Here is a 72089-nt window from a genome sequence, read left to right as displayed (position 1 = left end):
CAGAGCTGGTTACTGGTGAACACTGTGTGGAGCTGGTTACTGGTGAATGCGGCATGGAACTCGTTACTGGTGAAGACGGCGTGGAGCTGCTTACTGGTGAACACGGCATAGAGCTTGTTACTGGCGAACACGGGACATAGCTGGTTACTGGTGAAGACGGCATGAAGCTGGTTACTGCTGAACACTGCGCACAGCTGGTTACTGGCGCACGCAGCGCAGAGCGATTTATTGGTGACAAACGCACGGAGCTGGTTACTGGCGATCATGGTGCAGAGCTGGTTACTGGTGAACACTGTGTGGAGCTGGTTACTGGTGAACATGGCATGGAGCTGGTTACTGGTGAACACGGCACGGAGCTGGTTACTGGTGAGCACAGTTGTTGAGCTGGTTACTGGTGAACATGACGTGGATCTTGTTACTGGTGAACAAAGCACGGAACTGGTTAATGTTGAACACGGCATGGAGCTGGTTACTGGTGAACACTGTGTGGAGCTGGTTACTGTTGAACACAATTGTTGAGCTGGTAACTGGTGAACACAGTGTGGAGCTGGATACTGGTGAACACGGCGCGGAGCTGGTTATTGGCAAACACGATATGGAGCTGATTACTGGTGAACACGGCACGGAGCTGGTTACTGGTGAACACGGTGTGGAGAAAGTTACTGGTGAACACGGCGTGGATCTGGTTACTGTTGAACAGAGCCCTGAACTGGTTACTGGTGAACACGGCATGGAGCTAGTTACTGGCGCACGCAGCTCGGAGTGATTTACTGGTGATAACGGCACGGAGCTGGTTATTGGCGAACACAGTGTGGAGCTGGTTACTGGTGAACACGGCACGGAGCTGGTTACAGTTCAACACGGCATGGAGCTCGTTAATGGTGAACACGGCACAGAGCTGGTTACTGGCAATCATGGCATGGAGCTGGTTACTGCTAAACACGGAATGGAGCTGGTTACTGGTGAACACGGCACAGAGCTGGTTACTGGTGAACACAGTTGTGGTGCTGGTTACTGGGGAACACGGCGCAGAGCTGGTTACTGGTGAACAGAGCACGGAACAGGTTAATGTTGAACACGGCATGGAGCTGGTTACTGGTGAACACGGCGCAGAGCTGGTTACTGGTGAACACAATTGTGGTGCTGGTTACTGGTGAACACGGCGTGGAGCTGGTTACTGGTGAACACAGTCAGGAGCTTGTTACTGGTGAACATGGCACGGAGCTGGTTACTGGTGAACACGGTGTGGAGCTGGTTACTAGTGAATATGTCACGTAGCTGGTTACTGGTGAACACGGTGTGGAGCTGGTTACTGGTGAAAACGGCGTGGATCTGGTTACTGGTGAAGAGAGCACCGAACTGGTTACTGGTGAAACAGGCGTGGAGCTGCTTACTGGTGAATGCGGCATGGAGGTGCTTACTGGTGAACACAGCACGTAGCTGGTTAATGTTGAACACGGCATGGAGCTGGTTACTGGCGAACACAGTGTGGAGCTGGTTACTGGTGAACACAGTGTGGAGCTGGTTACTGGTGAACACAGTGCAGAGCTGGTTACTGGTGAACACAGTGTGGAGCTGGTTACTGGTGAACACGGCGCGGAGCTGGTTACTGGTGAACACAGTGTGGAGCTGGTTACTGGTAAACACGGCGTAGAGCTGGTTACTGGTGAACACGGCGCGTAGCTGGTTACTGGTGAACACGGCGCGGAGCTGGTTACTGGTGAACACGGCGCGGAGCTGGTTACTGGTGAACACGGCGCGGAGCTGGTTACTGGTGAACACGGCATGGAGCTGGTTACTGGTGAACACGGCATGGAGCTGGTTACTGGTGAACACGGCACGGAGCTGGTTACTGGTGAGCACAGTTGTTGAGCTGGTTACTGGTGAACGTGGCTTGGAGCTGGTTACCGGTGAACACTGTGTGGAGCTGGTTACTGTTGAACACAATTGTTGAGCTGGTAACTGGTGAACACAGTGTGGAGCTGGATACTGGTGAACACGGCATGGAGCTGGTTATTGGCAAACACGATATGGAGCTGATTACTGGTGAACACACCACGGAGCTGGTTACTGGTGAACACGGTGTGGAGAAAGTTACTGGTGAACACGGCGTGGATCTGGTTACTGGTGAACAGAGCCCTGAACTGGTTACTGGTGAACACGGCATGGAGCTAGTTACTGGCGCACGCAGCTCGGAGTGATTTACTGGTGATAACGGCACGGAGCTGGTTATTGGCGAACACAGTGTGGAGCTGGTTATGGTGAACACGGCACGGAGCTGGTTACAGTTCAACACGGCATGGAGCTGGTTAATGGTGAACACGGCACAGAGCTGGTTACTGGCAATCATGGCATGGAGCTGGTTACTGCTAAACACGGAATGGAGCTGGTTACTGGTGAACACGGCACAGAGCTGGTTACTGGTGAACACAGTTGTGGTGCTGGTTACTGGGGAACACGGCGCAGAGCTGGTTACTGGTGAACAGAGCACGGAACAGGTTAATGTTGAACACGGCATGGAGCTGGTTACTGGTGAACACGGCGCAGAGCTGGTTACTGGTGAACACAGTTGTGGTGCTGGTTACTGGTGAACACGGAGTGGAGCTGGTTACTGGTGAACACAGTCAGGAGCTTGTTACTGGTGAACATGGCACGGAGCTGGTTACTGGTGAACACGGTGTGGAGCTGGTTACTAGTGAATATGTCACTGAGCTGGTTACTGGTGAACACGGTGTGGAGCTGGTTACTGGTGAAAACGGCGTGGATCTGGTTACTGGTGAAGAGAGCACCGAACTGGTTACTGGTGAAACAGGCGTGGAGCTGCTTACTGGTGAATGCGGCATGGAGGTGCTTACTGGTGAACACGGCGTGGAGCTGGTTACTGGTGAACACAGTGTGGAGCTGGTTACTGGTGAACACGGCGCGGAGCTGGTTACTGGTGAACACAGTGTGGAGCTGGTTACTGGTAAACAAGGCGTAGAGCTGGTTACTGGTGAACACGGCGCGTAGCTGGTTACTGGTGAACACAGTGTGGAGCTGGTTACTGGTGAACACAGTGTGGAGCTGGTTACTGGTGAACACGGCGCGGAGCTGGTTACTGGTGAACACGGCGCGGAGCTGGTTACTGGTGAACACGGCATGGAGCTGGTTACTTGTGAACACGACATGGAGCTGGTTACTGGCAAACACGGCATGGAGCTGATTACTGGCAAACCGGCTTGGAGATGGCTACTGGTGCACATAGCATGGAGCTGGTTACTGGTGAACGTGGCACGCAGCTGGTTACTGCTGAACACGGCGTGGAGCTGGTTACTGGTGAACACAGCACGGAGCTGGTTACTGTCGAACACAGTGTGGAGCTGGTTACTGGTAAACATGGCACGGAGCTGGTTAAAGTTGAACATGGCATGGAGCTGGTTACTGGCGCACACGGTGTGGAGATGGTTACTGGTGAACACGGCGTTGATTGGGTTACTGGGGAGCAGAGTACGGGTCTGCTTACTGGTGAACACCGTGTGGAGCCGGTTACTGGCGAACACCGCATGGAGCTGGTTACTGGTGAACATGGCGTGGAACTCGTTAATGGAGAACACGGCACGGAGCTGGTTACTAGTGAAAAACGCACGGAGCTGTTTAATGGTGAACATGGAATGGAGCTAGTTACTGGTGAATATCGCACGGAGCTGGTTCCTGGTGAACAAGGTGTGGAGCTGACTACTGGTGAACACGGCGCAGAGCTGGATACTGGTGAACACGGCATGGAGCTGGTTATTGGCAAACGCGTCATGGAGCTGGTTAATGCTGAACGCGGTGTGGAGCTGGTTTCAGGTGAGCGCGGCATGGAGCTACTTACTGGTGAACACGGCACAGAGCTGGTTACTGGCGAACATGGGGCATAGCTGGTTACTGGTGAACACAGTGTGGAGCTGGATACTGGTGAACACGGCACGGAGCTGGTTATTGGTGAACACAGTGTGGAGCTGGATACTGGTGAACACGGTGTGGAGCTGGTTATTGCCAAACGCGATGTGGAGCAGGTTACTGGTGAACACGGCATGGAGCTGATTACTGGCAAACGTGGCATGGAGATGGTTACTGGTGAACATGGCATGGAGCTGGTGACTGGTGAACATGGCATGGAGCTGGTTACTGGTGAACATGGCGCGGAGCTGGTTACTGGTGATCACGGCGTGGAGCTGGTTACTAGTGAACCCGGTGAGGAGCTGGTTACTGGTGAACACGGCACGGAGCTGGTTACTGGTGAACACAGTGTGGAGCTGGATACTGGAGAACACAGTGTGGAGCTGGTTACTGGTGAGCACGGCACGGAGCTGGTTACTGGTGAACACGGCGTGGATCTGGTTACTGGTGAACAGAGAATGGAGCTGGTTACTGTTGATCATGGCTTGGAGCTGGTTACTGGTGAGCGAGGTGTGGAGCTACTTACTGGTGAAAACAGTGTGGAGCTGGATACTGTTGAATATGGCGTGGAGCTGGATATTGGCAAACGCGATGTGGAGCTGGTTACTGGTGAACGTGGCATGGAGCTGGCTACTGGCGAACATGGGGCGTAGCTGGTTACTGGTGAACACAGTTTGGAGCTGGATACTGGTGAACACGGCGTGGATCTGGCTACTGGTGAAGAGAGAACGGAGCTGGTTACTGTTTTTTCACGGCTTCGAGCTGGTTACTGGTGAACATGGGGTGTAGCTGGTTACTGGTGAACACAGTGTGGAGCTGGAGTCTGTTGGACGCGGCATGGAGCTACTTACTGGTGAACACGGCACAGAGCTGGTTACTGACGAACATGGGGCATAGCCGGTTACTGGTGAACACAGTGTGGAGCTGGATACTGGTGAACACGGCGTGGAGCTGGTTATTGCCAAACGCGATGTGGAGCTGGTTACTGGTGAACACGGCACGGAGCTGTTTACTGGCAAACACAGCAAGAAGCTGATTACTGGCAAACGCGGCATGGAGATGGTTACTGGTGAACATGGCATGGAGCTGGTTACTGGTGAACATGGCACGGATCTGGTTACTGGTGAACATGGCATGGAGCTGGTTACTGGTGAACACGGTGTGGAGCTGGTTACTGGTGAACACGGCACGGAGCTGGTTACTGGTGAACACAGTGAGGAGGTGGTTACTGGTGAAAACGGCACGGAGCTGGTTACTGGTGAACACGGTGTGGAGATGGTTACTGGTGAACACGGCGTGGATCTGTTTACTGGTGAACAGAGCACCGAACTGGTTACTGGTAAACACGGCATGGAGCTGGTTACTGCTGAACACGGCGCGGAGCTGGTTACTGGCGCACGCAGCTCGGAGTGATTTACTGGTGATAACGGCACGGAGATGGTTACTGGCGATCACAGTTTGGATCGGGTTACTGGTGAACACAGCACAGAGCTGGTTACTGGCGAACATGGGGCGTAGCTGGTTACTGGTGAACACAGTTTGGAGCTGGATACTGGTGAACACGGCCTGGATCTGGTTACTGGTGAACAGGGAATGGAACTGGTTACTGTTTATCATGGCTTGGAGCTGGTTACTGGCGAACATGGGGCGTAGCTGGTTACTGGTGAACACAGTGTGGAGCTGGATACTGGTGAACACGGCACGGAGCTGGTTACTGGTGAACAGAGCCCTGAACTGGTTACTGGTGAACACGGCATGGAGCTGGTTACTGGCGCAAGCAGCTCGGAGTGATTTACTGGTGATAACGGCACGGAGCTGGTAATTGGCGAACACAGTGTGGAGCTGGTTACTGGTGAACACGGCATGGAGCTGGTTAATGGTGAACATGGCACGGAGCTGGTTAATGGTGAACACGGCATGGAGCTGGTTACTGGAGAACACGACGCGGAGCTTGTTACTGGTGAACACAGTTGTTGAGCTGGTTACTGGTGAACACGGCGTGCATCTGGTTACTGGTGAACACGGCATGGAGCTGGTTAATGGTGAACATGGCACGGAGCTGGTTAATGGTGAACACGGCATGGAGCTGGTTACTGGAGAACACGACGCGGAGCTTGTTACTGGTGAACACAGTTGTTGAGCTGGTTACTGGTGAACACGGCGTGCATCTGGTTACTGGTGAACACGGCATGGAGCTGGTTGCGGGTGAACGCGGCGTGGAGCAGGTTACTTGTGAACAGAGTGGGGAGCTTGTTGCTGGTTAACACGGCGCGGAGCTGGTTACTGGTGAACACAGTGTGGAGCTGGTTACTGGTGAACACAGCGCAGAGCCGGTTACTGGTGAACACAGTGTGGAGCTGGACAGTGGTAAACACAGTGTGGAGCTGGTTACCGGTGAACACTGCATGTAGCTGGTTAATGGTGAACACGGCACAGAGCTTGTTACTGGTGAACACGGGGCGTAGCTGGTTACTGGTGAAGACGGCACGAAGCTGGTTACTGCTGAACACGGCATGGAGCTGGTTACTGGCGCATGCAGCGTGGAGCAATTTACTGGTGATAACGGAACGGAGCTGGTTACTGGCGATCACCGTGCAGAGCTGGTTACTGGTGAACACTGTGTGGAGCTGGTTACTGGTGAATGCGGCATGGAACTCGTTACTGGTGAAGACGGCGTGGAGCTGCTTACTGGTGAACACGGCATAGAGCTTGTTACTGTCGAACACGGGACATAGCTGGTTACTGGTGAAGACGGCATGAAGCTGGTTACTGCTGAACACTGCGCACAGCTGGTTACTGGCGCACGCAGCGCAGAGCGATTTATTGGTGACAAACGCACGGAGCTGGTTACTGGTGATCATGGTGCAGAGCTGGTTACTGGTGAACAGTGTGTGGAGCTGGTTACTGGTGAACACGGCATGGAGCTGGTTACTGCTGAACACGGCACGGAGCTGGTTACTGGAGAGCACAGTTGTTGAGTTGGTTACTGGTGAACATGGCGTGGATCTTGTTACTGGTGAACAAAGCACGGAACTGGTTAATGTTGAACACGGCATGGAGCTGGTTACTGGTGAACGTGGCGGGGAGCTGGTTACTGGTGAACACAGTGTGGAGCTGGTTACTGTTGAACACAGTTGTTGAACTGGTAACTGGTGAACACAGTGTGCAGCTGGATACTGGTGAACACGGCGCGGAGCTGGTTATTGGCAAACACGATATGGAGCTGATTACTGGTGAACACGGCACGGAGCTGGTTACTGCCAAACACGGCATGGAGCTGATTACTGGCAAACCCGGCGTGGAGATGGTTACTGGTGAACATGGCATGGAGCTGGTTACTGGTGAACATGGCACGGAGCTGGTTACTGGTGAACACGGCGTGGAGCTGGTTACTGGTGAACACGGTAGGAACTGGTTACTGGTGAACACGGCACGGAGCTCTTAACTGGTGAACACGATGAGGAGCTGTTTACTGGTGAATACAGCACGGAGCTGGTTACTGGCGAACACGGTGTGGACCTGGTTACTGGTGATTGCGGCGTGGAGCTGGTTACTGGTGAACACGTCGTGGAGCTGCTTACTGGTGAACATGGCACAGAGCTGGTTACTGGCAAACATGTCATGGAGCTGGTTACTGGTGAACACAGTGAGGAGCTTGTTACTGGTGAACATGGCACGGAACTGGTTACTGGTGAACATGGTGAGGAGCTGGTTACTGGTGGACATGGCATGAAGCTGGTTACTGGTGAACACAGCGTGGAGCTGGTTACTGGTGAACACGGTGAGGAGCTGGTTACTGGTGAATACGGCACGGAGCTGGTTACTGGTGAACACGGTGTGGAGCTGGTTACTGGTGAACAGGGCATGGATCTGGTTACTGGAGAACAGAGCACCGAACTGGTTACTGGTGAACACGGCGTGGAGCTCATTACTGGTAAATGCGGCATGGAGCTGGTTACTGGTGAAAGCGGCGTGGAGCTGGTTACTGGTGAATGCGGCGTGGAGCTGCTTACTGTTGAACACGGCACAGAGCTGGTTACTGGCGAACATGGCGTGGAGATGGTTACTGGTGAACACAGCACAGAGCTGGTTACTGGTGAACACAGCACAGAGCTGGTTACTGATGGACACAGCACAGAGCTGGTTACGGGAGAACACGGCGCGGAGCTGGTTACTGGTGAACACAGTGTGGAGCTGGTTACTGGTGAACACGGAATGGAGCTGGTTGCTGGGGAACACGGTGCGGACCTGGTTACCGGTGAACACAGTGGTGGTGCTGGATACTGGTGAACATGGCATGGAGCTGGTTATTGGCAAACGCGATGTGGAGCTGGTTACTGGCAAACACGGCATGGAGCTGATTACTGGCAAACCCGGCGTGGAGATGGTCACTGGTGAACATGGCATGGAGCTGGTTACTGGTGAACATGGCACTGAGCTGGTTACTGGTGAACACGGCGTGGAGCTGGTTACTGGTGAACACGGTAAGGTGCTGGTTACTGGAGAACACGGCACGGAGCTGGTTACTGGTGAACACGGTGATGAGCTGGTTACTGTTGAATACGGCACGGAGCTGATTACTGGTGAACAGAGCACCGAACTGGTTACTGGTGAACACGGCATGGAGCTGGTTACTGGTGAACAGAGCACCGAACTGGTTACTGGTGAACACGGCGTGGAGCTGGTTACTGGTGAATGCGGCATGGAGGTGGTTATTGGTGAAGTCGGCATGGATCAGCTTACTGGTGAACACGGCACAGAGCTTGATACTGGCGAGCACGGGGCATAGCTGGTTACTGGAGAAGTCGGCATGAAGCTGCTTACTGCTGAACATGGCGCGGAGCAGGTTACTAATGAACACAGTGCGGAGCTGGTTACTGGTGAGAACAGTTGTGGTGCTGGTTACTGGCGAACACAGAGTGGAGCTGGTTACTGGTGAACAGAGCACCGAATTGGTTACTGGTGAACACGGCGTGGAGCTGGTTACTGGTGAATGCGGCGTGGAGCTGGTTACTGGTGAACACTGCATGGAGCTGGTTACTGGTGAACGCGGTGGTGAGCTGCTTACTCTTGAACACTGCACAGAGCTGGTTACTGGCGAACATGGCGTGGATCTGGTTACTGGTGAACACAGCACGGAGCTGGTTACTGGTTAACACGGCACAGAGCTGGGTACTGGTGAACATGGCACGGAGCAGGTTACTAGTGAACACAGTGTGGAGCTGGTTACTGGTGAACCTGGCGCGGAGCTGGTTACTGGTGAACACAGTGTGCAGCTGGTTACTGGTGAACACGGCGTGGATCTGGTTACTGGTGAACAGAGCACCGAACTGGTTACTGGTGAACACGGCGTGGAGCTGCTTACTGGTGAACACGGCACAGAGCTTGTTACTGGTGAACACAGAGCGGAGCTGGTTACTGGTGAACACAGTTGTGGGGCTGGTTACTGGTGCACACCGCGTGGATCTGGTTACTGGTGAACAGAACACGGTACTGGTTAATGTTGAACACGGCATGGAGCTGGTTACTGGTGAATACAGCGTGGAGCTGTTTACTGGTGAACACGACGTGGAGCTGGTTACTGGTGAACACAGTGTGGAGCTGGATACTGGTGAACACGGCGTGGAACTGGTTATTGGCAAACGCGATGTTGAGCTGCTTACTGGTGAACAGGGCATGGAGCTGGTTACTGGCAAACACAGCAGGAGCTGATTACTGGCAATCCCGGAGTGGAGATGGTTACTGGTGAACATGGCATGGAGCTGGTAACTGGTGAACATGGCGTGAAGCTGGTTACTGGTGAACACTGTTAGGAGCTTGTTACTGGTGAATACGGCACCGAGCTGGTTAATGGTAAACATGGTGAGGAGCTGGTTACTGGTGAATACGGCACGGAGCTGGTTACTGGCGAACACGGTGTAGAGCTGGATACTGGTGAACACGGCATGGAGCTGGTTACTGGTGAACAAGGTGAGGAGCTGGTTACTGGTGAATACGGCACGGAGCTGGTTACTGGCGAACACGGAGTGGAGCTGGTTACTGGTGAATTTAACACGGAGCTGTTTAATGGTGAACATGGCGTGGAGCTGGTTACTGGCGAACACAGCATGGAGCTGATTACTGGTGAACATGGCACTGAGCTGGTTACTGGTGAAGGTGGCAAGGAGCTGGTTACTGGTCAAAACGGCATGAATCTGTTGACTGGTGAAGACAGCACGGTGCTGGTTACTGGTGAAAACGGCATGGAGCTGGTTAATGGTGAACACAGTGTGCAGCTGGTTATTGGTGAACATGGCAAGGAGCTGGTTATTGGCGAAAGTGATGTGGAGCTGCTTACTGGTGAACATGGTCAGGAGCTGGGTACTGGCGAACACGGCACGGAGCTGGTTACTGGTGAACAAGGTGAGGAGCTGGTTACAGGTGAATACGGCACGGAGCTGGTTACTGGTGAACACGGAATGGAGCTGGTTACTGGTGAATACGGCGTGGATCTGGTTACTGGTGAACAGAGCACCGAAGTGGTTACTGGTGAAAACGGCGTGGAGCTGGTTACTGGTGAATGAGGCGTGGAGCTGGTTACTGGTGAACACGGCACAGAGCTTGTTACTGGTGAACACAGAGCGGAGCTGGTTACTGGTGAACACAGTTGTGGGGCTGGTTACTGGTGTACACCGCATGGATCTGGTTACTGGTGAACAGAACACGGTACTGGTTAATGTTCAACATGGCATGGAGATGGTTACTGGTGAATGCAGCGTGGAGCTGGTTACTGGTGAACACGGCGTGGAACTGGTTATTGGCAAACGCGATGTTGAGCTGCTTACTGGTGAACAGGGCATGGAGCTGGTTACTGGCAAACACAGCAGGAGCTGATTACTGGCAATCCCGGAGTGGAGATGGTTACTGGTGAACATGGCATGGAGCTGGTAACTGGTGAACATGGCGTGAAGCTGGTTACTGGTGAACACTGTTAGGAGCTTGTTCCTGGTGAATACGGCACCGAGCTGGTTAATGGTAAACATGGTGAGGAGCTGGTTACTGGTGAATATGGCACGGAGCTGGTTACTGGCGAACACGGTGTAGAGCTGGATACTTGTGAACACGGCATGGAGCTGGTTACTGGTGAACAAGGTGAGGAGCTGGTTACTGGTGAATACGGCACGGAGCTGGTTACTGGCGAACACGGAGTGGAGCTGGTTACTGGTGAATTTAACACGGAGCTGTTTAAAAGTGAACATGGCGTGGAGCTGGTTACTGGCGAACACAGCATGGAGCTGATTACTGGTGAACATGGCACTGAGCTGGTTACTGGTGAAGGTGGCAAGGAGCTGGTTACTGGTCAAAATGGCATGAATCTGTTGACTGGTGAAGACAGCACGGTGCTGGTTACTGGTGAAAACGGCATGGAGCTGGTTAATGGTGAACACAGTGTGCAGCTGGTTATTGGTGAACATGGCAAGGAGCTGGTTATTGGCGAAAGTGATGTGGAGCTGCTTACTGGTGAACACGGTCAGGAGCTGGATACTGGCGAACACGGCACGGAGCTGGTTACTGGTGAACAAGGTGAGGAGCTGGTCACAGGTGAATACGGCACGGAGCTGGTTACTGGTGAACACGGAATGGAGCTGGTTACTGGTGAATACGGCATGGATCTGGTTAATGGTGAACAGAGCACCGAAGTGGTTACTGGTGAACACGGCGTGGAGCTGGTTACTGGTGAATGAGGCGTGGAGCTGGTTACTGGTGAACGCGGCGTGGAGCTGGATACTGGTGAACACAGCGTGGAGCTGCTTATTGGCTAACGCGATGTGGTGCTGGTTACTGGTGAACAAGGCACGGAGCTGGTTACTGGCAAACACGGCATGGAGCTGATTAATGGCAAACCCGGCGTGGAGATGGTTACTGCTGAACATCGCATGGAGCTGGTTACTGGTGAACATGGCACGGAGCTGGTTACTGGTGAACACGGTGTGGAGCTGGTTACTGGTGAACACGGTGAGGAGCTGGATACTGGTGAACACAGTGTGGAGCTGGATACTGGTGAACACGGCGTGGAGCTGGTTATTGGCAAACGCGATGTGGAGCTGCTTACTGGTGAACAGGGCACGGAGCTGGTTACTGGCAAACACGGCATTGAGCAGATTAATGGCAAACCCGGCGTGGAGATGGTTACTGCTGAACATGGCATGGAGCTGGTTACTGGTGAACATGGCACGGAGTTGGTTACTGGTGAACACGGTGTGGAGCTGGTTACTGGTGAACACGGAATGGAGCTGGTTACTGGTGAACACGGCGCGGACCTGGTTACTGGTGAACACAGTGGTGGTGCTGGTTACTGGTGAACACGGCGTGGATCAGGTTACTGGTGAACAGAACCCAGAACTGATTAATGTTGAACACGGCATGGAGCTGGTTACTGGTGAATGCAGCGTGGAGCTGTTTACTGGTGAACACAGTGTGGAGCTGGTTCCTGGTGAACACAGCGCGGAGCTGGTTACTGGTGAACACAGTGTGGAGCTGGATACTGGTGAACACGGCATGGAGCTGGTTACTGTTGAACATGGCATGGAGCTGGTTACTGGTGAACACGGCGCAGAGCTGGTTACTGGTGAACATGGCGCGGAGCTGGGTACTGGTGAACATGGCGTGGAGCTGGTTACTGGTGAACACGGTGCGGAGCTGGTTACTGGCGAACATAGTGTGGAGCTGGTTACTGGTGAACATGGCACAGAGCTGGTTACTGGTGAACACAGTGTGGAGCTGGTTACTGTTGAATACGGTGAGGAGCTGGTTACGGGTGAAAACGGCACGGAACTGGTTACTGGCAAACACGGCATGGAGCTGATTACTGGCAAACCCGGCATGGAGATGGTTACTGGTGAACATGGCATGGAACTGGTTACTGGTGAATATGGCACTGAGCTGGTTATTGGTGAACACGGTGAAGAGTTGGTTACTGTTGAAAATGGCACGGAGCTGGTTACTGGTGAACACGGCATGGAGCTGGTTACTGGTGAACACGGTGAGGTGCTGGTTACTGGTGAACACGGCACGGAGCTGGTTACTGGTGAACATGGTGATGAGCTGGTTACTGTTGAAAATGGCACGGAGCTGGTTACTGGTGAACAGAGCACCGTACTGGTTACTGGTGAACACGGCGTGGAGCTGGTTACTGGGGAATGTGGCGTGGAGCTGGTTACTGGTGAACATGGCACAGAGCTTGTTACTGGCGAACACGGGGCGTAGCTGGTTACTGGTGAAGTCGGCATGAAGCTGGTTACTGCTGAACATGGCGCGGAGCAGGTTACTGGTGAACACAGTGCGGAGCTGGTTACTGGTGAGACCAGTTGTGGTGCTGGTTACTGGCGAACATGGAGTGGAGCTGGTTACTGGTGAACATGGCGTGGATCTGGTTACTGGTGAACAGAGCACCGAATTGGTTACTGGTGAACACAGCGTGGAGCTGGTTACTGGTGAATGCGGCGTGGAGCTGGTTACTGGTGAACGCGGCATGGAGCTGGTTACTGGTGAATGCGGCGTTGAGCTGCTTATTGTTGAACACGGCACAGAGCTGGTTACTGGCGAACATGGCGTGGAGCTGATTACTGGTGAACACAGCATGGAGCTGGTTACTGGTAAACACGGCACAGAGCTGGGTACTGGTGAACACGGCACGGAGCAGGTTGCTAGTGAACACAGTGTGCAGCTGGTTACTGGTGAACACGGCGTGGATCTGTTTACTGGTGAACAGAGCACCGAACTGGTTACTGGTGAACACGGTGTGGAGCTGGTTACTGCTGAATGCGGCATGGAGCTGGTTACTGGTGAAGGCGGCGTGGAGCTGCTTACAGGTGAACACAGCACAGAGCTTGTTACTGGTGAACACAGAGCGGAGCTGGTTACTGGTGAACACAGTTGTGGGGCTAGTTACTGGTGTACACCGCGTGGATCTGGTTACTGGTGAACAGAACACGGAACTGGTTAATGTTGAACACGTCATGGAGCTGGTTACTGGTGAATGCAGCGTGGAGCTGTTTACTGGTGAACATGGCACAGAGCTGGTTACTGGTGAACACGGTGAGGAGCTGGTTACTGGTGAACACGGTGAGGAGCTGGATACTGGTGAACATGGCACGGAGCTGGTTAATGGTGAAAAAGTTGAGGATATGGTTACTGGTGAATACGGCACGGAGCTGGTTACTGGTGAACACGGAGTGGGGCTGGTTGCTGGTGAGCACGGCATGTTGCTGCATACTGGTGAATTCGGCGTGGAGCTGGTTACTGGTGAAAGCGGCATGGAGCTGGATACTGGTGAATGCGGCGTGGAGCTGCTTACTGTTGAACACGGCACAGAGCTTGTTACTGGTGAACACGGCGTGGAGCTGGTTACTGGTGAACACAGCACAGAGCTGGTTACTGGTGAACACAGCACAGAGCTGGTTACGGGAGAACACGGCGCGAAGCTGGTTACTGGTGAACACAGTGTGGAGCTGGTTACTGCTGAACACGGAATGGAGCTGGTTACTGGTGAACACGGTGCGGACCTGGTTACTGGTGAACACAGTGGTGGTGCTGGTTACTGGTGAACACGGCGTGGATCTGGTTACTGGTGAACAGAACACAGAACTGGTTAATGTTGAACACGGCATGGAGCTGGTTACTGGTGAATGCAGCGTGGAGCTGTTTACTGGTGAACACAGTGTGGAGCTGGTTACTGGTGAACACAGCGCGGAGCTGGTTACTGGTGAACACAGTGTGGTGCTGGATACTGGTGAACACGGCATGGAGCTGGTTACTGTTGAACACGGCATGGAGCTGGTTACTGGTGAACACGGCGCAGAGCTGGTTACTGGTGAACACGGCGCGGAGCTGGGTACTGGTGAACACGGCACGGAGCTGGTTACTGGTGAACACGGTGCGGAGCTGGTTACTGGCGAACACAGTGTGGAGCTGGTTACTGGTGAACATGGCACAGAGCTGGTTACTGGTGAACACTGTGTGGAGCTGGTTACTGGTGAACACGGCACAGAGCTGGTTACTGGTGAACACGGCACGGAGATGGTTACTGGTGAACACAGTGTGGAGCTGGTTACTGTTGAATATGGTGAGGAGCTGGTTACGGGTGAAAACGGCACGGAACTGGTTACTGGCAAACACGGCATGGAGCTGATTACTGGCAAACCCGGCGTGGAGATGGTTACTGGTGAACATGGCATGGAACTGGTTACTGGTGAGTATGGCACTGAGCTGGTTATTGGTGAACACGGTGATGAGCTGGTTACTGTTGAAAATGGCACGGAGCTGGTTACTGGTGAACACGGCGTGGAGCTGGTTACTGGTGAACACAGTGAGGTGCTGGTTACTGGTGAACACGGCACGGAGCTGGTTACTGGTGAACACGGTGATGAGCTGGTTACTGTTGAAAATGGCACGGAGCTGGTTACTGGTGAACAGAGCACCAAACTGGTTACTGGTGAACACGGCTTGGAGCTGGTTACTGGGGAATGTGGCGTGGAGCTGGTTACTGGTGAACACGGCACAGAGCTTGTTACTGGCGAACACGGGGCGTAGCTGGTTACTGGTGAAGTCGGCATGAAGCTGGTTACTGCTGAACATGGCACGGAGCAGGTTACTGGTGAACACAGTGCGGAGCTGGTTACTGGTGAGAACAGTTGTGGTGCTGGTTACTGGCGAACACGGAGTGGAGCTGGTTACTGGTGAACACGGCGTGGATCTGGTTACTGGTGAACAGAGCACCGAATTGGTTACTGGTGAACACAGCGTGGAGCTGGTTACTGGTGAATGCGGCGTTGAGCTGCTTATTGTTGAACACGGCACAGAGCTGGTTACTGGCGAAAATGGCGTGGAGCTGATTACTGGTGAACACAGCATGGAGCTGGTTACTGGTAAACACGGCACAGAGCTGGGTACTGGTGAACACGGCACGGAGCAGGTTACTAGTGAACACAGTGTGGAGCTGGTTACTGGTGACCACGGCGCGGAGCTGGTTACTGGTGAACACAGTGTGCAGCTGGTTACTGGTTAACACGGCGTGGATCTGTTTACTGGTGAACAGAGCACCAAACTGGTTACTGGTGAACACGGCGTGGAGCTGGTTACTTGTGAATGTGGCATGGAGCTGGTTACTGGTGAAGGCGGCGTGGAGCTGCTTACTGGTGAACATGGCACAGAGCTTGTTACTGGTGAACACAGAGCGGAGCTGGTTACTGGTGAACAGAGTTGTGGAGCTGGTTACTGGTGTACACCGCGTGGATCTGGTTACTGGTGAACAGAACACGGTACTGGTTAATGTTGAACACGGCATGGAGCTGGTTACTGGTGAATACAGCGTGGAGCTGTTTACTGGTGAACACGGCGTGGAGCTAGTTACTGGTGAACACAGTGTGGAGCTGGATACTGGTGAACACGGCGTGGTACTGGTTATTGGCAAACGCGATGTTGAGCTGCTTACTGGTGAACAGGGCATGGAGCTGGTAACTGGTGAACATGGCGTGAAGCTGGTTACTGGTAACACTGTTAGGAGCTTGTTACTGGTGAATACGGCACCGAGCTGGTTAATGGTAAACATGGTGAGGAGCTGGTTACTGGTGAATACGGCACGGAGCTGGTTACTGGCGAACACGGTGTAGAGCTGGATACTGGTGAACACGGCATGGAGCTGGTTACTGGTGAACACGGCGTGGATCTGGTTACTGGTGAACAGAACACAGAACTGGTTAATGTTGAACACGGCATGGAGCTGGTTACTGGTGAATGCAGCGTGGAGCTGTTTACTGGTGAACACAGTGTGGAGCTGGTTACTGGTGAACACAGCGCGGAGCTGGTTACTGGTGAACACAGTGTGGTGCTGGATACTGGTGAACACAGTGTGGTGCTGGATACTGGTGAACACGGCATGGAGCTGGTTACTGTTGAACACGGCATGGAGCTGGTTACTGGTGAACACGGCGCAGAGCTGGTTACTGGTGAACACGGCGCGGAGCTGGGTACTGGTGAACACGGCACGGAGCTGGTTACTGGTGAACACGGTGCGGAGCTGGTTACTGGCGAACACAGTGTGGAGCTGGTTACTGGTGAACATGGCACAGAGCTGGTTACTGGTGAACACTGTGTGGAGCTGGTTACTGGTGAACACGGCACAGAGCTGGTTACTGGTGAACACAGTGTGGAGCTGGTTACTGTTGAATATGGTGAGGAGCTGGTTACGGGTGAAAACGGCACGGAACTGGTTACTGGCAAACACGGCATGGAGCTGATTACTGGCAAACCCGGCGTGGAGATGGTTACTGGTGAACATGGCATGGAACTGGTTACTGGTGAGTATGGCACTGAGCTGGTTATTGGTGAACACGGTGATGAGCTGGTTACTGTTGAAAATGGCACGGAGCTGGTTACTGGTGAACACGGCGTGGAGCTGGTTACTGGTGAACACAGTGAGGTGCTGGTTACTGGTGAACACGGCATGGAGCTGGTTACTGGTGAACACGGTGATGAGCTGGTTACTGTTGAAAATGGCACGGAGCTGGTTACTGGTGAACAGAGCCCCGAACCGGTTACTGGTGAACACGGCGTGGAGCTGGTTACTGGGGAATGTGGCGTGGAGCTGGTTACTGGTGAACACGGCACAGAGCTTGTTACTGGCGAACACGGGGCGTAGCTGGTTACTGGTGAAGTCGGCATGAAGCTGGTTACTGCTGAACATGGCGCGGAGCAGGTTACTGGTGAACACAGTGCGGAGCTGGTTACTGGTGAGAACAGTTGTGGTGCTGGTTACTGGCGAACACGGAGTGGAGCTGGTTACTGGTGAACACGGCGTGGATCTGGTTACTGGTGAACAGAGCACCGAATTGGTTACTGGTGAACACAGCGTGGAGCTGGTTACTGGTGAATGCGGCGTTGAGCTGCTTATTGTTGAACACGGCACAGAGCTGGTTACTGGCGAAAATGGCGTGGAGCTGATTACTGGTGAACACAGCATGGAGCTGGTTACTGGTAAACACGGCACAGAGCTGGGTACTGGTGAACACGGCACGGAGCAGCTTACTAGTGAACACAGTGTGGAGCTGATTACTGGTGACCACGGCGCGGAGCTGGTTACTGGTGAACACAGTGTGCAGCTGGTTACTGGTGAACATGGCGTGGAACTGGTTATTGGCAAACGCGATGTTGAGCTGCTTACTGGTGAACAGGGCATGGAGCTGGTTACTGGCAAACACAGCAGGAGCTGATTACTGGCAATCCCGGAGTGGAGATGGTTACTGGTGAACATGGCATGGAGCTGGTAACTGGTGAACATGGCGTGAAGCTGGTTACTGGTGAACACTGTTAGGAGCTTGTTCCTGGTGAATACGGCACCGAGCTGGTTAATGGTAAACATGGTGAGGAGCTGGTTACTGGTGAATACGGCACGGAGCTGGTTACTGGCGAACACGGTGTAGAGCTGGATACTGGTGAACACGGCATGGAGCTGGTTACTGGTGAACAAGGTGAGGTGCTGGTTACTGGTGAATACGGCACGGAGCTGGTTACTGGCGAACACGGAGTGGAGCTGGTTACTGGTGAATTTAACACGGAGCTGTTTAATGGTGAACATGGCGTGGAGCTGGTTACTGGCGAACACAGCATGGAGCTGATTACTGGTGAACATGGCGTGAAGCTGGTTACTGGTGAACACTGTTAGGAGCTTGTTCCTGGTGAATACGGCACCGAGCTGGTTAATGGTAAACATGGTGAGGAGCTGGTTACTGGTGAATACGGCACGGAGCTGGTTACTGGCGAACACGGTGTAGAGCTGGATACTTGTGAACACGGCATGGAGCTGGTTACTGGTGAACAAGGTGAGGAGCTGGTTACTGGTGAATACGGCACGGAGCTGGTTACTGGCGAACACGGAGTGGAGCTGATTACTGGTGAATTTAACACGGAGCTGTTTAATGGTGAACATGGCGTGGAGCTGGTTACTGGCGAACATAGCATGGAGCTGATTACTGGTGAACATGGCACTGAGCTGGTTACTGGTGAAGGTGGCAAGGAGCTGGTTACTGGTCAAAACGGCATGAATCTGTTGACTGGTGAAGACAGCACGGTGCTGGTTACTGGTGAAAACGGCATGGAGCTGGTTAATGGTGAACACAGTGTGCAGCTGGTTATGGGTGAACATGGCAAGGCGCTGGTTAATGGCGAAAGTGATGTGGAGCTGCTTACTGGTGAACACGGTCAGGAGCTGGATACTGGCGAACACGGCACGGAGCTGGTTACTGGTGAACAAGGTGAGGAGCTGGTCACAGGTGAATACGGCACGGAGCTGGTTACTGGTGAACACGGAATGGAGCTACTTACTGGTGAATACGGCGTGGATCTGGTTAATGGTGAACAGAGCACCGAAGTGGTTACTGGTGAACACGGCGTGGAGCTGGTTACTGGTGAATGAGGCGTGGAGCTGGTTACTGGTGAACGCGGCGTGGAGCTGGATACTGGTGAACACGGCGTGGAGCTGCTTATTGGCTATCGCGATGTGGTGCTGGTTACTGGTGAACAAGGCACGGAGCTGGTTACTGGCAAACACGGCATCTAGCTGATTAATGGCAAACCCGGCGTGGAGATGGTTACTGCTGAACATTGCATGGAGCTGGTTACTGGTGAACATGGCACGGAGCTGGTTACTGGTGAACACGGTGTGGAGCTGGTTACTGGTGAACACGGTGAGGAGCTGGATACTGGTGAACACAGAGTGGAGCTGGATACTGGTGAACACAGCATGGATCTGGATATTGGCAAACGCGATGTGCTGCTGGTTACTGGTGAACACGGGATGGAGATGGTTACTGGCAAACACGGTATGGAGGTGATGAATGGAAAACACGGCATGGAGATGGTTACTGCTGAACATGGCATGGAGCTGGTTACTGGTGAACACAGTGTGGAGCTGGTTACTTGTGAACATGGCACAGAGCTGGTTACTGGTGAACACGGTGTGGAGCTGGTTAATGGTGAACACAGTGTCGAGCTGGTTACTGGTGAACACAGTGTGGTGCTGTATACCGGTGAACATGGTGAGGAGCTGGTTACTGGTGAACACAGTGTGGAGCTGGTTACTGGCAAACATGGCATGGAGCTGATTAATGGCAAATGCAGCATGGAGATGGTTACTGCTGAACATGGCATGGAGCTGGTTACTGGTGAACACGGCACAGAGTTGGTTATTGGCAAACACAGCATGGAGCTGATTAATGGCAAACCCGGCGTGGAGATGGTTACTGCTGAACATGGCATAGAGCTGGTTACTGGTGAATACGGTGTGGAGCTGGTTACTTGTGAACACGGTGAGGAGCTGGTTACTGGTGAACACGGTGAGAAGCTGGATACTGGTGAACAAGGCACGGAGCTGGTTACTGGCAAACACAGCATGGAGCTGATTAATGGCAAACCCGGCGTGGAGATGGTTACTGCTGAACATTGCATGGAGCTGGTTACTGGTGAACATGGCACGGAGCTGGTTACTGTTGAACATGGTGTGGAGCTGGATACTGGTGAACACGGTGAGGAGCTGGATACTGGTGAACACGGCGTGGAGCTGGTTATTGGCAAACGCGATGTGGAGCTGCTTACTGGTGAACAGGGCACGGAGCTGGTTACTGGCAAACACGGCATTGAGCAGATTATTGGCAAACCCGGCGTGGAGATGGTTACTGCTGAACATGGCATGGAGCTGGTTACTGGTGAACATGGCACGGAGCTGGTTACTGGTGAATAAGGTGTGGAGCTGGTTACTGGTGAACACGGTGAGGAGCTGGATACTGGTGAACATGGCACGGAGCTGGTTAATGGTGAACAAGTTGAGGATATGGTTACTGGTGAATACGGCACGGAGATGGTTACTGGTGAACACGGAGTGGAGCTGGTTACTGGTGAACACGACGTGTAGCTGGTTACTGGTGAATGCGACGTGGAGCTGCTTACTGTTGAACACAGCGTGGAGCTTGTTTCTGGCGAACACGGCGTGGAGCTGGTTACTGGTGAACACAGCACAGAGCTGGTTACTGGTGAACACAGCACAGAGCGTGTTACGGGAGAACACGGCGCGGAGCTGGTTACTGGTGAACACAGTGTGGAGCTGGTTACTGGTGAACAAGGAATGGAGGTGGTTACTGGTGAACACGGTGCGGACCTGGTTACTGGTGAACACAGTGGTGGTGCTGGTTACTGGTGAACACGGCTTGGATCTGGTTACTGGTGAACAGAACCAGAACTGGTTAATGTTGAACACGGCATGGAGCTGGTTACTGGTGAATGCAGCGTGGAGCTGTTTACTGGTGAACACAGTGTGGAGCTGGTTCCTGGTGAACACAGCGTGGAGCTGGTTACTGGTGAACACAGTGTGGAGCTGGATACTGGTGAACACGGAATGGAGCTGGTTACTGTTGAACACGGCATGGAGCTGGTTACTGGTGAACACGGCGCAGAGCTGGGTACTGGTGAACACGGCGCGGAGCTGGTTACTGGTGAACACGGTGCGGAGCTGGTTACTGGCGAACATAGTGTGGAGCTGGTTACTGGTGAACATGGCACAGAGCTGGTTACTGGTGAACACAGTGTGGAGCTGGTTACTGGTGAACACGGCACGGAGTTGGTTACTGGTGAACATGGCACGGAGATGGTTAATGGTGAACACAGTGTGGAGCTGGTTACTGTTGAATACGGTGAGGAGCTGGTTACGGGTGAAAACGCATGGAACTGGTTACTGGCAAACACGGCATGGAGCTGATTACTGGCAAACCCGGCGTGGAGATGGTTACTGGTGAACATGGCATGGAACTGGTTACTGGTGAATATGGCACTGAGCTGGTTATTGGTGAACACGGTGGTGAGCTGGTTACTGTTGAAAATGGCACGGAGCTGGTTACTGGTGAACACGGCGTGGAGCTGGTTACTGGTGAACACGGTGAGGTGCTGGTTACTGGTGAACACGGCACGGAGCTGGTTACTGGTGAACATGGTGATGAGCTGGTTACTGTTGAAAATGGCACGGAGCTGGTTACTGGTGAACAGAGCACCGAACTGGTTACTGGTGAACACGGCATGGAGCTGGTTACTGGGGAATGTGGCGTGGAGCTGGTTACTGGTGAACACGGCACAGAGCTTGTTACTGGCGAACACGGGGCGTAGCTGGTTACTGGTGAAGTCGGCATGAAGCTGGTTACTGCTGAACATGGCGCGGAGCAGGTTACTGGTGAACACAGTGCGGAGCTGGTTAGTGGTGAGAACAGTTGTGGTGCTGGTTACTGGCGAACATGGAGTGGAGCTGGTTACTGGTGAACACGGTATGGATCTGGTTACTGGTGAACAGAGCACCGAATTGGTTACTGGTGAACACAGCGTGGAGCTGGTTACTGGTGAATGCGGCGTGGAGCTGGTTACTGGTGAACGCGGCATGGAGCTGGTTACTGGTGAATGCGGCGTTGAGCTGCTTATTGTTGAACACGGCACAGAGCTGGTTACTGGCGAACATGGCGTGGAGCTGATTACTGGTGAACACAGCATGGAGCTGGTTACTGGTAAACACGGCACAGAGCTGGGTACTGGTGAACACGGCATGGAGCAGGTTACTAGTGAACACAGTGTGGAGCTGGTTACTGGTGACCACGGCGCGGAGCTGGTTACTGGTGAACACAGTGTGCAGCTGGTTACTGGTGAACACGGCGTGGATCTGTTTACTGGTGAACAGAGCACCGAACTGGTTACTGGTGAACACGGTGTGGAGCTGGTTACTGGTGAATGCGGCATGGATCTGGTTACTGGTGAAGGCGGCGTGGAGCTGCTTACAGGTGAACACAGCACAGAGCTTGTTACTGGTGAACACAGAGCGGAGCTGGTTACTGGTGAACACAGTTGTGGGGCTAGTTACTGGTGTACACCGCGTGGATCTGGTTACTGGTGAACAGAACACGGAACTGGTTAATGTTGAACACGGCATGGAGCTGGTTACTGGTGAATGCGGCGTGGAGCTGCTTACTGGTGAACACAGTGTGGAGCTGGATTCTGGTGAACACGGAGTGGAACTGATTATTGGCAAACGCGATGTGGAGCTGCTTACTGGTGAACAGGGCATGGAGCTGGTTACTGGCAAACACAGCATGGAGCTGATTACTGGCAAACCCGGTGTGGAGATGGTTACTGGTGAACATGGCACAGAGCTGGTAACTGGTGAACACGGCGTGAAGCTGGTTACTGGTGAACATGGTGAGGAGCTGGTTACTGGTGAATACGGCACAGAGCTGGTTACTGGTGAACACGGTGTGGAGCTGGTTACTGGTGAACACAGCATGGAGCTGGATATTGGCAAACGCGATGTGCTGCTGGTTACTGGTGAACACGGCATGGAGCTGGTTACTGGCAAACACGGTATGGAGGTGATGAATGGGAAACACGGCGTGGAGATGGTTACTGCTGAACATGGCATGGAGCTGGTTACTGGTGAACATGGCACGGAGCTGGTTACTGGTGAACACGGTGTGGAGCTGGTTAATGGTGAACACAGTGTCGAGCTGGTTACTGGTGAACACAGTGTGGAGCTGTATACCTGTGAACACGGTGAGGAGCTGGTTACTGGTGAACACAGTGTGGAGCTGGTTACTGGCAAACACGGCATGGAGCTGATTAATGGCAAATGCAGCATGGAGATGGTTACTGCTGAACATGGCATGGAGCTGGTTACTGGTGAACACGGCACAGAGTTGGTTATTGGCAAACACAGCATGGAGCTGATTAATGGCAAACCCGGCGTGGAGATGGTTACTGCTGAACATGGCATGGAGCTGGTTACTGGTGAACATGGCACGGAGCTGGTTACTGGTGAATACGGTGTGGAGCTGGTTACTGGTGAACACGGTGAGGAGCTGGTTACTAGTGAACACGGTGAGGAGCTGGATAGTGGTGAACATGGCACGGAGCTGGTTAATGGTGAAAAAGTTGAGGATATGGTTACTGGTGAATACGGCACGGAGCTGGTTACTGGTGAACACAGAGTGGGGCTGGTTGCTGGTGAGCACGGCATGTTGCTGGATACTGGTGAATTCGGCGTGGAGCTGGTTACTGGTGAAAGCGGCATGGAGCTGGATACTGGTGAATGCGGCGTGGAGCTGCTTACTGTTGAACACGGCACAGAGCTTGTTACTGGCGAACACGGCGTGGAGCTGGTTACTGGTGAACACAGCACAGAGCTGGTTACTGGTGAACACAGCACAGAGCTGGTTACGGGAGAACACGGCGCGAAGCTGGTTACTGGTGAACACAGTGTGGAGCTGGTTACTGGTGAACACGGAATGGAGCTGGTTACTGGTGAACACGGTGCGGACCTAGTTACTGGTGAACGCAGTGGTGGTGCTGGTTACTGGTGAACACGGCGTGGATCTGGTTACTGGTGAACAGAACACAGAACTGGTTAATGTTGAACACGGCATGGAGCTGGTTACTGGTGAATGCAGCGTGGAGCTGTTTACTGGTGAACACAGTGTGGAGCTGGTTACTGGTGAACACAGCGCGGAGCTGGTTACTGGTGAACACAGTGTGGTGCTGGATACTGGTGAACACGGCATGGAGCTGGTTACTGTTGAACACGGCATGGAGCTGGTTACTGGTGAACATGGCGCAGAGCTGGTTACTGGTGAACACGGTGCGGAGCTGGTTACTGGCGAACACAGTGTGGAGCTGGTTACTGGTGAACATGGCACAGAGTTGGTTACTGGTGAACACTGTGTGGAGCTGGTTACTGGTGAACACGGCACAGAGCTGGTTACTGGTGAACACGGCACGGAGATGGTTACTGGTGAACACAGTGTGGAGCTGGTTACTGTTGAATATGGTGAGGAGCTGGTTACGGGTGAAAACGGCACGGAACTGGTTACTGGCAAACACGGCATGGAGCTGATTACTGGCAAACCCGGCGTGGAGATGGTTACTGGTGAACATGGCATGGAACTGGTTACTGGTGAGTATGGCACTGAGCTGGTTATTGGTGAACACGGTGATGAGCTGGTTACTGTTGAAAATGGCACGGAGCTGGTTACTGGTGAACACAGCGTGGAGCTGGTTACTGGTGAACACAGTGAGGTGTTGGTTACTGGTGAACACGGCACGGAGCTGGTTACTGGTGAACATGGTGATGAGCTGGTTACTGTTGAAAATGGCACGGAGCTGGTTACTGGTGAACAGAGCACCGAACTGGTTACTGGTGAACACGGCGTGGAGCTGGTTACTGGGGAATGTGGCGTGGAGCTGGTTACTGGTGAACACGGCACAGAGCTTGCTACTGGCGAACACGGGGCGTAGCTGGTTACTGGTGAAGTCGGCATGAAGCTGGTTACTGCTGAACATGGCGCGGAGCAGGTTACTGGTGAACACAGTGCGGAGCTGGTTACTGGTGAGAACAGTTGTGGTGCTGGTTACTGGCGAACACGGAGTGGAGCTGGTTACTGGTGAACACGGCGTGGATCTGGTTACTGGTGAACAGAGCACCGAATTGGTTACTGGTGAACACAGCGTGGAGCTGGTTACTGGTGAATGCGGCGTTGAGCTGCTTATTGTTGAACACGGCACAGAGCTGGTTACTGGCGAAAATGGCGTGGAGCTGATTACTGGTGAACACAGCATGGAGCTGGTTACTGGTAAACACGGCACAGAGTTGGGTACTGGTGAACACGGCACGGAGCAGGTTACTAGTGAACACAGTGTGGAGCTGGTTACTGGTGACCACGGCGCGGAGCTGGTTACTGGTGAACACAGTGTGCAGCTGGTTACTGGTGAACACGGCGTGGATCTGTTTACTGGTGAACAGAGCACCAAACTGGTTACTGGTGAACACGGCGTGGATCTGGTTACTTGTGAATGCGGCATGGAGCTGGTTACTGGTGAAGGCGGCGTGGAGCTGCTTACTGGTGAACACGGCACAGAGCTTGTTACTGGTGAACACAGAGCGGAGCTGTTTACTGGTGAACACAGTTGTGGAGCTGGTTACTGGTGAACACGGTGTGGAGCTGGTTACTGGTGAAAACGGCACGGAGCTGGTTACTGGTGAACACGGTGTGGAGATGGTTACTGGTGAACACGGCGTGGATCTGGTTACTGGTGAACAGAGCCCTGAACTGGTTACTGGTGAACACGGCATGGAGCTGGTTACTGGCGCAAGCAGCTCGGAGTGATTTACTGGTGATAACGGCACGGAGCTGGTAATTGGCGAACACAGTGTGGAGCTGGTTACTGGTGAACACGGCACAAAGCTGGTTACAGTTGAACACGGCATGGAGCTGGTTAATGGTGAACATGGCACGGAGCTGGTTACTGGTGAACACGGCACAGAGCTGGTTACTCGCAATCATGGCATGGAGCTGGTTACTGCTAAACACGGCACGGAGCTGGTTACTGGAGAACACGATGCGGAGCTTGTTACTGGTGAACACAGTTGTTGAGCTGGTTACTGGTGAACACGGCGTGCATCTGGTTACTGGTGAACACGGCATGGAGCTGGTTGCGGGTGAACGCGGCGTGGAGCTGGTTACTTGTGAACACAGTGGGGAGCTTGTTGCTGGTTAACACGGCGCGGAGCTGGTTACTGGTGAACACAGTGTGGAGCTGGTTACTGGTGAACACAGCGCAGAGCCGGTTACTGGTGAACACAGTGTGGAGCTGGACAGTGGTAAACACAGTGTGGAGCTGGTTACCGGTGAACACTGCATGTAGCTGGTTAATGGTGAACACGGCACAGAGCTTGTTACTGGTGAACACGGGGCATAGCTGGTTACTTGTGAAGACGGCACGAAGCTGGTTACTGCTGAACACGGCATGGAGCTGGTTACTGGCGCATGCAGCGTGGAGCAATTTACTGGTGATAACGGAACGGAGCTGGTTACTGGCGATCACCGTGCAGAGCTGGTTACTGGTGAACACTGTGTGGAGCTGGTTACTGGTGAATGCGGCATGGAACTCGTTACTGGTGAAGACGGCGTGGAGCTGCTTACTGGTGAACACGGCATAGAGCTTGTTACTGTCGAACACGGGACATAGCTGGTTACTGGTGAAGACGGCATGAAGCTGGTTACTGCTGAACACTGCGCACAGCTGGTTACTGGCGCACGCAGCGCAGAGCGATTTATTGGTGACAAACGCACGGAGCTGGTTACTGGTGATCATGGTGCAGAGCTGGTTACTGGTGAACACTGTGTGGAGCTGGTTACTGGTGAACACGGCATGGAGCTGGTTACTGCTGAACACGGCACGGAGCTGGTTACTGGAGAGCACAGTTGTTGAGTTGGTTACTGGTGAACATGGCGTGGATCTTGTTACTGGTGAACAAAGCACGGAACTGGTTAATGTTGAACACGGCATGGAGCTGGTTACTGGTGAACGTGGCGTGGAGCTGGTTACTGGTGAACACAGTGTGGAGCTGGTTACTGTTGAACACAGTTGTTGAACTGGTAACTGGTGAACACAGTGTGCAGCTGGATACTGGTGAACACGGCGCGGAGCTGGTTATTGGCAAACACGATATGGAGCTGATTACTGGTGAACACGGCACGGAGCTGGTTACTGCCAAACACGGCATGGAGCTGATTACTGGCAAACCCGGCGTGGAGATGGTTACTGGTGAACATGGCATGGAGCTGGTTACTGGTGAACATGGCACGGAGCTAGTTACTGGTGAACACGGCGTGGAGCTGGTTACTGGTGAACACGGTAGGAACTGGTTACTGGTGAACACGGCACGGAGCTCTTAACTGGTGAACACGATGAGGAGCTGTTTACTGGTGAATACAGCACGGAGCTGGTTACTGGCGAACACGGTGTGGACCTGGTTACTGGTGATTGCGGCGTGGAGCTGGTTACTGGTGAACACGTCGTGGAGCTGCTTACTGGTGAACATGGCACAGAGCTGGTTACTGGCAAACATGTCGTGGAGCTGGTTACTGGTGAACACAGCGTGGAGCTGGTTACTGGTGAACACGGTGAGGAGCTGGTTACTGGTGAATATGGCACGGAGCTGGTTACTGGTGAACACGGTGTGGAGCTGGTTACTGGTGAACAGGGCATGGATCTGGTTACTGGAGAACAGAGCACCGAACTGGTTACTGGTGAACACGGCGTGGAGCTCATTACTGGTGAATGCGGCATGGAGCTGGTTACTGGTGAAAGCGGCGTGGAGCTGGTTACTGGTGAATGCGGCGTGGAGCTGCTTACTGTTGAACACGGCACAGAGCTGGTTACTGGTGAACATGGCGTGGAGATGGTTACTGGTGAACACAGCACAGAGCTGGTTACTGGTGAACACAGCACAGAGCTGGTTACTGATGGACACAGCACAGAGCTGGTTACGGGAGAACACGGCGCGGAGCTGGTTACTGGTGAACACAGTGTGGAGCTGGTTACTGGTGAACACGGAATGGAGCTGGTTGCTGGGGAACACGGTGCGGACCTGGTTACCGGTGAACACAGTGGTGGTGCTGGTTACTGGTGAACACGGCGTGGATCTGGTTAATGGTGAACAGAACCCAGAACTGGTTAATGTTGAACACGGCATGGAGCTGGTTACTGGTGAATGCAGCGTGGAGCTGTTTACTGGTGAACACAGTGTGTAGCTCGTTACTGGTGAACACAGCGTGGAGCTGGTTACTGGTGAACACAGTGTGGAGCTGGATACTGGTGAACATGGCATGGAGCTGGTTATTGGCAAACGCGATGTGGAGCTGGTTACTGGCAAACACGGCATGGAGCTGATTACTGGCAAACCCGGCGTGGAGATGGTCACTGGTGAACATGGCATGGAGCTGGTTACTGGTGAACATGGCACTGAGCTGGTTACTGGTGAACACGGCGTGGAGCTGGTTACTGGTGAACACGGTAAGGTGCTGGTTACTGGAGAACACGGCACGGAGCTGGTTACTGGTGAACACGGTGATGAGCTGGTTACTGTTGAATACGGCACGGAGCTGATTACTGGTGAACAGAGCACCGAACTGGTTACTGGTGAACACGGCATGGAGCTGGTTACTGGTGAACAGAGCACCGAACTGGTTACTGGTGAACACGGCGTGGAGCTGGTTACTGGTGAATGCGGCATGGAGGTGGTTATTGGTGAAGTCGGCGTGGATCAGCTTACTGGTGAACACAGCACAGAGCTTGATACTGGCGAGCACGGGGCATAGCTGGTTACTGGAGAAGTCGGCATGAAGCTGCTTACTGCTGAACATGGCGCGGAGCAGGTTACTAATGAACACAGTGCGGAGCTGGTTACTGGTGAGAACAGTTGTGGTGCTGGTTACTGGCGAACACAGAGTGGAGCTGGTTACTGGTGAACAGAGCACCGAATTGGTTACTGGTGAACACGGCGTGGAGCTGGTTACTGGTGAATGCGGCGTGGAGCTGGTTACTGGTGAACACTGCATGGAGCTGGTTACTGGTGAACGCGGCGGTGAGCTGCTTACTCTTGAACACTGCACAGAGCTGGTTACTGGCGAACATGGCGTGGATCTGGTTACTGGTGAACACAGCACGGAGCTGGTTACTGGTTAACACGGCACAGAGCTGGGTACTGGTGAACACGGCACGGAGCAGGTTACTAGTGAACACAGTGTGGAGCTGGTTACTGGTGAACAGAGCACCGAAGTGGTTACTGGTGAAAACGGCGTGGAGCTGGTTACTGGTGAATGAGGCGTGGAGCTGGTTACTGGTGAACACGGCACAGAGCTTGTTACTGGTGAACACAGAGCGGAGCTGGTTACTGGTGAACACAGTTGTGGGGCTGGTTACTGGTGTACACCGCATGGATCTGGTTGCTGGTGAACAGAACACGGTACTGGTTAATGTTCAACACGGCATGGAGCTGGTTACTGGTGAATGCAGCGTGGAGCTGGATACTGGTGAACACGGCGTGGAACTGGTTATTGGCAAACGCGATGTTGAGCTGCTTACTGGTGAACAGGGCATGGAGCTGGTTACTGGCAAACACAGCAGGAGCTGATTACTGGCAATCCCGGAGTGGAGATGGTTACTGGTGAACATGGCATGGAGCTGGTAACTGGTGAACATGGCGTGAAGCTGGTTACTGGTGAACACTGTTAGGAGCTTGTTCCTGGTGAATACGGCACCGAGCTGGTTAATGGTAAACATGGTGAGGAGCTGGTTACTGGTGAATACGGCACGGAGCTGGTTACTGGCGAACACGGTGTAGAGCTGGATACTTGTGAACACGGCATGGAGCTGGTTACTGGTGAACAAGGTGAGGAGCTGGTTACTGGTGAATACGGCACGGAGCTGGTTACTGGCGAACACGGAGTGGAGCTGGTTACTGGTGAATTTAACACGGAGCTGTTTAAAAGTGAACATGGCGTGGAGCTGGTTACTGGCGAACACAGCATGGAGCTGATTACTGGTGAACATGGCACTGAGCTGGTTACTGGTGAAGGTGGCAAGGAGCTGGTTACTGGTCAAAACGGCATGAATCTGTTGACTGGTGAAGACAGCACGGTGCTGGTTACTGGTGAAAATGGCATGGAGCTGGTTAATGGTGAACACAGTGTGCAGCTGGTTATTGGTGAACATGGCAAGGAGCTGGTTATTGGCGAAAGTGATGTGGAGCTGCTTACTGGTGAACACGGTCAGGAGCTGGATACTGGTGAACACGGCATGGAGCTGGTTACTGGTGAACAAGGTGAGGAGCTGGTCACAGGTGAATACGGCACGGAGCTGGTTACTGGTGAACACGGAATGGAGCTGGTTACTGGTGAATACGGCATGGATCTGGTTAATGGTGAACAGAGCACCGAAGTGGTTACTGGTGAACACGGCGTGGTGCTGGTTACTGGTGAATGAGGCGTGGAGCTGGTTACTGGTGAACGCGGCGTGGAGCTGGATACTGGTGAACACGGCGTGGAGCTGCTTATTGGCTAACGCGATGTGGTGCTGGTTACTGGTGAACAAGGCACGGAGCTGGTTACTGGCAAACACGGCATGGAGCTGATTAATGGCAAACCCGGCGTGGAGATGGTTACTGCTGAACATCGCATGGAGCTGGTTACTGGTGAACATGGCACGGAGCTGGTTACTGGTGAACACGGTGTGGAGCTGGTTACTGGTGAACACGGTGAGGAGCTGGATACTGGTGAACACAGTGTGGAGCTGGATACTGGTGAACACGGAATGGAGCTGGTTACTGGTGAACACGGCGCGGACCTGGTTACTGGTGAACACAGTGGTGGTGCTGGTTACTGGTGAACACGGCGTGGATCTGGTTACTGGTGAACAGAACCCAGAACTGGTTAATGTTGAACATGGCATGGAGCTGGTTACTGGTGAATGCAGCGTGGAGCTGTTTACTGGTGAACACAGTGTGGAGCTGGTTCCTGGTGAACACAGCGCGGAGCTGGTTACTGGTGAACACAGTGTGGAGCTGGATACTGGTGAACACGGCATGGAGCTGGTTACTGTTGAACATGGCATGGAGCTGGTTACTGGTGAACACGGCGCGGAGCTGGGTACTGGTGAACACGGCGTGGAGCTGGTTACTGGTGAACACGGTGCGGAGCTGGTTACTGGCGAACATAGTGTGGAGCTGGTTACTGGTGAACATGGCACAGAGCTGGTTACTGGTGAACACAGTGTGGAGCTGGTTACTGTTGAATACGGTGAGGAGCTGGTTACGGGTGAAAACGGCACGGAACTGGTTACTGGCAAACACGGCATGGAGCTGATTACTGGCAAACCCGGCATGGAGATGGTTACTGGTGAACATGGCATGGGACTGGTTACTGGTGAATATGGCACTGAGCTGGTTATTGGTGAACACGGTGATGAGTTGGTTACTGTTGAAAATGGCACGGAGCTGGTTACTGGTGAACACGGCATGGAGCTGGTTACTGGTGAACACGGTGAGGTGCTGGTTACTGGTGAACACGGCACGGAGCTGGTTACTGGTGAACATGGTGATGAGCTGGTTACTGTTGAAAATGGCACGGAGCTGGTTACTGGTGAACAGAGCACCGTACTGGTTACTGGTGAACACGGCGTGGAGCTGGTTACTGGGGAATGTGGCGTGGAGCTGGTTACTGGTGAACATGGCACAGAGCTTGTTACTGGCGAACACGGGGCGTAGCTGGTTACTGGTGAAGTCGGCATGAAGCTGGTTACTGCTGAACATGGCGCGGAGCAGGTTACTGGTGAACACAGTGCGGAGCTGGTTACTGGTGAGAACTGTTGTGGTGCTGGTTACTGGCGAACATGGAGTGGAGCTGGTTACTGGTGAACACGGCGTGTATCTGGTTACTGGTGAACAGAGCACCGAATTGGTTACTGGTGAACACAGCGTGGAGCTGGTTACTGGTGAATGCGGCGTGGAGCTGGTTACTGGTGAACGCGGCATGGAGCTGGTTACTGGTGAATGCGGCGTTGAGCTGCTTATTGTTGAACACGGCACAGAGCTGGTTACTGGCGAACATGGCGTGGAGCTGATTACTGGTGAACACAGCATGGAGCTGGTTACTGGTAAACACAGCACAGAGCTGGGTACTGGTGAACACGGCACGGAGCAGGTTGCTAGTGAACACAGTGTGGAGCTGGTTACTGGTGAACACGGCGTGGATCTGTTTACTGGTGAACAGAGCACCGAACTGGTTACTGGTGAACACGGTGTGGAGCTGGTTACTGCTGAATGCGGCATGGAGCTGGTTACTGGTGAAGGCGGCGTGGAGCTGCTTACAGGTGAACACGGCACAGAGCTTGTTACTGGTGAACACAGAGCGGAGCTGGTTACTGGTGAACACAGTTGTGGGGCTAGTTACTGGTGTACACCGCGTGGATCTGGTTACTGGTGAACAGAACACGGAACTGGTTAATGTTGAACACGGCATGGAGCTGGTTACTGGTGAATGCAGCGTGGAGCTGTTTACTGGTGAACATGGCACAGAGCTGGTTACTGGTGAACACGGTGAGGAGCTGGTTACTGGTGAACACGGTGAGGAGCTGGATACTGGTGAACATGGCACGGAGCTGGTTAATGGTGAAAAAGTTGAGGATATGGTTACTGGTGAATACGGCACGGAGCTGGTTACTGGTGAACACGGAGTGGGGCTGGTTGCTGGTGAGCACGGCATGTTGCTGCATACTGGTGAATTCGGCGTGGAGCTGGTTACTGGTGAAAGCGGCATGGAGCTGGATACTGGTGAATGCGGCGTGGAGCTGCTTACTGTTGAACACAGCACAGAGCTTGTTACTGTTGAACACGGCGTGGAGCTGGTTACTGGTGAACACAGCACAGAGCTGGTTACTGGTGAAAACAGCACAGAGCTGGTTACGGGAGAACACGGCGCGAAGCTGGTTACTGGTGAACACAGTGTGGAGCTGGTTACTGCTGAACACGGAATGGAGCTGGTTACTGGTGAACACGGTGCGGACCTGGTTACTGGTGAACACAGTGGTGGTGCTGGTTACTGGTGAACACGGCGTGGATCTGGTTACTGGTGAACAGAACACAGAACTGGTTAATGTTGAACACGGCATGGAGCTGGTTACTGGTGAATGCAGCGTGGAGCTGTTTACTGGTGAACACAGTGTGGAGCTGGTTACTGGTGAACACAGCGCGGAGCTGGTTACTGGTGAACACAGTGTGGTGCTGGATACTGGTGAACACGGCATGGAGCTGGTTACTGTTGAACACGGCATGGAGCTGGTTACTGGTGAACACGGCGCAGAGCTGGTTACTGGTGAACACGGCGCGGAGCTGGGTACTGGTGAACACGGCACGGAGCTGGTTACTGGTGAACACGGTGCGGAGCTGGATACTGGCGAACACAGTGTGGAGCTGGTTACTGGTGAACATGGCACAGAGCTGGTTACTGGTGAACACTGTGTGGAGCTGGTTACTGGTGAACACGGCACAGAGCTGGTTACTGGTGAACACGGCACGGAGATGGTTACTGGTGAACACAGTGTGGAGCTGGTTACTGTTGAATATGGTGAGGAGCTGGTTACGGGTGAAAACGGCACGGAACTGGTTACTGGCAAACACGGCATGGAGCTGATTACTGGCAAACCCGGCGTGGAGATGGTTACTGGTGAACATGGCATGGAACTAGTTACTGGTGAGTATGGCACTGAGCTGGTCATTGGTGAACACGGTGATGAGCTGGTTACTGTTGAAAATGGCACGGAGCTGGTTACTGGTGAACACGGCGTGGAGCTGGTTACTGATGAACACGGTGAGGTGCTGGTTACTGGTGAACACGGCACGGAGCTGGTTACTGGTGAACATGGTGATGAGCTGGTTACTGTTGAAAATGGCACGGAGCTGGTTACTGGTGAACAGAGCACCGAACTGGTTACTGGTGAACACGGCGTGGAGCTGGTTACTGGTGAACACGGCACAGAGCTTGTTACTGGCGAACACGGGGCGTAGCTGGTTACTGGTGAAGTCGGCATGAAGCTGGTTACTGCTGAACATGGCGCGGAGCAGGTTACTGGTGAACACAGTGCGGAGCTGGTTAGTGGTGAGAACAGTTGTGGTGCTGGTTACTGGCGAACATGGAGTGGAGCTGGTTACTGGTGAACACGGCATGGATCTGGTTACTGGTGAACAGAGCACCGAATTGGTTACTGGTGAACACAGCGTGGAGCTGGTTACTGGTGAATGCGGCGTGGAGCTGGTTACTGGTGAACGCGGCATGGAGCTGGTTACTGGTGAATGCGGCGTTGAGCTGCTTATTGTTGAACACGGCACAGAGCTGGTTACTGGCGAACATGGCGTGGAGCTGATTACTGGTGAACACAGCATGGAGCTGGTTACTGGTAAACACGGCACAGAGCTGGGTACTGGTGAACACGGCACGGAGCAGGTTACTAGTGAACACAGTGTGGAGCTGGTTACTGGTGACCACGGCGCGGAGCTGGTTACTGGTGAACACAGTGTGCAGCTGGTTACTGGTGAACACGGCGTGGATCTGTTTACTGGTGAACAGAGCACCGAACTGGTTACTGGTGAACACGGTGTGGAGCTGGTTACTGCTGAATGCGGCATGGAGCTGGTTACTGGTGAAGGCGGCGTGGAGCTGCTTACAGGTGAACACAGCACAGAGCTTGTTACTGGTGAACACAGAGCGGAGCTGGTTACTGGTGAACACAGTTGTGGGGCTAGTTACTGGTGTACACCGCGTGGATCTGGTTACTGGTGAACAGAACACGGACCTGGTTAATGTTGAACACGGCATGGAGCTGGTTACAGCTGAACACGGCATGGAGCTGGTTACTGGTGAACACGGCACGGAGCTGGTTACTGGTGAACACGGTGCGGAGCTGGTTACTGGTGAACACAGTGTGGAGCTGGTTACTGGTGAACATGGCACAGAGCTTGTTACTGGTGAACACGTTTTGGAGCTGGTTACTGGTGAACACGGCACGGAGCTGGTTACTGGTGAACACGGCACGGAGCTGGTTACTGGTGAACACAGTGTGGAGCTGGTTACTGTTGAATATGGCGAGGAGCTGGTTACGGGTGAAAACGGCACGGAACTGGTTACTGGCAAACACGGCATGGAGCTGATTACTGGCAAACCCGGCGTGGAGATGGTTACTGGTGAACATGGCATGGAACTGGTTACTGGTGAGTATGGCACTGAGCTGGTTATTGGTGAACACGGTGATGAGCTGGTTACTGTTGAAAATGGCACGGAGCTGGTTACTGGTGAACACGGCGTGGAGCTGGTTACTGGTGAACACAGTGAGGTGTTGGTTACTGGTGAACACGGCACGGAGCTGGTTACTGGTGAACACGGTGATGAGCTGGTTACTGTTGAAAATGGCACGGAGCTGGTTACTGGTGAACAGAGCACCGAACTGGTTACTGGTGAACACGGCGTGGAGCTGGTTACTGGGGAATGTGGCGTGGAGCTGGTTACTGGTGAACACGGCACAGAGCTTGCTACTGGCGAACACGGGGCGTAGCTGGTTACTGGTGAAGTCGGCATGAAGCTGGTTACTGCTGAACATGGCGCGGAGCAGGTTACTGGTGAACACAGTGCGGAGCTGGTTACTGGTGAGAACAGTTGTGGTGCTGGTTACTGGCGAACACGGACTGGAGCTGGTTACTGGTGAACACGGCGTGGATCTGGTTACTGGTGAACAGAGCACCGAATTGGTTACTGGTGAACACAGCGTGGAGCTGGTTACTGGTGAATGCGGCGTTGAGCTGCTTATTGTTGAACACGGCACAGAGCTGGTTACTGGCGAAAATGGCGTGGAGCTGATTACTGGTGAACACAGCATGGAGCTGGTTACTGGTAAACACGGCACAGAGTTGGGTACTGGTGAACACGGCACGGAGCAGGTTACTAGTGAACACAGTGTGGAGCTGGTTACTGGTGACCACGGCGCGGAGCTGGTTACTGGTGAACACAGTGTGCAGCTGGTTACTGGTGAACACGGTGTGGATCTGTTTACTGGTGAACAGAGCACCAAACTGGTTACTGGTGAACACGGCGTGGATCTGGTTACTTGTGAATGCGGCATGGAGCTGGTTACTGGTGAAGGCGGCGTGGAGCTGCTTACTGGTGAACACGGCACAGAGCTTGTTACTGGTGAACACAGAGCGGAGCTGGTTACTGGTGAACACAGTTGTGGAGCTGGTTACTGGTGAACACGGTGTGGAGCTGGTTACTGGTGAAAATGGCACGGAGCTGGTTACTGGTGAACACGGTGTGGAGATGGTTACTGGTGAACACGGCGTGGATCTGGTTACTGGTGAACAGAGCCCTGAACTGGTTACTGGTGAACACGGCATGGAGCTGGTTACTGGCGCAAGCAGCTCGGAGTGATTTACTGGTGATAACGGCACGGAGCTGGTAATTGGCGAACACAGTGTGGAGCTGGTTACTGGTGAACACGGCACAAAGCTGGTTACAGTTGAACACGGCATGGAGCTGGTTAATGGTGAACATGGCACGGAGCTGGTTACTGGTGAACACGGCACAGAGCTGGTTACTCGCAATCATGGCATGGAGCTGGTTACTGCTAAACACGGCACGGAGCTGGTTACTGGAGAACACGACGCGGAGCTTGTTACTGGTGAACACAGTTGTTGAGCTGGTTACTGGTGAACACGGCGTGCATCTGGTTACTGGTGAACACGGCATGGAGCTGGTTGCGGGTGAACGCGGCGTGGAGCTGGTTACTTGTGAACACAGTGGGGAGCTTGTTGCTGGTTAACACGGCGCGGAGCTGGTTACTGGTGAACACAGTGTGGAGCTGGTTACTGGTGAACACAGCGCAGAGCCGGTTACTGGTGAACACAGTGTGGAGCTGGACAGTGGTAAACACAGTGTGGAGCTGGTTACCGGTGAACACTGCATGTAGCTGGTTAATGGTGAACACGGCACAGAGCTTGTTACTGGTGAACACGGGGCGTAGCTGGTTACTGGTGAAGACGGCACGAAGCTGGTTACTGCTGAACACGGCATGGAGCTGGTTACTGGCGCATGCAGCGTGGAGCAATTTACTGGTGATAACGGAACGGAGCTGGTTACTGGCGATCACCGTGCAGAGCTGGTTACTGGTGAACACTGTGTGGAGCTGGTTACTGGTGAATGCGGCATGGAACTCGTTACTGGTGAAGACGGCGTGGAGCTGCTTACTGGTGAACACGGCATAGAGCTTGTTACTGTCGAACACGGGACATAGCTGGTTACTGGTGAAGACGGCATGAAGCTGGTTACTGCTGAACACTGCGCACAGCTGGTTACTGGCGCACGCAGCGCAGAGCGATTTATTGGTGACAAACGCACGGAGCTGGTTACTGGTGATCATGGTGCAGAGCTGGTTACTGGTGAACACTGTGTGGAGCTGGTTACTGGTGAACACGGCATGGAGCTGGTTACTGCTGAACACGGCACGGAGCTGGTTACTGGAGAGCACAGTTGTTGAGTTGGTTACTGGTGAACATGGCGTGGATCTTGTTACTGGTGAACAAAGCACGGAACTGGTTAATGTTGAACACGGCATGGAGCTGGTTACTGGTGAACGTGGCGTGGAGCTGGTTACTGGTGAACACAGTGTGGAGCTGGTTACTGTTGAACACAGTTGTTGAACTGGTAACTGGTGAACACAGTGTGCAGCTGGATACTGGTGAACACGGCGCGGAGCTGGTTATTGGCAAACACGATATGGAGCTGATTACTGGTGAACACGGCACGGAGCTGGTTACTGCCAAACACGGCATGGAGCTGATTACTGGCAAACCCGGCGTGGAGATGGTTACTGGTGAACATGGCATGGAGCTGGTTACTGGTGAACATGGCACGGAGCTGGTTACTGGTGAACACGGCGTGGAGCTGGTTACTGGTGAACACGGTAGGAACTGGTTACGGGTGAACACGGCACGGAGCTCTTAACTGGTGAACACGATGAGGAGCTGTTTACTGGTGAATACAGCACGGAGCTGGTTACTGGCGAACACGGTGTGGACCTGGTTACTGGTGATTGCGGCGTGGAGCTGGTTACTGGTGAACACGTCGTGGAGCTGCTTACTGGTGAACATGGCACAGAGCTGGTTACTGGCAAACATGTCGTGGAGCTGGTTACTGGTGAACACAGCGTGGAGCTGGTTACTGGTGAACACGGTGAGGAGCTGGTTACTGGTGAATACGGCACGGAGCTGGTTACTGGTGAACACGGTGTGGAGCTGGTTACTGGTGAACAGGGCATGGATCTGGTTACTGGAGAACAGAGCACCGAACTGGTTACTGGTGAACACGGCGTGGAGCTCATTACTGGTGAATGCGGCATGGAGCTGGTTACTGGTGAAAGCGGCGTGGAGCTGGTTACTGGTGAATGCGGCGTGGAGCTGCTTACTGTTGAACACGGCACAGAGCTGGTTACTGGCGAACATGGCGTGGAGATGGTTACTGGTGAACACAGCACAGAGCTGGTTACTGGTGAACACAGCACAGAGCTGGTTACTGATGGACACAGCACAGAGCTGGTTACGGGAGAACACGGCGCGGAGCTGGTTACTGGTGAACACAGTGTGGAGCTGGTTACTGGTGAACACGGAATGGAGCTGGTTGCTGGGGAACACGGTGCGGACCTGGTTACCGGTGAACACAGTGGTGGTGCTGGTTACTGGTGAACACGGCGTGGATCTGGTTAATGGTGAACAGAACCCAGAACTGGTTAATGTTGAACATGGCATGGAGCTGGTTACTGGTGAATGCAGCGTGGAGCTGTTTACTGGTGAACACAGTGTGTAGCTCGTTACTGGTGAACACAGCGTGGAGCTGGTTACTGGTGAACACAGTGTGGAGCTGGATACTGGTGAACATGGCATGGAGCTGGTTATTGGCAAACGCGATGTGGAGCTGGTTACTGGCAAACACGGCATGGAGCTGATTACTGGCAAACCCGGCGTGGAGATGGTCACTGGTGAACATGGCATGGAGCTGGTTACTGGTGAACATGGCACTGAGCTGGTTACTGGTGAACACGGCGTGGAGCTGGTTACTGGTGAACACGGTAAGGTGCTGGTTACTGGAGAACACGGCACGGAGCTGGTTACTGGTGAACACGGTGATGAGCTGGTTACTGTTGAATACGGCACGGAGCTGATTACTGGTGAACAGAGCACCGAACTGGTTACTGGTGAACACGGCATGGAGCTGGTTACTGGTGAACAGAGCACCGAACTGGTTACTGGTGAACACGGCGTGGAGCTGGTTACTGGTGAATGCGGCATGGAGGTGGTTATTGGTGAAGTCGGCGTGGATCAGCTTACTGGTGAACACGGCACAGAGCTTGATACTGGCGAGCACGGGGCATAGCTGGTTACTGGAGAAGTCAGCATGAAGCTGCTTACTGCTGAACATGGCGCGGAGCAGGTTACTAATGAACACAGTGCGGAGCTGGTTACTGGTGAGAACTGTTGTGGTGCTGGTTACTGGCGAACACAGAGTGGAGCTGGTTACTGGTGAACAGAGCACCGAATTGGTTACTGGTGAACACGGCGTGGAGCTGGTTACTGGTGAATGCGGCGTGGAGCTGGTTACTGGTGAACACGGCATGGAGCTGGTTACTGGTGAACGCGGTGGTGAGCTGCTTACTCTTGAACACTGCACAGAGCTGGTTACTGGCGAACATGGCGTGAATCAGGTTACTGGTGAACACAGCACGGAGCTGGTTACTGGTTAACACGGCACAGAGCTGGGTACTGGTGAACACGGCACGGAGCAGGTTACTAGTGAACACAGTGTGGAGCTGGTTACTGGTGAACCTGGCGCGGAGCTGGTTACTGGTGAACACAGTGTGCAGCTGGTTACTGGTGAACACGGCGTGGATCTGGTTACTGGTGAACAGAGCACCGAACTGGTTACTGGTGAACACGGCGTGGAGCTGCTTACTGGTGAACACGGCACAGAGCTTGTTACTGGTGAACACAGAGCGGAGCTGGTTACTGGTGAACACAGTTGTGGGGCTGGTTACTGGTGCACACCGCGTGGATCTGGTTACTGGTGAACAGAACACGGTACTGGTTAATGATGAACATGGCATGGAGCTGGCTACTGGTGAATGCAGCATGGAGCTGTTTACTGGTGAACACGGCGTGGAGCTGGTTACTGGTGAACACAGTGTGGAGCTGGATACTGGTGAACACGGCTTGGAACTGGTTATTGGCAAACGCGATGCTGAGCTGCTTACTGGTGAACAGGGCATGGAGCTGGTAACTGGTGAACATGGCGTGAAGCTGGTTACTGGTGAACACTGTTAGGAGCTTGTTCCTGGTGAATACGGCACCGAGCTGGTTAATGGTAAACATGGTGAGGAGCTGGTTACTGGTGAATACGGCACGGAGCTGATTACTGGCGAACACGGTGTAGAGCTGGATACTGGTGAACACGGCATGGAGCTGGTTACTGGTGAACAAGGTGAGGAGCTGGTTACTGGTGAATACGGCACGGAGCTGGTTACTGGCGAACACGGAGTGGAGCTGGTTACTGGTGAATTTAACACGGAGCTGTTTAATGGTGAACATGGCGTGGAGCTGGTTACTGGCGAACACAGCATGGAGCTGATTACTGGTGAACATGGCACTGAGCTGGTTACTGGTGAAGGTGGCAAGGAGCTGGTTACTGGTCAAAACGGCATGAATCTGTTGACTGGTGAAGACAGCACGGTGCTGGTTACTGGTGAAAACGGCATGGAGCTGGTTAATGGTGAACACAGTGTGCAGCTGGTTATTGGTGAACATGGCAAGGAGCTGGTTATTGGCGAAAGTGATGTGGAGCTGCTTACTGGTGAACACGGTCAGGAGCTGGGTACTGGCGAACACGGCACGGAGCTGGTTACTGGTGAACAAGGTGAGGAGCTGGTTATAGGTGAATACGGCACGGAGCTGGTTACTGGTGAACACGGAATGGAGCTGGTTACTGGTGAATACGGCGTGGATCTGGTTACTGGTGAACAGAGCACCGAAGTGGTTACTGGTGAAAACGGCGTGGAGCTGGTTACTGGTGAATGAGGCGTGGAGCTGGTTACTGGTGAACACGGCACAGAGCTTGTTACTGGTGAACACAGAGCGGAGCTGGTTACTGGTGAACACAGTTGTGGGGCTGGTTACTGGTGTACACCACATGGATCTGGTTACTGGTGAACAGAACACGGTACTGGTTAATGTTCAACACGGCATGGAGCTGGTTACTGGTGAATGCAGCGTGGAGCTGGTTACTGGTGAACACGGCGTGGAACTGGTTATTGGCAAATGCGATGTTGAGCTGCTTACTGGTGAACAGGGCATGGAGCTGGTTACTGGCAAACACAGCAGGAGCTGATTACTGGCAATCCCGGAGTGGAGATGGTTACTGGTGAACATGGCATGGAGCTGGTAACTGGTGAACATGGCGTGAAGCTGGTTACTGGTGAACACTGTTAGGAGCTTGTTCCTGGTGAATACGGCACCGAGCTGGTTAATGGTAAACATGGTGAGGAGCTGGTTACTGGTGAATACGGCACGGAGCTGGTTACTGGCGAACACGGTGTAGAGCTGGATACTTGTGAACACGGCATGGAGCTGATTACTGGTGAACAAGGTGAGGAGCTGGTTACTGGTGAATACGGCACGGAGCTGGTTACTGGCGAACACGGAGTGGAGCTGGTTACTGGTGAATTTAACACGGAGCTGTTTAAAAGTGAACATGGCGTGGAGCTGGTTACTGGCAAACACAGCATGGAGCTGATTACTGGTGAACATGGCACTGAGCTGGTTACTGGTGAAGGTGGCAAGGAGCTGGTTACTGGTCAAAATGGCATGAATCTGTTGACTGGTGAAGACAGCACGGTGCTGGTTACTGGTGAAAACGGCATGGAGCTGGTTAATGGTGAACACAGTGTGCAGCTGGTTATTGGTGAACATGGCAAGGAGCTGGTTATTGGCGAAAGTGATGTGGAGCTGCTTACTGGTGAACACGGTCAGGAGCTGGATACTGGCGAACACGGCACGGAGCTGGTTACTGGTGAACAAGGTGAGGAGCTGGTCACAGGTGAATACGGCACGGAGCTGGTTACTGGTGAACACGGAATGGAGCTGGTTACTGGTGAATACGGCATGGATCTGGTTAATGGTGAACAGAGCACCGAAGTGGTTACTGGTGAACACGGCGTGGAGCTGGTTACTGGTGAATGAGGCGTGGAGCTGGTTACTGGTGAATGCGGCGTGGAGCTGGATACTGGTGAACACGGCGTGGAGCTGCTTATTGGCTAACGCGATGTGGTGCTGGTTACTGGTGAACAAGGCACGGAGCTGGTTACTGGCAAACACGGCATGGAGCTGATTAATGGCAAACCCGGCGTGGAGATGGTTACTGCTGAACATCGCATGGAGCTGGTTACTGGTGAACATGGCACGGAGCTGGTTACTGGTGAACACGGTGTGGAGCTGGTTACTGGTGAACACGGTGAGGAGCTGGATACTGGTGAACACAGTGTGGAGCTGGATACTGGTGAACACGGCGTGGAGCTGGTTATTGGCAAATGCGATGTGGAGCTGCTTACTGGTGAACAGGGCACGGAGCTGGTTACTGGCAAACACGGCATTGAGCAGATTAATGGCAAACCCGGCGTGGAGATGGTTACTGCTGAACATGGCATGGAGCTGGTTACTGGTGAACATGGCACGGAGCTGGTTACTGGTGAACACGGTGTGGAGCTGGTTACTGGTGAACACGGAATGGAGCTGGTTACTGGTGAACACGGTGCGGACCTGGTTACTGGTGAACACAGTGGTGGTGCTGGTTACTGGTGAACACGGCGTGGATCTGGTTACTGGTGAACAGAACCCAGAACTGGTTAATGTTGAACACGGCATGGAGCTGGTTACTGGTGAATGCAGCGTGGAGCTGTTTACTGGTGAACACAGTGTGGAGCTGGTTCCTGGTGAACACAGCGCGGAGCTGGTTACTGGTGAACACAGTGTGGAGCTGGATACTGGTGAACACGGCATGGAGCTGGTTACTGTTGAACATGGCATGGAGCTGGTTACTGGTGAACACGGCGCAGAGCTGGTTACTGGTGAACACGGCGCGGAGCTGGGTACTGGTGAACACGGCGTGGAGCTGGTTACTGGTGAACACGGTGCGGAGCTGGTTACTGGCGAACATAGTGTGGAGCTGGTTACTGGTGAACATGGCACAGAGCTGGTTACTGGTGAACACAGTGTGGAGCTGGTTACTGTTGAATACGGTGAGGAGCTGGTTACGGGTGAAAACGGCACGGAACTGGTTACTGGCAAACACGGCATGGAGCTGATTACTGGCAAACCCGGCATGGAGATGGTTACTGGTGAACATGGCATGGGACTGGTTACTGGTGAATATGGCACTGAGCTGGTTATTGGTGAACACGGTGATGAGTTGGTTACTGTTGAAAATGGCACGGAGCTGGTTACTGGTGAACACGGCATGGAGCTGGTTACTGGTGAACACGGTGAGGTGCTGGTTACTGGTGAACACGGCACGGAGCTGGTTACTGGTGAACATGGTGATGAGCTGGTTACTGTTGAAAATGGCACGGAGCTGGTTAGTGGTGAACAGAGCACCGTACTGGTTACTGGTGAACACGGCGTGGAGCTGGTTACTGGTGAACACTGTGTGGAGCTGGTTACTGGTGAACACGGCACAGAGCTGGTTACTGGTGAACACGGCACGGAGATGGTTACTGGTGAACACAGTGTGGAGCTGGTTACTGTTGAATATGGTGAGGAGCTGGTTACGGCTGAAAACGGCACGGAACTGGTTACTGGCAAACACGGCATGGAGCTGATTACTGGCAAACCCGGCGTGGAGATGGTTACTGGTGAACATGGCATGGAACTGGTTACTGGTGAGTATGGCACTGAGCTGGTTATTGGTGAACATGGTGATGAGCTGGTTACTGTTGAAAATGGCACGGAGCTGGTTACTGGTGAACACGGCGTGGAGCTGGTTACTGGTGAACACAGTGAGGTGCTGGTTACTGGTGAACACGGCACGGAGCTGGTTACTGGTGAACACGGTGATGAGCTGGTTACTGTTGAAAATGGCACGGAGCTGGTTACTGGTGAACAGAGCACCAAACTGGTTACTGGTGAACACGGCGTGGAGCTGGTTACTGGGGAATGTGGCGTGGAGCTGGTTACTGGTGAACACGGCACAGAGCTTGTTACTGGCGAACACGGGGCGTAGCTGGTTACTGGTGAAGTCGGCATGAAGCTGGTTACTGCTGAACATGGCACGGAGCAGGTTACTGGTGAACACAGTGCGGAGCTGGTTACTGGTGAGAACAGTTGTGGTGCTGGTTACTGGCGAACACGGAGTGGAGCTGGTTACTGGTGAACACGGCGTGGATCTGGTTACTGGTGAACAGAGCACCGAATTGGTTACTGGTGAACACAGCGTGGAGCTGGTTACTGGTGAACACAGTGAGGTGCTGGTTACTGGTGAACACGGCACGGAGCTGGTTACTGGTGAACACGGTGATGAGCTGGTTACTGTTGAAAATGGCACGGAGCTGGTTACTGGTGAACAGAGCACCAAACTGGTTACTGGTGAACACGGCGTGGAGCTGGTTACTGGGGAATGTGGCGTGGAGCTTGTTACTGGTGAACACGGCACAGAGCTTGTTACTGGCGAACACGGGGCGTAGCTGGTTACTGGTGAAGTCGGCATGAAGCTGGTTAATGCTGAACATGGCGCGGAGCAGGTTACTGGTGAACACAGTGCGGAGCTGGTTACTGGTGAGAACAGTTGTGGTGCTGGTTACTGGCGAACACGGAGTGGAGCTGGTTACTGGTGAACACGGCGTGGATCTGGTTACTGGTGAACAGAGCACCGAATTGGTTACTGGTGAACACAGCGTGGAGCTGGTTACTGGTGAATGCGGCGTTGAGCTGCTTATTGTTGAACACGGCACAGAGCTGGTTACTGGCGAACATGGCTTGGAGCTGATTACTGGTGAACACAGCATGGAGCTGGTTACTGGTAAACACGGCACAGAGTTGGGTACTGGTGAACACGGCACGGAGCAGGTTACTAGTGAACACAGTGTGGAGCTGGTTACTGGTGACCACGGCGCGGAGCTGGTTACTGGTGAACACAGTGTGCAGCTGGTTACTGGTGAACACGGCGTGGATCTGTTTACTGGTGAACAGAGCAGCAAACTGGTTACTGGTGAACACGGCGTGGAGCTGGTTACTTGTGAAAGTGGCATGGAGCTGGTTACTGGTGAAGGCGGCGTGGAGCTGCTTACTGGTGAACATGGCACAGAGCTTGTTACTGGTGAACACGGAGCGGTGCTGGTTACTGGTGAACACAGTTGTGGAGCTGGTTACTGGTGTACACCGCGTGGATCTGGTTACTGGTGAACAGAACACGGTACTGGTTAATGTTGAACACGGCACGGAGCTGGTTACTGGTGAATACAGCGTGGAGCTGTTTACTGGTGAACACGGCGTGGAGCTGGTTACTGGTGAACACAGTGTGGAGCTGGATACTGGTGAACACGGCGTGGAACTGGTTATTGGCAAACGCGATGTTGAGCTGCTTACTGGTGAACAGGGCATGGAGCTGGTTACTGGCAAACACAGCAGGAGCTGATTACTGGCAATCCCGGAGTGGAGATGGTTACTGGTGAACATGGCATGGAGCTGGTAACTGGTGAACATGGCGTGAAGCTGGTTACTGGTGAACACTGTTAGGAGCTTGTTACTGGTGAATACGGCACCGAGCTGGTTAATGGTAAACATGGTGAGGAGCTGGTTACTGGTGAATACGGCACGGAGCTGGTTACTGGCGAACACGGTGTAGAGCTGGATACTGGTGAACACGGCATGGAGCTGGTTACTGGTGAACACGGCGTGGATCTGGTTACTGGTGAACAGAACACAGAACTGGTTAATGTTGAACACGGCATGGAGCTGGTTACTGGTGAATGCAGCGTGGAGCTGTTTACTGGTGAACACAGTGTGGAGCTGGTTACTGGTGAACACAGCGCGGAGCTGGTTACTGGTGAACACAGTGTGGTGCTGGATACTGGTGAACACGGCATGGAGCTGGTTACTGTTGAACACGGCATGGAGCTGGTTACTGGTGAACACGGCGCAGAGCTGGTTACTGGTGAACACGGCGCGGAGCTGGGTACTGGTGAACACGGCACGGAGCTGGTTACTGGTGAACACGGTGCGGAGCTGGTTACTGGCGAACACAGTGTGGAGCTGGTTACTGGTGAACATGGCACAGAGCTGGTTACTGGTGAACACTGTGTGGAGCTGGTTACTGGTGAACACGGCACAGAGCTGGTTACTGGTGAACACGGCACGGAGATGGTTACTGGTGAACACAGTGTGGAGCTGGTTACTGTTGAATATGGTGAGGAGCTGGTGACGGGTGAAAACGGCACGGAACTGGTTACTGGCAAACACGGCATGGAGCTGATTACTGGCAAACCCGGCGTGGAGATGGTTACTGGTGAACATGGCATGGAACTGGTTACTGGTGAGTATGGCACTGAGCTGGTTATTGGTGAACACGGTGATGAGCTGGTTACTGTTGAAAATGGCACGGAGCTGGTTACTGGTGAGCACGGCGTGGAGCTGGTTACTGGTGAACACAGTGAGGTGCTGGTTACTGGTGAACACGGCACGGAGCTGGTTACTGGTGAACACGGTGATGAGCTGGTTACTGTTGAAAATGGCACGGAGCTGGTTACTGGTGAACAGAGCACCGAACTGGTTACTGGTGAACACGGCGTGGAGCTGGTTACTGGGGAATGTGGCGTGGAGCTGGTTACTGGTGAACACGGCACAGAGCTTGTTACTGGCGAACACGGGGCGTAGCTGGTTACTGGTAAAGTCGGCATGAAGCTGGTTACTGCTGAACATGGCGCGGAGCAGGTTACTGGTGAACACAGTGCGGAGCTGGTTACTGGTGAGAACAGTTGTGGTGCTGGTTACTGGCGAACACGGAGTGGAGCTGGTTACTGGTGAACACGGCGTGGAGCTGGTTACTGGTGAACAGAGCACCGAATTGGTTACTGGTGAACACAGCGTGGAGCTGGTTACTGGTGAATGCGGCGTTGAGCTGCTTATTGTTGAACACGGCACAGAGCTGGTTACTGGCGAAAATGGCGTGGAGCTGATTACTGGTGAACACAGCATGGAGCTGGTTACTGGTAAACACGGCACAGAGCTGGGTACTGGTGAACACAGTGTGCAGCTGGTTACTGGTGAACACGGCGTGGAACTGGTTATTGGCAAACGCGATGTTGAGCTGCTTACTGGTGAACAGGGCATGGAGCTGGTTACTGGCAAACACAGCAGGAGCTGATTACTGGCAATCCCGGAGTGGAGATGGTTACTGGTGAACATGGCATGGGGCTAGTAACTGGTGAACATGGCGTTAAGCTGGTTACTGGTGAACACTGTTAGGAGCTTGTTCCTGGTGAATACGGCACCGAGCTGGTTAATGGTAAACACGGTGTAGAGCTGGATACTGGTGAACACGGCATGGAGCTGGTTACTGGTGAACAAGGTGAGGAGCTGGTTACTGGTGAATACGGCACGGAGCTGGTTACTGGCGAACACGGAGTGGAGCTGGTTACTGGTGAATTTAACACGGAGCTGTTTAATGGTGAACATGGCGTGGAGCTGGTTACTGGCGAACACAGCGCGGAGCTGATTACTGGTGAACATGGCGTGAAGCTGGTTACTGGTGAACACTGTTAGGAGCTTGTTCCTGGTGAATACGGCACCGAGCTGGTTAATGGTAAACATGGTGAGGAGCTGGTTACTGGTGAATACGGCACGGAGCTGGTTACTGGCGAACACGGTGTAGAGCTGGATACTGGTGAACACGGCATGGAGCTGGTTACTGGTGAACAAGGTGAGGAGCTGGTTACTGGTGAATACGGCACGGAGCTGGTTACTGGCGAACACGGAGTGGAGCTGGTTACTGGTGAATTTAACACGGAGCTGTTTAATGGTGAACATGGCGTGGAGCTGGTTACTGGCGAACACAGCATGGAGCTGATTACTGGTGAACATGGCACTGAGCTGGTTACTGGTGAAGGTGGCAAGGAGCTGGTTACTGGTCAAAACGGCATGAATCTGTTGACTGGTGAAGACAGCACGGTGCTGGTTACTGGTGAAAACGGCATGGAGCTGGTTAATGGTGAACACAGTGTGCAGCTGGTTATGGGTGAACATGGCAAGGAGCTGGTTAATGGCGAAAGTGATGTGGAGCTGCTTACTGGTGAACACGGTCAGGAGCTGGATACTGGCGAACACGGCACGGAGCTGGTTACTGGTGAACAAGGTGAGGAGCTGGTTACAGGTGAATACGGCACGGAGCTGGTTACTGGTGAACACGGAATGGAGCTACTTACTGGTGAATACGGCGTGGATCTGGTTAATGGTGAACAGAGCACCGAAGTGGTTACTGGTGAACACGGCGTGGAGCTGGTTACTGGTGAATGAGGCGTGGAGCTGGTTACTGGTGAACGCGGCGTGGAGCTGGATACTGGTGAACACGGCGTGGAGCTGCTTATTGGCTAACGCGATGTGGTGCTGGTTACTGGTGAACAAGGCACGGAGCTGGTTACTGGCAAACACGGCATGGAGCTGATTAATGGCAAACCCGGCGTGGAGATGGTTACTGCTGAACATTGCATGGAGCTGGTTACTGGTGAACATGGCACGGAGCTGGTTACTGGTGAACACGGTGTGGAGCTGGTTACTGGTGAACACGGTGAGGAGCTGGATACTGGTGAACACAGAGTGGAGCTGGATACTGGTGAACACAGCATGGATCTGGATATTGGCAAACGCGATGTGCTGCTGGTTACTGGTGAACACGGGATGGAGCTGGTTACTGGCAAACACGGTATGGAGGTGATGAATGGAAAACACGGCATGGAGATGGTTACTGCTGAACATGGCATGGAGCTGGTTACTTGTGAACATGGCACAGAGCTGGTTACTGGTGAACACGGTGTGGAGCTGGTTAATGGTGAACACAGTGTCGAGCTGGTTACTGGTGAACACAGTGTGGAGCTGTATACCGGTGAACACGGTGAGGAGCTGGTTACTGGTGAACACAGTGTGGAGCTGGTTACTGGCAAACACGGCATGGAGCTGATTAATGGCAAATGCAGCATGGAGATGGTTACTGCTGAACATGGCATGGAGCTGGTTACTGGTGAACACGGCACAGAGTTGGTTATTGGCAAACACAGCATGGAGCTGATTAATGGCAAACCCGGCGTGGAGATGGTTACTGCTGAACATGGCATGGAGCTGGTTACTGGTGAATACGGTGTGGAGCTGGTTACTGGTGAACACGGTGAGGAGCTGGTTACTGGTGAACACGGTGAGGAGCTGGATACTGGTGAACACGGCGTGGAGCTGGTTATTGGGAAACGCGATGTGGAGCTGCTTACTGGTGAACAGGGCACGGAGCTGGTTATTGGCAAACACGGCATTGAGCAGATTATTGGCAAACCCGGCGTGGAGATGGTTACTGCTGAACATGGCATGGAGCTGGTTACTGGTGAACATGGCACGGAGCTGGTTACTGGTGAATAAGGTGTGGAGCTGGTTACTGGTGAACACGGTGAGGAGCTGGATACTGGTGAACATGGCACGGAGCTGGTTAATGGTGAACAAGTTGAGGATATGGTTACTGGTGAATACGGCACGGAGATGGTTACTGGTGAACACGGAGTGGAGCTGGTTACTGGTGAACACGACGTGTAGCTGGTTACTGGTGAATGCGACGTGGAGCTGCTTACTGTTGAACACAGCGTGGAGCTTGTTTCTGGCGAACACGGCGTGGAGCTGGTTACTGGTGAACACAGCACAGAGCTGGTTACTGGTGAACACAGCACAGAGCGTGTTACGGGAGAACACGGCGCGGAGCTGGTTACTGGTGAACACAGTGTGGAGCTGGTTACTGGTGAACAAGGAATGGAGGTGGTTACTGGTGAACACGGTGCGGACCTGGTTACTGGTGAACACAGTGGTGGTGCTGGTTACTGGTGAACACGGCTTGGATCTGGTTACTGGTGAACAGAACCCAGAAGTGGTTAATGTTGAACACGGCATGGAGCTGGTTACTGGTGAATGCAGCGTGGAGCTGTTTACTGGTGAACACAGTGTGGAGCTGGTTCCTGGTGAACACAGCGTGGAGCTGGTTACTGGTGAACACAGTGTGGAGCTGGATACTGGTGAACACGGAATGGAGCTGGTTACTGTTGAACACGGCATGGAGCTGGTTACTGGTGAACACGGCGCAGAGCTGGGTACTGGTGAACACGGCGCGGAGTTGGTTACTGGTGAACATGGCACGGAGATGGTTAATGGTGAACACAGTGTGGAGCTGGTTACTGTTGAATACGGTGAGGAGCTGGTTACGGGTGAAAACGCATGGAACTGGTTACTGGCAAACACGGCATGGAGCTGATTACTGGCAAACCCGGCGTGGAGATGGTTACTGGTGAACATGGCATGGAACTGGTTACTGGTGAATATGGCACTGAGCTGGTTATTGGTGAACACGGTGGTGAGCTGGTTACTGTTGAAAATGGCACGGAGCTGGTTACTGGTGAACACGGCGTGGAGCTGGTTACTGGTGAACACGGTGAGGTGCTGGTTACTGGTGAACACGGCACGGAGCTGGTTACTGGTGAACATGGTGATGAGCTGGTTACTGTTGAAAATGGCACGGAGCTGGTTACTGGTGAACAGAGCACCGAACTGGTTACTGGTGAACACGGCGTGGAGCTGGTTACTGGGGAATGTGGCGTGGAGCTGGTTACTGGTGAACACGGCACAGAGCTTGTTACTGGCGAACACGGGGCGTAGCTGGTTACTGGTGAAGTCGGCATGAAGCTGGTTACTGCTGAACATGGCGCGGAGCAGGTTACTGGTGAACACAGTGCGGAGCTGGTTAGTGGTGAGAACAGTTGTGGTGCTGGTTACTGGCGAACATGGAGTGGAGCTGGTTACTGGTGAACACGGCATGGATCTGGTTACTGGTGAACAGAGCACCGAATTGGTTACTGGTGAACACAGCGTGGAGCTGGTTACTGGTGAATGCGGCGTGGAGCTGGTTACTGGTGAACGCGGCATGGAGCTGGTTACTGGTGAATGCGGCGTTGAGCTGCTTATTGTTGAACACGGCACAGAGCTGGTTACTGGCGAACATGGCGTGGAGCTGATTACTGGTGAACACAGCATGGAGCTGGTTACTGGTAAACACGGCACAGAGCTGGGTACTGGTGAACACGGCACGGAGCAGGTTACTAGTGAACACAGTGTGGAGCTGGTTACTGGTGACCACGGCGCGGAGCTGGTTACTGGTGAACACAGTGTGCAGCTGGTTACTGGTGAACACGGCGTGGATCTGTTTACTGGTGAACAGAGCACCGAACTGGTTACTGGTGAACACGGTGTGGAGCTGGTTACTGCTGAATGCGGCATGGAGCTGCTTACTGGTGAAGGCGGCGTGGAGCTGCTTACAGGTGAACACAGCACAGAGCTTGTTACTGGTGAACACAGAGCGGAGCTGGTTACTGGTGAACACAGTTGTGGGGCTAGTTACTGGTGTACACCGCGTGGATCTGGTTACTGGTGAACAGAACACGGAACTGGTTAATGTTGAACACGGCATGGAGCTGGTTACTGGTGAATGCAGCGTGGAGCTGTTTACTGGTGAACACAGTGTGGAGCTGGATTCTGGTGAACACGGAGTGGAACTGATTATTGGCAAACGCGATGTGGAGCTGCTTACTGGTGAACAGGGCATGGAGCTGGTTACTGGCAAACACAGCATGGAGCTGATTACTGGCAAACCCGGTGTGGAGATGGTTACTGGTGAACATGGCACAGAGCTGGTAACTGGTGAACACGGCGTGAAGCTGGTTACTGGTGAACATGGTGAGGAGCTGGTTACTGGTGAATACGGCACAGAGCTGGTTACTGGTGAACACGGTGTGGAGCTGGTTACTGGTGAACACAGCATGGAGCTGGATATTGGCAAACGCGATGTGCTGCTGGTTACTGGTGAACACGGCATGGAGCTGGTTACTGGCAAACACGGTATGGAGGTGATGAATGGCAAACACGGCGTGGAGATGGTTACTGGTGAACATGGCACGGAGCTGGTAACTGGTGAACACAGCGTGAAGCTGGTTACTGGTGAACATGGTGAGGAGCTGGTTACTGGTGAATACGGCACAGAGCTGGTTACTGGTGAACACGGTGTGGAGATGGATACTGGTGAACACAGCATGGATCTGGATATTGGCAAACGCGATGTGCTGCTGGTTACTGGAGAACACGGGATGGAGCTGGTTACTGGCAAACACGGTATGGAGGTGATGAATGGAAAACACGGCATGGAGATGGTTACTGCTGAACATGGCATGGAGCTGGTTACTGGTGAACATGGCACGGAGCTGGTTACTGGTGAACACGGTGTGGAGCTGGTTAATGGTGAACACAGTGTCGAGCTGGTTACTGGTGAACACAGTGTGGAGCTGTATACCTGTGAACACGGTGAGGAGCTGGTTACAGGTGAACACAGTGTGGAGCTGGTTACTGGCAAACACGGCATGGAGCTGATTAATGGCAAATGCAGCATGGAGATGGTTACTGCTGAACATGGCATGGAGCTGGTTACTGGTGAACACGGCACAGAGTTGGTTATTGGCAAACACAGCATGGAGCTGATTAATGGCAAATGCAGCATGGAGATGGTTACTGTTGAAAATGGCACGGAGCTGGTTACTGGTGAACACGGCGTGGAGCTGGTTACTGGTGAACACAGTGAGGTGTTGGTTACTGGTGAACACGGCACGGAGCTGGTTACTGGTGAACACGGTGATGAGCTGGTTACTGTTGAAAATGGCACGGAGCTGGTTACTGGTGAACAGAGCACCGAACTGGTTACTGGTGAACACGGCGTGGAGCTGGTTACTGGGGAATGTGGCGTGGAGCTGGTTACTGGTGAACACGGCACAGAGCTTGTTACTGGCGAACACGGGGCGTAGCTGGTTACTGGTGAAGTCGGCATGAAGCTGGTTAATGCTGAACATGGCACGGAGCAGGTTACTGGTGAACACAGTGCGGAGCTGGTTACTGGTGAGAACAGTTGTGGTGCTGGTTACTGGCGAACACGGAGTGGAGCTGGTTACTGGTGAACACGGCGTGGATCTGGTTACTGGTGAACAGAGCACCGAATTGGTTACTGGTGAACACAGCGTGGAGCTGGTTACTGGTGAATGTGGCGTTGAGCTGCTTATTGTTGAACACGGCACAGAGCTGGTTACTGGCGAAAATGGCGTGGAGCTGATTACTGGTGAACACAGCATGGAGCTGGTTACTGGTAAACACGGCACAGAGTTGGGTACTGGTGAACATGGCACGGAGCAGGTTACTAGTGAACACAGTGTGGAGCTGGTTACTGGTGACCACGGCGCGGAGCTGGTTACTGGTGAACACAGTGTGCAGCTGGTTACTGGTGAACACGGCGTGGATCTGTTTACTGGTGAACAGAGCACCAAACTGTTTACTGGTGAACACGGCGTGGATCTGGTTACTTGTGAATGCGGCATGGAGCTGGTTACTGGTGAAGGCGGCGTGGAGCTGCTTACTGGTGAACACGGCACAGAGCTTGTTACTGGTGAACACAGAGCGGAGCTGGTTACTGGTGAACACAGTTGTGGAGCTGGTTACTGGTGTACACCGCGTGGATCTGGTTACTGGTGAACAGAACACGGTACTGGTTAATGTTGAACACGGCATGGAGCTGGTTACTGGTGAATACAGCGTGGAGCTGTTTACTGGTGAACACGACGTGGAGCTGGTTACTGGTGAACACAGTGTGGAGCTGGATACTGGTGAACACGGCGTGGAACTGGTTATTGGCAAACGCGATGTTGAGCTGCTTACTGGTGAACAGGGCATGGAGCTGGTTACTGGCAAACACAGCAGGAGCTGATTACTGGCAATCCCGGAGTGGAGATGGTTACTGGTGAACATGGCATGGAGCTGGTAACTGGTGAACATGGCGTGAAGCTGGTTACTGGTGAACACTGTTAGGAGCTTGTTACTGGTGAATACGGCACCGAGCTGGTTAATGGTAAACATGGTGAGGAGCTGGTTACTGGTGAATACGGCACGGAGCTGGTTACTGGCGAACACGGTGTAGAGCTGGATACTGGTGAACACGGCATGGAGCTGGTTACTGGTGAACAAGGTGAGGAGCTGGTTACTGGTGAATACGGCATGGAGCTGGTTACTGGCGAACACGGAGTGGAGCTGGTTACTGGTGAATTTAACACGGAGCTGTTTAATGGTGAACATGGCGTGGAGCTGGTTACTGGCAAACACAGCATGGAGCTGATTACTGGTGAACATGGCACTGAGCTGGTTACTGGTGAAGGTGGCAAGGAGCTGGTTACTGGTCAAAACGGCATGAATCTGTTGACTGGTGAAGACAGCACGGTGCTGGTTACTGGTGAAAACGGCATGGAGCTGGTTAATGGTGAACACAGTGTGCAGCTGGTTATTGGTGAACATGGCAAGGAGCTGGTTATTGGCGAAAGTGATTTGGAGCTGCTTACTGGTGAACACGGTCAGGAGCTGGGTACTGGCGAACACGGCACGGAGCTGGTTACTGGTGAACAAGGTGAGGAGCTGGTCACAGGTGAATACGGCACGGAGCTGGTTACTGGTGAACACGGAATGGAGCTGGTTACTGGTGAATACGGCGTGGATCTGGTTACTGGTGAACAGAGCACCGAGTTGGTTACTGGTGAACACGGCGTGGAGCTGGTTACTGGTGAACACGGAGTGTAGCTGGTTACTGGTGAATGCGGCGTGGAGCTGGTTACTGGTGAAAGCGGCGTGGAGCTGGTTACTGGTGAATGCGGCGTGGAGCTGCTTACTGTTGAACACGGCACAGAGCTTGTTACTGGTGAACACGGCGTGGAGCTGGTTACTGGTGAACACAGCACAGAGCTGGTTACTGGTGAACACAGCACAGAGCTGGTTACGGGAGAACACGGCGCGGAGCTGGTTACTGGTGAACACGGTGCGGACCTGGTTACTGGTGAACACAGTGGTGGTGCTGGTTACTGGTGAACACGGCGTGGATCTGGTTACTGGTGAACAGAACCCAGAACTGGTTAATGTTGAACACGGCATGGAGCTGGTTACTGGTGAATGCAGCGTGGAGCTGTTTACTGGTGAACACAGTGTGGAGCTGGTTCCTGGTGAACACAGCGTGGAGCTGGTTACTGGTGAACACAGTGTGGAGCTGGATACTGGTGAACACGGCATGGAGCTGGTTACTGTTGAACACGGCATGGAGCTGTTACTGGTGAACACGGCGCAGAGTTGGTTACTGGTGAACAAGGCGCGGAGCTGGGTACTGGTGAACATGGCGCGGAGCTGGTTACTGGTGAACATGGTGCGGAGCTGGTTACTGGTGAACACAGTGTGGAGCTGGTTACTGGTGAACATGGCACAGAGCTGGTTACTGGTGAACACTGTGTGGAGCTGGTTACTGGTGAACACGGCACAGAGCTGGTTACTGGTGAACACGGCACGGAGATGGTTACTGGTGAACACAGTGTGGAGCTGGTTACTGTTGAATACGGTGAGGAGCTGGTTACGGGTGAAAACGGCACGGAACTGGTTACTGGCAAACACGGCATGGAGCTGATTACTGGCAAACCCGGCGTGGAGATGGTTACTGGTGAACATGGCATGGAACTGGTTACTGGTGAATATGGCACTGAGCTGGTTATTGGTGAACACGGTGATGAGCTGGTTACTGTTGAAAATGGCACGGAGCTGGTTACTGGTGAACATGGCGTGGAGCTGGTTACTGGTGAACACGGTGAGGTGCTGGTTACTGGTGAACACGGCATGGAGTTGGTTACTGGTGAACACGGTGATAAGCTGGTTACTGTTGAAAATGGCACGGAGCTGGTTACTGGTGAACAGAGCACCGAACTGGTTACTGGTGAACACGGCACAGAGCTTGTTACTGGCGAACACGGGGCGTAGCTGGTTACTGGTGAAGTCGGCATGAAGCTGGTTACTGCTGAACATGGCGCGGAGCAGGTTACTGGTGAATACAGTGCGGAGCTGGTTACTGGTGAGAACAGTTGTGGTGCTGATTACTGGCGAACACAGAGTGGAGCTGGTTACTGGTGAACACGGCATGGATCTGGTTACTGGTGAACAGAGCACCGAATTGGTTACTGGTGAACACAGCGTGGAGCTGGTTACTGGTGAATGCGGCGTGGAGCTGGTTACTGGTGAACGTGGCATGGAGCTGGTTACTGGTGAATACGGCGTGAAGCTGGTTATTGGTGAACACGGCGTGGAGCTGGTTATTGGTGAATACAGCACAGAGCTGGTTACTGGTGAACACAACGTGGAGCTGGTTACTGGTGAACACAGTTGTGGAGCTGGTTACTGGTGAACACGGTGTGGATCTAGTTACTGGTGAACAGAGCACGGATCTGGTTACTGTTGATCACGGCTTGGAGCTGGTTACTGGTGAACGCGGCGTGGAGCTGGTTAATGCTGAACGCGGCATGGAGCTGGTTTCTGGTGAAGGCGGTGTGGAGCTGCTTACTGGTGAACACGGCACAGAGCTGGTTACTGGTGAACACGGCGTGGAGCTGGTTACTGGCGAACACGGGGCGTAGCTGGTTACTGGTGAACATGGCATGGAGCTGTTTACTGGCGAACATGGTGCGGAGTTGGATACTGGTGAACACGGCACAGAGCAGGTTACTGGTGAACACGGCATTGTGCTGGTAACTGGTGAACAGGGCGCGGAGCTGGTTACTGGCGAACAATGCCTGGAGCTGGTTACTGGTTAATACAGCACGGACCTGGTTACTGGCGAACATGGATTGGAGCTGGTTACTGATAAACACGGCACGGAGCTGGTTACGAGTAAACATGGCGTGGAGCTGGTTAATGGCGAATATGGCATGGAGCTGGTTACTGGTAAACACGGCACCGAGCTGGTTACTACTAAACATGGCGTGGAGCTGCTTACTGGCGAATATGGCATGGAGTTGGTTATGGTGAACACGGCGTGGAGCTGGTTACTGGTGAACACGGCTCGGAGCTGGTTACTAGTGAACATGGGGTGGAGCTGGTTATGGTGAACACGGCATGGAGCTGGTTGCTGGTGAACACGGTGCGGAGCTGGTTACTGGTGAGCACGGTGTGGAGATGGTTACTGGTGAACACGGCATGGAGCTGGTTACTGGGGAACAAGGCGTGGTGCTGGTTACTGGTGCTCATGGCGTGGAGCTGGTTATTGGCGAACGCGATGTGCAGATGGTTACTGGTGAACATGGCACGGAGCTGGTTACTGGTGAACACGGTGTGGAGCTGGTTACTGGTGAACACGGTGTGGTGCTGGATACTGGTGACCACGTCGTAGAGCTGGTTACCGGTGAACACGGCGTGTAGCTTGTTACTGGTGAACGCGGCATGGAGCTGGTTACTGGTGGACACCGCATGGAGCTAGATACTGGTGAACACGGTGTGGTGCTGGTTACTGGTGAACACGGCGTGAGGCTGGTTACTGTCAAACATGGCACAGAGCTGCTTACTGGTGAACACGGTGTGGAGCTGGTTAACGGTGAACACTGTGTGCAGCTGGTTACTGGTGAACGCGGCATGGAGCTGGGTACTGGTGAACACGGCATGGTGCTGGTTACTGATGAACACGGCGCGGAGCTGGTTACTGGTGAACACGGTGTGGAGCTGGATACTGGTGAACATGGCGTAGAGCTGGTTACTGGTGAACGTGGCATGGAGCTGGTTACTGGTGGACACCGCATGGAGCTAGTTACTGGTGATCATGGCGTGGTGCTGGTTACTGGTGAACACGGCACGCAACTGGTTACTGGCAAACACGGCACGGAGCTGCTTACTGGTGAACACGGCACGGAGCTGCTTACTTGTAAAAACGGCGTGGAGCTGGTTACTGCTGACCATGGAGTGGATGTGGTTACTGGTGAACACAGCACGGAGCTTCTTACCTGTGAACACGGTGTGGAGCTGGTTACTGGTGAACACGGTGTGGAGCTGGTTACTGGTGAACACCGCAGGAGCTGGTTTTTAGTGAAAACAACACGGAGCTGGTTAATGGTGAACATGGCGTGGAGCTGGTTACTGGCGAACACAGCATGGAGCTGGTTACTGGTGAACATGGCACTGAGATGGTTACTGGTGAACACGGTGTGGAGCTGGTTATTGGTGAACACGGCGTGGAACTTGTTATTGGTGAATACAGCACAGAGCTGGTTACTGGTGAACACTGCATGGAGCTGGTTACTGGTGAACACGGTGTGGAGCTGGTTACAGGCGAACACGGCACAGAGCTGGTTAATGATGAACACGGTGTGGAGCTGGTTACTGCTGAACACAGCACGGAGCTTCTTACCTGTGAACACGGTGTGGAGCTGGTTACTGGTGAACACAGTGTGGAGCTGGTTACTGGTGAACACCGCAGGAGCTGGTTTTTGGTGAAAACAACACGGAGCTGGTTAATGGTGAACATGGCGTGGAGCTGGTTACTGGCGAACACAGCATGGAGCTGGTTACTGGTGAACATGGCACTGAGCTGGTTACTGGTGAACATGACATGGAGCTTGTTACTGATGAACACGGCATGAAACTGTTGACTGGTGAAGACAGCACAGTGCTGGTTACGTGTGAACACGGCGTGGAGCTGGTTACTGGTGAAAAACGTGTGGAACAGGTTACTGGCGAACACAGTGTGGAGCTGGTTACTGGTTAACGCGGTGTGGAGCTGGTTACTTGTGAACGCGGCGTGGAGCTGTTTACTGGTGAACATGGCACAGAGCTGGGCAATGGCGAACACGGGGCGGAGCTGGTTACTGGTGAACACGGTGTGGAGCTGGATACTGGTGAACATGGCGTAGAGCTGGTTACCGGTGAACACAGCGTGTCGCTGGTTACTGGTGAACGTGGCATGGAGCTGGTTACTGGTGGACACCGCATGGAGCTAGTTACAGGTGATCACGGCGTGGTGCTGGTTACTGGTGAACACGGCACGCAACTGGTTACTGGCGAACACGGCACGGAGCTGCTTACTGGTGAACACGGCACGGAGCTGCTTACTTGTAAAAACGGCGTGGAGCTGGTTACTGCTGACCATGCCGTGGATGTGGTTACTGGTGAACACAGCACGGAGCTTCTTACCTGTGAACACGGTGTGGAGCTGGTTACTGGTGAACAGGGTGTGGAGCTGGTTACTGGTGAACACCGCAGGAGCTGGTTTTTGGTGAAAACAACACGGAGCTGGTTACTGGCGAACACAACATGGAGCTGGTTACTGGTGAACACGGCGTGGAGCTGGTTATTGGTGAATACAGCACAGAGCTGGTTACCGGTGAACACGGTGTGCAGCTGGTTACGGGTGAACGCGGCATAGAGCTGGGTACTGGCAAACACGGCATGGTGCTGGTTACTGGCGAACAAAGCCTGGAGCTGGTTACTGGTGAGTAAAGCAGGGACCTGGTTACTGGCGAACACGGATTGGTGCTGGTTACTGTAAACATGGCACGGACCCGGTTACTAGTAAACATGTCGTTGAGCTGGTTTCTGGAGAACATGTCATGGAGCTGGTTATGGTGAACATGGCGTGGAGCTGGTTACTGGTGAACATGGTGCAGATCTGGTTACTGGCGAAACGGCGCGGAGCTGGTTACTGGTGAACATGGCGTGGAGCTGGTTATGGCGAACACGGCGTGGAGCTGGTTACTGGTGAACACGGCACGGAGCTGCTTACTTGTAAAAACGGCGTGGAGCTGGTTACTGCTGACCATGCCGTGGATGTGGTTACTGGTGAACACAGCACGGAGCTTCTTACCTGTGAACACGGTGTGGAGCTGGTTACTGGTGAACACGGTGTGGAGCTGGTTACTGGTGAACACCGCAGGAGCTGGTTTTGGTGAAAACAACACGGAGCTGGTTAATGGTGAACATGGCGTGGAGCTGGTTACTGGCGAACACAGCATGGAGCTGGTTACTGGTGAACATGGCACTGAGATGGTTACTGGTGAATACGGCGTGGAGCTGGTTATTGGTGAACACGGCGTGGAGCTGGTTATTGGTGAATACAGCACAGAGCTAGTTACTGGTGAACACTGCGTGGAGCTGGTTACTGGTGAACATGGTGTGGAGCTGGTTACAGGCGAACACGGCACAGAGCTGGTTAATGATGAACACGGTGTGGAGCTGGTTACTGCTGAACACAGCACGGAGCTTCTTACCTGTGAACACGGTGTGGAGCTGGTTACTGGTGAACACGGTGTGGAGCTGGTTACTGGTGAACACCGCAGGAGCTGGTTTTTGGTGAAAACAACACGGAGCTGGTTAATGGTGAACATGCGTGGAGCTGGTTACTGGCGAACACAGCATGGAGCTGGTTACTGGTGAACATGGCACTGAGCTGGTTACTGGTGAACATGACATGGAGCTGGTTACTGGTGAACACGGCATGAATCTGTTGACTGGTGAAGACAGCACAGTGCTGGTTACGGGTGAACACGGCGTGGAGCTGGTTACTGGTGAAAAACGTGTGGAACTGGTTACTGGCGAACACAGTGTGGAGCTGGTTACTGGTTAACGCGGTGTGGAGCTGGTTACTTGTGAACGCGGCGTGGAGCTGGTTACTGGTGAACACGGCACAGAGCTGGGTAATGGCCAACACGGGGCGTAGCTGGTTACTGGTGAACATGGCACGGAGCTGGTTACTGGAGAAGACGGCACGGAGCTGGTTACTGGTGAACACAACGCGGAGCTGGTTACTGGTGAACACAGTTGTGGAGCTGGTTACTGGTGAACACGGTGTGGATCTAGTTACTGGTGAACAGAGCACGGATCTGGTTACTGTTGATCACGGCTTGGAGCTGGTTACTGGTGAACGCGGCGTGGAGCTGGTTAATGCTGAACGCGGCATGGAGCTGGTTTCTGGTGAAGGCGGTGTGGAGCTGCTTACTGGTGAACACGGCACAGAGCTGGTTACTGGTGAACACGGCGTGGAGCTGGTTACTGGCGAACACGGCACAGAGCTGGGTAATGGCGAGCACGGGGCGTAGCTGGTTACTGGTGAACATGGCATGGAGCTGGTTACTGGAGAAGACGGCACGGAGCTGGTTACTGGTGAACACAACGCGGAGCTGGTTACTGGTGAACACAGTTGTGGAGCTGGTTACTGGTGAACACGGTGTGGATCTAGTTACTGGTGAACAGAGCACGGATCTGGTTACTGTTGATCACGGCTTGGAGCTGGTTACAGGTGAACGCGGCGTGGAGCTGGTTAATGCTGAACGCAGCATGGAGCTGGTTTCTGGTGAAGGCGGTGTGGAGCTGCTTACTGGTGAACACGGCACAGAGCTGGTTACTGGTGAGCACGGCGTGGAGCTGTTTACTGGCGAACATGGTGCGGAGTTGGATACTGGTGAACACGGCACAGAGCAGGTTGCTGGTGAACACGGCACTGTGCTGGTAACTGGTGAACAGGGCGCGGAGCTGGTTACTGGCAAACAATGCCTGGAGCTGGTTACTGGTTAATACAGCACGGACCTGGTTACTGGCGAACATGGATTGGAGCTGGTTACTAGTAAACATGGCGTGGAGCTGGTTACTGGCGAATATGGCATGGAGCTGGTTACTGGTAAACACGGCACGGAGCTGGTTACTACTAAACATGGCGTGGAGCTGCTTACTGGTGAATATGGCATGGAGTTGGTTATGGTGAACACGGCGTGGAGCTGGTAACTGGTGAACACGGCTCGGAGCTGGTTACTGGTGAACATGGTGTGGAGCTGGTTAATGGTGAACACGGCATGGAGCTGGTTGCTGGTGAACACGGTGCGGAGCTGGTTACTGGTGAGCACGGTGTGGAGATGGTTACTGGTGAACACGGTAAAGAGCTGGTTACTGGGGAACAAGGCATGGTGCTGGTTACTGGTGCTCATGGCGTGGAGCTGGTTATTGGCGAACGTGATGTGCAGATGGTTACTGGTGAACATGGCACAGAGCTGGTTACTGGTGAACACGGTGTGGAGCTGGTTACTGGTGAACACGGTGTGGAGCAGGATACTGGTGACCACGTCGTAGAGCTGGTCACCGGTGAACACGGCGTGTAGCTTGTTACTGGTGAACGCGGCATGGAGCTGGTTACTGGTGAACACGGTGTGGTGCTGGTTACTGGTGAACACGGCGTGCGGCTGGATACTGGCAAAAATGGCACGGAGCTGCTTACTGGTGAACACGGTGTGGAGCTGGTTACCGGTGAACACTGTGTGCAGCTGGTTACTGGTGAACGCGGCATGGAGCTGGGTACTGGTGAACACGGCATGGTGCTGGTTACTGATGAACACGGCGTGGAGCTGGTTACTGGTGAACACGGTGTGGAGCTGGATACTGGTGAACATGGCGTAGAGCTGCTAACCGGTGAACACGGCGTGTAGCTGGTTACTGGTGAACTTGGCATGGAGCTGGTTACTGGTGGACACCGCATGGTGCTAGTTACTGGTGATCACGGCGTGGTGCTGGTTACTGGTGAACACGGCACGCAACTGGTTACTGGCGAACACGGCACGGAGCTGCTTACCGGTGAACACGGCACAGAGCTGCTTACTTGTAAAAACGGCGTGGAGCAGGTTACTGCTGACCATGCCATGGATGTGGTTACTGGTGAACACAGCACGGAGCTTCTTACCTGTGAACACGGTGTGGAGCTGGTTACTGGTGAACACGGTGTGGAGCTGGTTACTGGTGAACACCGCAGGAGCTGGTTTTTGGTGAAAATAACACGGAGCTGGTTAATGGTGAACATGGCGTGGAGCTGGTTACTGGCGAACACAGCATGGAGCTGGTTACTGGTGAACATGGCACTGAGCTGGTTACTGGTGAACACGGCGTGGAGCTGGTTATTGGTGAACACGGCGTGGAGCTGGTTATTGGTGAATACAGCACAGAGCTAGTTACTGGTGAACACTGCGTGGAGCTGGTTACTGGTGAACACGGTGTGGAGCTGGTTACAGGCGAACACGGCACAGAGCTGGTTAATGATGAACACGGTGTGGAGCTGGTTACTGCTGAACACAGCACGGAGCTTCTTACCTGTGAACACGGTGTGGAGCTGGTTACTGCTGAACACGGTGTGGAGCTGGTTACTGGTGAACACCGCAGGAGCTGGTTTTTGGTGAAAACAACACGGAGCTGGTTAATGGTGAACATGGCGTGGAGCTGGTTACTGGCGAACACAGCATGGAGCTGGTTACTGGTGAACATGGCACTGAGCTGGTTACTGGTGAACATGACACGGAGCTGGTTACTGGTGAACACGGCATGAATCTGTTGACTGGTGAAGACAGCACAGTGCTGGTTACTGGTGAACACGGCGTGGAGCTGGTTACTGGTGAAAAACGTGTGGAACTGGTTACTGGCGAACACAGTGTGGAGCTGGTTACTGGTTAACGCGGTGTGGAGCTGTTTACTTGTGAACGCGGCATGGAGCTGGTTACTGGTGAACACGGCACAGAGCTGGGTAATGGCGAACACGGGGCGGAGCTGGCTACTGGTGAACACGGTGTGGAGCTGGATACTGGTGAACATGGCATAGAGCTGGTTACCGGTGAACACGGCGTGTAGCTGGTTACTGGTGAACGTGGCATGGAGCTGGTTACTGGTGGAAACCGCATGGAGCTAGTTACAGGTGATCACGGCGTGGTGCTGGTTACTGGTGAACACGGCACGCAACTAGTTACTGGCGAATACGGCACGGAGCTGCTTACTGGTGAACACGGCACGGAGCTGCTTACTTGTAAAAACTGCGTGGAGCTGGTTACTGCTGACCATGCCGTGGATGTGGTTACTGGTGAACACAGCACGGAGCTTCTTACCTGTGAACACGGTGTGGAGCTGGTTACTGGTGAACACGGTGTGGAGCTGGTTACTGGTGAACACCGCAGGAGCTGGTTTTTGGTGAAAACAACACGGAGCTGGTTAATGGTGAACATGGCGTGGAGCTGGTTACTGGCGAATACAGCATGGAGCTGGTTACTGGTGAACATGGCACTGAGATGGTTACTGGTGAATACGGCATGGAGCTGGTTATTGGTGAACACGGCGTGGAGCTGGTTATTGGTGAATACAGCACAGAGCTAGTTACTGGTGAACACTGCGTGGAGCTGGTTACTGGTGAACACGGTGTGGAGCTGGTTACAGGCGAACACGGCACAGAGCTGGTTAATGATGAACACGGTGTGGAGCTGGTTACTGCTGAACACAGCACGGAGCTTCTTACCTGTGAACACGGTGTGGAGCTGGTTACTGGTGAACACGGTGTGGAGCTGGTTACTGGTGAACACCGCAGGAGCTGGTTTTTGGTGAAAACAACACGGAGCTGGTTACTGGCGAACACAGCAAGGAGCTGGTTACTGGTGAACATGGCACTGAGCTGGTTACTGGTGAACATGACACGAAGCTGGTTACTGGTGAACACGGCATGAATCTGTTGACTGGTGAAGACAGCACAGTGCTGGTTACTGGTGAACACGGCGTGGAGCTGGTTACTGGTGAAAAACGTGTGGAACTGGTTACTGGCGAACACAGTGTGGAGCTGGTTACTGGTTAACGCGGTGTGGAGCTGTTTACTTGTGAACGCGGCATGGAGCTGGTTACTGGTGAACACTGCACAGAGCTGGGTAATGGCGAACACGGGGCGGAGCTGGCTACTGGTGAACACGGTGTGGAGCTGGATACTGGTGAACATGGCATAGAGCTGGTTACCGGTGAACACGGCGTGTAGCTGGTTACTGGTGAACGTGGCATGGAGCTGGTTACTGGTGGAAACCGCATGGAGCTAGTTACAGGTGATCACGGCGTGGTGCTGGTTACTGGTGAACACGGCACGCAACTAGTTACTGGCGAATACGGCACGGAGCTGCTTACTGGTGAACACGGCACGGAGCTGCTTACTTGTAAAAACTGCGTGGAGCTGGTTACTGCTGACCATGCCGTGGATGTGGTTACTGGTGAACACAGCACGGAGCTTCTTACCTGTGAACACGGTGTGGAGCTGGTTACTGGTGAACACGGTGTGGAGCTGGTTACTGGTGAACACCGCAGGAGCTGGTTTTTGGTGAAAACAACACGGAGCTGGTTAATGGTGAACATGGCGTGGAGCTGGTTACTGGCGAACACAGCATGGAGCTGGTTACTGGTGAACATGGCACTGAGATGGTTACTGGTGAACACGGCGTGGAGCTGGTTATTGGTGAACACGGCGTGGAGCTGGTTATTGGTGAATACAGCACAGAGCTAGTTACTGGTGAACACTGCGTGGAGCTGGTTACTGGTGAACACGGTGTGGAGCTGGTTACAGGCGAACACGGCACAGAGCTGGTTAATGATGAACACGGTGTGGAGCTGGTTACTGCTGAACACAGCACGGAGCTTCTTACCTGTGAACACGGTGTGGAGCTGGTTACTGGTGAACACGGTGTGGAGCTGGTTACTGGTGAACACCGCAGGAGCTGGGTTTTGGTGAAAACAACACGGAGCTGGTTACTGGCGAACACAGCATGGAGCTGGTTACTGGTGAACATGGCACTGAGCTGGTTACTGGTGAACATGACATGGAGCTGGTTACTGGTGAACACGGCATGAATCTGTTGACTGGTGAAGACAGCACAGTGCTGGTTACTGGTGAACACGGCGTGGAGCTGGTTACTGGTGAAAAACGTGTGGAACTGGTTACTGGCGAACACAGTGTGGAGCTGGTTACTGGTTAACGCGGTGTGGAGCTGTTTACTTGTGAACGCGGCATGGAGCTGGTTACTGGTGAACACGGCACAGAGCTGGGTAATGGCGAACACGGTGTGGAGCTGGTTACTGGTGAACACGGTGTGGAGCTGGATACTGGTGAACATGGCATAGAGCTGGTTACCGGTGAACACGGCGTGTAGCTGGTTACTGGTGAACGTGGCATGGAGCTGGTTACTGGTGGAAACCGCATGGAGCTAGTTACAGGTGATTACGGCGTGGTGCTGGTTACTGGTGAACACGGCACGGAGCTGCTTACTTGTAAAAACTGCGTGGAGCTGGTTACTGCTGACCATGCCGTGGATGTGGTTACTGGTGAACACAGCACGGAGCTTCTTACCTGTGAACACGGTGTGGAGCTGGTTACTGGTGAACACGGTGTGGAGCTGGTTACTGGTGAACACCGCAGGAGCTGGTTTTTGGTGAAAACAACATGGAGCTGGTTAATGGTGAACATGGCGTGGAGCTGGTTACTGGCGAACACAGCATGGAGCTGGTTACTGGTGAACATGGCACTGAGATGGTTACTGGTGAATACGGCATGGAGCTGGTTATTGGTGAACACGGCGTGGAGCTGGTTATTGGTGAATACAGCACAGAGCTAGTTACTGGTGAACACTGCGTGGAGCTGGTTACTGGTGAACACGGTGTGGAGCTGGTTACAGGCGAACACGGCACAGAGCTGGTTAATGATGAACACGGTGTGGAGCTGGTTACTGCTGAACACAGCACGGAGCTTCTTACCTGTGAACACGGTGTGGAGCTGGTTACTGGTGAACACGGTGTGGAGCTGGTTACTGGTGAACACCGCAGGAGCTGGTTTTTGGTGAAAACAACACGGAGCTGGTTAATGGTGAACATGGCGTGGAGCTGGTTACTGGCGAACACAGCATGGAGCTGGTTGCTGGTGAACATGGCACTGAGCTGGTTACTGGTGAACATGACACGGAGCTGGTTACTGGTGAACACGGCATGAATCTGTTGACTGGTGAAGACAGCACAGTGCTGGTTACTGGTGAACACGGCGTGGAGCTGGTTACTGGTGAAAAACGTGTGGAACTGGTTACTGGCGAACACAGTGTGGAGCTGGTTACTGGTTAACGCGGTGTGGAGCTGTTTACTTGTGAACGCGGCATGGAGCTGGTTACTGGTGAACACGGCACAGAGCTGGGTAATGGCGAACACGGGGCGGAGCTGGCTACTGGTGAACACGGTGTGGAGCTGGATACTGGTGAACATGGCATAGAGCTGGTTACCGGTGAACACGGCGTGTAGCTGGTTACTGGTGAACGTGGCATGGAGCTGGTTACTGGTGGAAACCGCATGGAGCTAGTTACAGGTGATCACGGCGTGGTGCTGGTTACTGGTGAACACGGCACGCAACTAGTTACTGGCGAATACGGCACGGAGCTGCTTACTGGTGAACACGGCACGGAGCTGCTTACTTGTAAAAACTGCGTGGAGCTGGTTACTGCTGACCATGCCGTGGATGTGGTTACTGGTGAACACAGCACGGAGCTTCTTACCTGTGAACACGGTGTGGAGCTGGTTACTGGTGAACACGGTGTGGAGCTGGTTACTGGTGAACACCGCAGGAGCTGGTTTTTGGTGAAAACAACACGGAGCTGGTTAATGGTGAACATGGCGTGGAGCTGGTTACTGGCGAACACAGCATGGAGCTGGTTACTGGTGAACATGGCACTGAGCTGGTTACTGGTGAACACGGCGTGGAGCTGGTTATTGGTGAACACGGCGTGGAGCTGGTTATTGGTGAATACAGCACAGAGCTAGTTACTGGTGAACACTGCGTGGAGCTGGTTACTGGTGAACACGGTGTGGAGCTGGTTACAGGCGAACACGGCACAGAGCTGGTTAATGATGAACACGGTGTGGAGCTGGTTACTGCTGAACACAGCACGGAGCTTCTTACCTGTGAACACGGTGTGGAGCTGGTTACTGGTGAACACGGTGTGGAGCTGGTTACTGGTGAACACCGCAGGAGCTGGTTTTTGGTGAAAACAACACGGAGCTGGTTACTGGCAAACACAGCATGGAGCTGGTTACTGGTGAACATGGCACTGAGCTGGTTACTGGTGAACATGACATGGAGCTGGTTACTGGTGAACACGGCATGAATCTGTTGACTGGTGAAGACAGCACAGTGCTGGTTACTGGTGAACACGGCGTGGAGCTGGTTACTGGTGAAAAACGTGTGGAACTGGTTACTGGCGAACACAGTGTGGAGCTGGTTACTGGTTAACGCGGTGTGGAGCTGTTTACTTGTGAACGCGGCATGGAGCTGGTTACTGGTGAACACGGCACAGAGCTGGGTAATGGCGAACACGGGGCGGAGCTGGTTACTGGTGAACACGGTGTGGAGCTGGATACTGGTGAACATGGCATAGAGCTGGTTACCGGTGAACACGGCGTGTAGCTGGTTACTGGTGAACGTGGCATGGAGCTGGTTACTGGTGGAAACCGCATGGAGCTAGTTACAGGTGATCACGGCGTGGTGCTGGTTACTGGTGAACACGGCACACAACTAGTTACTGGCGAATACGGCACGGAGCTGCTTACTGGTGAACACGGCACGGAGCTGCTTACTTGTAAAAACTGCGTGGAGCTGGTTACTGCTGACCATGCCGTGGATGTGGTTACTGGTGAACACAGCACGGAGCTTCTTACCTGTGAACACGGTGTGGAGCTGGTTACTGGTGAACACGGTGTGGAGCTGGTTACTGGTGAACATGGCACTGAGATGGTTACTGGTGAATACGGCATGGAGCTGGTTATTGGTGAACACTGCGTGGAGCTGGTTATTGGTGAATACAGCACAGAGCTAGTTACTGGTGAACACTGCGTGGAGCTGGTTACTGGTGAACACGGTGTGGAGCTGGTTACAGGCGAACACGGCACAGAGCTGGTTAATGATGAACACGGTGTGGAGCTGGTTACTGCTGAACACAGCACGGAGCTTCTTACCTGTGAACACGGTGTGGAGCTGGTTACTGCTGAACACGGTGTGGAGCTGGTTACTGGTGAACACCGCAGGAGCTGGTTTTTGGTGAAAACAACACGGAGCTGGTTAATGGTGAACATGGCGTGGAGCTGGTTACTGGCGAACACAGCATGGAGCTGGTTACTGGTGAACATGGCACTGAGCTGGTTACTGGTGAACATGACATGGAGCTGGTTACTGGTGAACACGGCATGAATCTGTTGACTGGTGAAGACAGCACAGTGCTGGTTACTGGTGAACACGGCGTGGAGCTGGTTACTGGTGAAAAACGTGTGGAACTGGTTACTGGCGAACACAGTGTGGAGCTGGTTACTGGTTAACGCGGTGTGGAGCTGTTTACTTGTGAACGCGGCATGGAGCTGGTTACTGGTGAACACGGCACAGAGCTGGGTAATGGCGAACACGGGGCGGAGCTGGCTACTGGTGAACACGGTGTGGAGCTGGATACTGGTGAACATGGCATAGAGCTGGTTACCGGTGAACACGGCGTGTAGCTGGTTACTGGTGAACGTGGCATGGAGCTGGTTACTGGTGGAAACCGCATGGAGCTAGTTACAGGTGATCACGGCGTGGTGCTGGTTACTGGTGAACACGGCACGCAACTAGTTACTGGCGAATACGGCACGGAGCTGCTTACTGGTGAACACGGCACGGAGCTGCTTACTTATAAAAACTGCGTGGAGCTGGTTACTGCTGACCATGCCGTGGATGTGGTTACTGGTGAACACAGCACGGAGCTTCTTACCTGTGAACACGGTGTGGAGCTGGTTACTGGTGAACACGGTGTGGAGCTGGTTACTGGTGAACACCGCAGGAGCTGGTTTTTGGTGAAAACAACACGGAGCTGGTTAATGGTGAACATGGCGTGGAGCTGGTTACTGGCGAACACAGCATGGAGCTGGTTACTGGTGAACATGGCACTGAGCTGGTTACTGGTGAACACGGCGTGGAGCTGGTTATTGGTGAACACGGCGTGGAGCTGGTTATTGGTGAATACAGCACAGAGCTAGTTACTGGTGAACACTGCGTGGAGCTGGTTACTGGTGAACACGGTGTGGAGCTGGTTACAGGCGAACACGGCACAGAGCTGGTTAATGATGAACACGGTGTGGAGCTGGTTACTGCTGAACACAGCACGGAGCTTCTTACCTGTGAACACGGTGTGGAGCTGGTTACTGGTGAACACGGTGTGGAGCTGGTTACTGGTGAACACCGCAGGAGCTGGTTTTTGGTGAAAACAACACGGAGCTGGTTACTGGCGAACACAGCATGGAGCTGGTTACTGGTGAACATGGCACTGAGCTGGTTACTGGTGAACATGACATGGAGCTGGTTACTGGTGAACACGGCATGAATCTGTTGACTGGTGAAGACAGCACAGTGCTGGTTACTGGTGAACACGGCGTGGAGCTGGTTACTGGTGAAAAACGTGTGGAACTGGTTACTGGCGAACACAGTGTGGAGCTGGTTACTGGTTAACGCGGTGTGGAGCTGTTTACTTGTGAACGCGGCATGGAGCTGGTTACTGGTGAACACGGCACAGAGCTGGGTAATGGCGAACACGGGGCGGAGCTGGTTACTGGTGAACACGGTGTGGAGCTGGATACTGGTGAACATGGCATAGAGCTGGTTACCGGTGAACACGGCGTGTAGCTGGTTACTGGTGAACGTGGCATGGAGCTGGTTACTGGTGGAAACCGCATGGAGCTAGTTACAGGTGATCACGGCGTGGTGCTGGTTACTGGTGAACACGGCACACAACTAGTTACTGGCGAATACGGCACGGAGCTGCTTACTGGTGAACACGGCACGGAGCTGCTTACTTGTAAAAACTGCGTGGAGCTGGTTACTGCTGACCATGCCGTGGATGTGGTTACTGGTGAACACAGCACGGAGCTTCTTACCTGTGAACACGGTGTGGAGCTGGTTACTGGTGAACACGGTGTGGAGCTGGTTACTGGTGAACACCGCAGGAGCTGGTTTTTGGTGAAAACAACACGGAGCTGGTTAATGGTGAACATGGCGTGGAGCTGGTTACTGGCGAATACAGCATGGAGCTGGTTACTGGTGAACATGGCACTGAGATGGTTACTGGTGAATACGGCATGGAGCTGGTTATTGGTGAACACGGCGTGGAGCTGGTTATTGGTGAATACAGCACAGAGCTAGTTACTGGTGAACACTGCGTGGAGCTGGTTACTGGTGAACACGGTGTGGAGCTGGTTACAGGCGAACACGGCACAGAGCTGGTTAATGATGAACACGGTGTGGAGCTGGTTACTGCTGAACACAGCACGGAGCTTCTTACCTGTGAACACGGTGTGGAGCTGGTTACTGGTGAACACGGTGTGGAGCTGGTTACTGGTGAACACCGCAGGAGCTGGTTTTGGTGAAAACAACACGGAGCTGGTTACTGGCGAACACAGCATGGAGCTGGTTACTGGTGAACATGGCACTGAGCTGGTTACTGGTGAACATGACACGAAGCTGGTTACTGGTGAACACGGCATGAATCTGTTGACTGGTGAAGACAGCACAGTGCTGGTTACTGGTGAACACGGCGTGGAGCTGGTTACTGGTGAAAAACGTGTGGAACTGGTTACTGGCGAACACAGTGTGGAGCTGGTTACTGGTGAACATGGTGTGGATCTGGTTACTGGTGAACAGGGCACCGAACTT

Source organism: Carcharodon carcharias, chromosome 12, assembly GCF_017639515.1.
Source record: "Carcharodon carcharias isolate sCarCar2 chromosome 12, sCarCar2.pri, whole genome shotgun sequence".
NCBI lineage: Eukaryota > Metazoa > Chordata > Chondrichthyes > Lamniformes > Lamnidae > Carcharodon > Carcharodon carcharias.
Note: the sequence above shows the minus strand (reverse complement) of the source record.